A 65,437-nucleotide genomic window follows, 5' to 3' on the forward strand; every position below is an offset into this window, starting at 1 on the left:
CTAAACCTGTATGATGCATCAAAGACCCTCAGTAAATGTCACCTTTCTAATTTATATTAACTGTTTGTACCCTTTGAGAGCAGGGACACGCCTTTCTCATCTCCATACTCTGTTTAGCATGTACTGTGCTCCGTCGCTCAGTTGTATTCAACTCTTTGTGACCCCCATGGACTATAGCCCACCAGGCTCCTCGGTCCATGGGGATTCTCCAGGCAAGAACACTGGAGTGGGTTGCCATGCTCTCCTCCAGGGGATCTTCCCAACCCAGAGATCAAACCCAGGTCTCCCACACTGCAGGCAGATTCTTTACCATCTGAGCCACTAAAGTTATTTAATCCAGAACCTACAGACTAGGAATCCCTGGGGAAAAGAGAGGTATTCGATTCTATCCACATTACAATATCTGATCCTAGTAAGGTGCCATTGCTTGTTCTCCACAGATGTCGAGCGCCGACGCATTTATGATATCGTCAACGTCCTAGAAAGTCTACACATGGTGAGCCGGCTCGCCAAAAACAGGTACACTTGGCACGGGCGACACAACCTCAACCAGATCCTTGGGACTTTGAAAAGCGTCGGGGAGGAGAACAAGTACGCTGAGCAGATTATGATGATCAAAAAGAAAGAATATGAACAAGAGTTTGAAGTTAGTAAGAGTTACAATACAGAGGATCCCATCATCAAATCAAACACTGGCCAAAATGGACACCCAGACATGTGTTGTGCCGAACGCCCTGGAGTGGAATTGCGGGCAGGTGAGAGAGCTGGTGTTGAAAAGCTCAGGTGGCAGGGAACCTCTTGGAGGTCTAGAGACCAGGTTCCTTAGGGAACCCAGCTCAAAGCCACTGCCGCTTTTCATATGAAAATGCTGCATGTCAACCGTGGGATCAGGCTGTGGTATTTGTAGCTTTGTTACTTTTGAAAGCACTTGTCCCTTCATGAATTTTAATTCTCTAATCCTCTTCCTTCTCCAAAGCCTCTGTAAACAGCCGCAAAGACAAGTCTTTAAAAGTGATGAGCCAAAAATTTGTGACGCTGTTTTTGGTGTCAACGCCTCAGATAGTAAGCTTGGAAATTGCTGCCAAGATTTTAACTTGGGAGGACCATGTGGAAGATTTGGATAGAAGCAAGTTTAAAAGTAAGTGGCCCAACTGCCCTGGACTTTTGGACCTACTCTTAAATTACTTTCCAATACATTGGCTATATAAACAGATCATCTCTAGTTAGGCTTTTGTATCTTCACTTCTCCCCAGAATTCATGAAGATACTGCTTGAGCTAGCTTGTAGGATTCAAAGATACGTATATAGCTACTCTTACCTGACACTTTGATTTATCTACCTCACTTGCTACTGTAACACTGTCTCCATTTTACAGTGTCTGAAGGCTAAATAAGCAGTAAAGTGGGCCTGGGACCCAAGTGTCTGCTCTCTCCACTGGCTCTCGTATTTGAGGGTGTAAATAACTTCTAACACTCTCCAGAAGTGACCTGCAGCACAGTGGATTGGACATTTTGAAAGAGTGGTTTTACGGTGTCCCTTCTCTGCACTTACGGCCCTTAGACAGTTTGCCTCCACAGTGACTTGGCTGGGCCAGACAACCCAGCCTGTCTAGGTGGTAGGCAAGGCTTGCTCTCTCTTGCCCTGAAACCAAAGTCTGACACCCTGTCCTGTGTGCGGATGACCACCGTCAGGAGCGGTCCCAAGGGCTTGCTCCTGAGAGTCTGTCCCATAGCTAAGCGAGGAGAGTAACCTAAGAGAGTAATTGCTCTTCTTTTTACATGCAGAAATGTTTATTAAATATTGGATTTTCTCTCATGGCTACTGATTATTTCCAATTCTTGAATAAAACTATTTGATTTCACTATGGAAAAAAAAAAAGCATGATTTTAGCCAGAATATCTGCTCTCTGTTGGGAAGAAATCATAGATTGAAGTCTTAAAACAGCTCTGCCCTTGCCTCTAGAAAAGACTTTGCAGGAACTGCCCCATGCACACACACAGAGAAGCAGAGAGAAGGTGTAGAAGGCATTAGCTGACCTCCGAGCAGGGCTTAGGCTGGCCTAGACATGGATCACTCGGGAGACCGGCTGACTGGTGACCCTGAGGCATAGCAGGGGAATGCCTGGGAGGTGTCATGCAGACCCCTTCCCATCCTTGTGAAGCTGTACTGGTCCCATGAAAGTATTGAGACTCCTCCAGTTTGATGGTGTCTCCATAAAGACAAAATGAGTAGAGATTAAGGCAGTAAGCCTAGCATTTGGCTTAGGAGATTTGTCATTTCAGAAAACACATCCCAATCCTACCGATGGGCTACCTGCTTTCTCTGAGTCACCAGTTTTCAGCTCTCTATTTCACTGGTTAGTCACAGCCTTGGAAACTATTCCAGGAACTGCAGATGTGTAATTTGCTGAATCCCTAGGGAATTCAGAACCTTCCGGCGTGGCTGTGAAGGCAGGGCTCAATTTGCAGCTTTGTACTACAAGATGAAGTAAAGGCAGACTTCTGTAACAGAACTTTTCATGATATGTAAGACTTATAGAATTAGCAAATCTATGCTTTGCCTATACATACGGACAGTATAAATGTTTATAAATTTTGATAGGTATAAAATTTTCCATGCTTGTGAAATTAAATACATTTATTTTCATAAACTATCACAAGCAGGAAAATAGTACATTTATTATTGATTATTTCTATTTGTTCCAAAAATTCTGAATCCTCATTAGGAGATGCCCAGCAGTGGTAACTTTTTATTAGAAAATCTGTAACATGTTTCCCAATAGGGTGATCTCATTGAGTTATTTTCCCTTTTGTTTCAAAATCCAGTGCTTTTGTTTCAAAATCCAGTATCAGCAGTAATTGAGTCTCAATATTTAAAACTTTTTGTTTTCATTAAAGCAGTATTACTGCTGCTAAGTCGATTCAGTCGTGTCCGACTCTGTGTGACCCCATAGACGGCAGCCCACCAGGCTCCCCCGCCCCTGGGATTCCCCAGGCAAGAACACTGGAGTGGGTTGCCATTTCCTTCTCCAATGCATGAAAGTGAAAAGCGAAAGTGAAGTCACTCAGTCGTTTCCTATTCTTAGCGACCCCGTGGACTGCAGCCCACCAGGCTGCTCCATCCATGCAGTATCACTAGAATAACTCCAGAAAAGTCACTGATGGTTTTTCTCTGACACTGATGGTTAGGATAGCTCTTTGAGTGTACAGCTTACACATGAAGTCCTTGGGAAGCAAAGTCCTTTGATCTTTCATTATTCCATTAAGTGATATACATACTTTTTTCCCCCAGCAAAAATTAGGAGGTTGTATGATATAGCTAATGTTCTGAGCAGCCTGGATCTTATCAAGAAAGTTCATGTGACAGAGGAAAGAGGCCGAAAACCAGCTTTTAAATGGACAGGCCCAGAAATCAGTCCAAATCCCAGTGGTATGTATTTATTTCCTTGTATATTCATTGCTTCATTACTTTGAATTAATGCACATTTGGAAATATTCTTCCTTTCTCTTCCTACCCATACTCCCACATGGGAAGAGCATAATATATAAGTGATTGAAAAGACAAAGATGAGCACCAATATGGAAAGTTTGGCCCTTGGTTCCATCAGCAACTCAAGGTCCGTAACCATCACACCCGTGTAAGAGGTAGAATCTGTGTGTGAAAGAATTTGACAAAGTTGAGACAGAGCCCGTGCATGTGGAGAATATTATTAAATGGATTCATTCCAGAATGAATATTCTGTCTCCATCTTAACTCTGGGATTCTTACATTTTGTGTTCTACCAAGACCCCACACACAGAAGTTGTGGAAAGTGGCAGGAACACGGGCCACGGAAGCAGAGGGAAGCTTAGGTTCCAGTCCCAACTCTGCCACTTATTCCAGCTGTGTGGCCTTGGGCAGGTGACTTCTCTAAGACTGTTTCCTCACCCCTAGTAGGAAGAACGACAGCGCCTTTGCAAGGTTTTTCCAGTTTTGGAGATAACCTCAATGAGAGGTCCTTCAGTACAGGGATTTGGAGGACAGGCTCTGGGCTAGACTGATCAAGTTCATATCCCAGGCCCACGTTCTTCTGGCTGAGAGACCCTGAACCAGTTAGTTAATGTCTGAAATGTCTCTGAAATGGGAGTGCATTTCCTGAGAAGTACCTGCCTGAGTTGTGGAGAGTGTCTTAGTCTGTTCAGGCTGCCACAACAGAGTACCATCGGCTTGGTAGCTGATAAACAATATGTTTACTTCTCATAGTTCTGGAGGCTGGGAAGTCCAAGGCTGGCAGACTCGGTGTCTGGTGAGGACCTGCTTTCTAGACTTTTCTAGTCTTTTCATAGTAACCTTACATAGTGGAAGAAGACTAGAGAGCTCTGTGGAGTCCCTTTTATAAGAGCACTAATCCTATTCAAAAGGGTTCCACCCTCATGAACATCTCCCAAAAGCCCCACCTCTCAGTACCATCACATTGGACATCAGGTTTCAACATGTGAATTTGGGGAGAAGGAATGGGGCAGGGGATGCAAACATTCAGTCCATAGCAGGGACGGTCACCCTATTTCATCAGATGAAGTCTCCACTGATGCTGATATGCCCGATGTTTTATATTTCAGTAAGAAATAAAAACCACTGACAGTCACCCTGAGAGCACACCACTGGTTATAAGATGACAAAGTCTTTCAGAGATGTTAAAGTGAATTATCATCTCAGAATTCATTCAGAATAAGATGAACAGGGTTTTTTAGGTAAAGCCCTTGAAATGGTATCTGGCACATAGTAGGCACGTAACTGTTGCCACTTTAATCTGAAATCATTTTAGAACCGTTCCCAGGTGGCTCAGTGGTAAAGAAACCGTCTGCCAATGCAGGAGACACAGGAGATGCCAGTTCGATCCCCGAGTCAGGAAGATCCCCTGGAGGAGGAAATGGCAACCCACTCCAGTATTCTTGCCTGGAGAATCCCCATGAACAGAGGAACCTGGCGGGCTACAGTCCATAGGGTCGCACAGAGTTGGATATAACTGAGCGAGCGTGCACGCACTGACCTCATACCCCAGAAGGAGGCTGAACCACTCATGTCTTAACACACTGCCCTTTCCAGTTTCAGGTCTCAGCCCAGTCCTTCCTTGTGCTGCCTCTGATTTGGAAGCGAGGCAATCTTCAAAAGAGAACTGTGCCAAAAACCTCTTTTCCACACGTGGGAAACCAAACTTCACTCGACACCCATCTCTCATCAAACTGGTAAAGAGCATAGAGAGTGACCGGAGAAAGATAAATTCTGCTCCCAGTAGCCCTATCAAAACCCACAAAGGTATGTGTCCTATCATGTCAGGGCTCTGCTTCAAAGAATCCCTCCTCATTGACATTTAGCTTCCTTGATCCCTCGGGACTTGCTAGAGAATTGTTTGTTTCCATAGTCCCAAACATACTTGAAGCCCAACTTACATTTGAATTAAAGGATAAAATGTGAATCGTGGGGTTTATCATTTAATTGCTGTGTGATTTGGGGGAGGGAGCAGTGCATGTTTTCTGTTCCTTTGACCTCAGTGATGTTTCATCTCTGTGAAGATTCATTCTTTTGCTTTGACCAACTCCCTCCCCCACCCTCTTTTTCTTTTACCAGCTGAGAGCACTCAGAATTCTGTACCTTTCCGGAGCAAAATGGCTCAGCTCGCAGCTATCTGCAAAATGCAGTTAGAAGAGCAATCAAGGTAGGTGGGCAATGCTCTTCAGTAACAGGATGCGTTACTTTATGTTGCATCATTAGGATTACTTATTTCATGTAAGAATAGGCAATAACCTTGGAAACCGGTGAGAGAATCTTCTCCTTAACTCATAATATGGAATCATTACAGAAACTATCTGCTAGTTACATAAAAGCGTAGCTTCAATCTGGGGCAATCTAAAACAGTAGAACATTTTAGAGAACATGTGTTTCCATTGTCTCATGTTTTCAATCTTGTCTTTTAGTGAACCCAGAAAGAACGTGACAGTACAGCTGGCAGGATCTGGGCACTGCCAATCCGTGGCCCCTCTGGACACTCCAGCAAATGCCGAGCCAGAGATGATGGCACCATCCCTCATCCAGCCCCTGGGGGTGGTCCCCCTCCTCCCCAGCCCGTTGTCACCAGCAGTGCCGGTGATCCTACCTCAGACCCCTTCGGGGACATCGTATGCCATCTACTTGCAGCCTGCCCAGGCCCAAACTATAACGCCACCCCCAGGCCTGAGCCCCACGGTCTGCCCCACCACCTCTTCTAACGCTATGATATCAGAGGACTCCACTGATGCCACCGGCGAGAATGCAGACAGTGACGCCCCAAAGTCCAGTGTATCCACCAGGCCTGGAAGTTTGCTGCCAGGGCCGGAGAGACAAGGTGCAAAGAACCGAGAGAGGGAGCCAGCTAGAGAAAAAGGCTCCAAGAGGGCAAGCATGCTCGAGGACAGTGGTTCCAAAAAGAAATTTAAAGAAGACCAGAAAGCACCTGAAAATGTCTCCACAGTAAGTACAGCCTTGAACTGTGCAAAGCTTTAGGTACCCCCCAGTTAATTAGGAGGGACTCTGCTGGCTCGTGAAATTTACCAGAGCAAAGAGCAGTCTCCCAGAAAACAGGGAACTGTTCCTTAGCGTCCCATAATCCAAACAAGGCCTCAGGCAGCTAATCCCCTGACTGGGATGGCGGCAGAAGCATTTTTAACCTTTGGAGGAAGGGATTATCTGCTCTCTTTTTAAAGCACTGTGGGTGGTTGTCCTTAAGTCCATTTCTCTATCCCACACTGGAATGCAAACACCTGCCATGAAAGTCTTAAATAATTTACAAGCAGACGTGACCCCAAATGAATGGATGGACACATAGGGTTCCTCTAACTCCCGCTTTCTGAGTCATTACTTGATATTCGTTTGACATCACGTAACTGACATCTGTGGCCTAGCAGAGAAATGGATCCCCCTTGTTTTTACTTTCTACGTCAAATTTAAACTAAAATTTCCATGTTGTGCAAATAGAAAAATCAGACTTAGCTTGGCAAGGTTTAGGGTATCTGATGCATTGGTTTCTAGATGTTTTGATGTTCTAGACAGTTTTTTTCCTGGATGGAGTTTAATTTAGGAAGGAAAGAACATGTACTGGCTGCCTACCCACATACTAGATGGCAGAAGTGTTGGGCGCTTTTGCATACGTTATCTCGTTTTCCACTCTTGGGACAATTGTATGTGAAAGACAGCATCAGCAGATAAACAAACATCACTAAACATGGAAGCAGAAGTTAATCTCTCATTTTGTCCCTGCTGTTAACTCGGGTTATTTTACATCTCTACATCTTGTTTTCCCACATCTATAAAGAATTTGTTCTGCCAGTTTTTCCTGATTGTCTACTGGGTATAAAGCACTTGTGCTCTGGATCAAATCAGCACCTGCCTTTGCGGATGATTGCTTTTGAGCACTTGCCCCAGGGCCATCTTACAGTTTTTGTGAGGTTAAATGAATTTATTACATGATGGTATACATAAAGGGGTTTGTGATCCTTTCAAGGCACTGTAGAAGCTGACGGGTATTATCTGTAACTGTTGTTATTAAGGAGGCTTTAGAGTCTGTCAGATCTTCCCTGAGGATGGCCTCATGGTAACCATTCAAAACATCCATTATCTTAGCATAGTATCATTTTGCATTTAATACACATGCTAGGGGAAAATCACAAGGCTTCAGCTTGATTTGATTTTCTGGGAGGTCTGTAATCTCTTTGAGGCAATGAGTATGATTTAATAATGGTCTCCTGTTGCTCACTTAGTTATTCAGGATTAGGGTTTTCACTGGATAGATTGCTCACACCCCCTGCTCTTTTTTTCATCTCTGACTTCATTTTGACCAATTCTTTTTAGCATGGACTGAGCAGAACAAAGAAAGGGAGAGATTCACGTGTTAATTCATTCAACAAACATTTACTGAGAATCTACACTTCTGGGGGTGGAGAGAAGAGAGAATACAAACACACACAAGCATATCAGGTAGTGAATAGTAAGAAATATGGCGAAAGCAAAAGAGGATCATGTCGTAGGAAGAAGGGTAGGAGTGTTGATATATATAGTCTGGGTGAGAAGACTTACAAGTGACAATATGTCAAATTATTTTCATCCGGCTACTTGAATAGTTCTAATTTTAAAAAAGGGATTGGCATTAGAGATGAAACAATTTTGTGATGAATATCGTTTATAGGAAAAGGAAAAGTAATTATTAGAGTTTTGCTGGAGATTTTTTAAAGAGAGTTAAACCAGAAAACATTGTACTGTAAGATGCCAAAGAGCAGCCGATGGTAAAACACCTAAATCTGCCCCTTGAAAATTCTCTATTCCTGAAGCCTTCAAGGAACCTGCTAGTAAAGATATTGAACAGAACCAAGCATCTAAGAAATAAAATTGAAAGTTTGTGGTACCCCTTAGCACTGGGGATTCTGACTGGACCTATTAATAGCTAGATCAAAGCATAGGGCGTTGTTTTGACAGTGGTGAGAAGAAAGATCTGCAGGGAGATGAAAGATGGGCCTCTGGTTTACAAGAGCTGCTTTTCGCTTTTACCAATCCTGTTCCTGGTAAGACGGATCAGACTTTGCAGGTGGCTCAGCCACCCATGTAGGCTCTGTTGGAAAAGTACCGTGATGAGCAGGCGTGCTGCAGACACACACAGCCCAACACTCTGGCCATTTCCGTGTGGAATGTAACTTTATTCCCTAAAGCTTTTTCTGCATGACATTTGGACATCTAATATGAATTAATCAGTGCTCTTATCTGTCATTTTTGAAACCTGGTACCCTGCCCTTTCATTTGTATAAGAGTGTTTGCTTGGTATCACTGGAACCTAAAGTACTAGGGGGGAAAAAGATCTATAGTTCTATAATTCCTTTATTCCAAATCAGGAGTCAGCAAACTTTTCTGTACAGGTTGTGTGGTTTAGTCACTAAGTCGTGTCCGACTCTTTGCGACCCCATGGACTATAGCCTGCCAGGCTCCTCTGTCCATGGAATTCTCCAGACAAGAATACTATAGTAGGTTGCCATTTCTATCTCCAGGAGATCTTCCTGACCCAGGAATTGAACCTGCATCTCCTGCACTGCAGGCAGTCTCTTGTATTTCAGGCGGATCCTCTACCAACTGAGCCACAAGGGAAGCTTTCTGTAAAGGGCCAGAGAGTAAATGTTTTTGGCTCTGTGCGCCATATGGTTTCTGTTACACCGATTCAACTCTGCCATTGTAAAAAATTTTTTTAAAGTAGGAATGCATCTGCAGACAATATGTAAATGAATGAGCATGGCTATGTTCCAGTACAATTTTATTTGCAAAAACAGCCAAGAGGCTATATTTTAGTCCTGTGGTTTGACATTCCCTTTCTCTAAATCAACATTTCTTAACATGTTTTTTTTTTTTTTTTCCTTAAATACCAGTACTACCAAACATTTAGTTGCTGAATAGCCTGGGAAATGTTAAATGATGAACACTCTCTTGGAGATTCACACTGTGTGCCATCATGAAATTCCCTTAGAAATTCTGTCATAAAGATTCCATTTTCCTTTGTTGAATTCAGCATTTCCCCAAACATAATTTAATTATGATTCAAGTAGTACCTGCTTGCATCCCATAGAAAGAACTAGGGTCCCTCAGAATAGTCTCTGGGAAATACCATCCCACATAATTCAAGGACAATCAGATGATAACACAGCAGTGGCACTACGGTGGCCAGCTGCATTCAGCTTGTTCTGACAGCACCACATCATACCAAGAAGTCCGGAAGCAGACTTAGGACCCTGAGGGTGGTGGGGAGTGCTAGGTAAATCTTGCCCTTAAGCAGACTCAGTGCTGACTTTAGGACACTTCCTAAGACGCCAGCTGGCATTTAAGGAACATGTGGTTATTCAGGACAACTGTTGGGATGGGAAGGAGGGATAGTGTCTTCAAAGAGCCATAGAGCTGGCCTGCCCGTGGCCCATACCACTGGAGGCTTTGGTCTGATGAGACAAATAACCACCAATGGATATTAGTCCCAGAAGAGGCACGTGGTCATTTTTCTTGTTTTTGTTCAGTCGATCACTTGTGTCCAACTCTCTGCAACGCCGTGGACTGCAGCACGCCAGGATTCTCTGTCCTTCACCATCTCCCAGAGCTTGCTCAAACTCATGTCCATCGAGTTGGTGATTTCATCCAACCATCTCATCCTCTGTCATCCCCTTCTCCTCCTGCCTTCAACCTTTCCCAGCATCAGGGTCTTTTCTAATGAGTCAGCTCTTCACATCAGGTGGCCAAAGTATTGGAGCTTCACCTTCCGCATCAGTCCTTCTAATGAATATTCAGGATTGATTTCCTTTAATATTGACTTGTTTGTCTCACCATAAAGAAGGCTGAGCGCCTTCTTTGGGAGAAGGAAAGGATGGGAGAGTGAAGTGATTAAAGGCCTGCCTTCCTTGCAAACCCAGGAAGACTGCTCAAGGGACTCTCAAGAGTCTGCTCCAATACCAAAAGTTCAAAAGCATCAATTCTTTGGTGCTCAGCCTTCTTTATGGTTCAGCTCTCACATCCATACATGACTATTGGAAAAACCATAGCTTTGACTAGACAGACCTTTGTGGGCAAAGTGATGTCTCTGCTTTTTAATATGCTGTCTAGGTTTGTCATAGCTTTTCTTCCAAGGAGCAAGCATCTTTTAATTTCATGGCTACAGTCACCATCTACAGTGATTATGAAGTCCAAGAAAATAAAATCTGTCACTGTTTCCATCATTTCTTTCTGTATTCGTGTGTAAAATAAACCCTTCCTCTTTGTTTTCTAGACCTTGTTCCCATCAGGATACCTAATCCCTCTCACCCAGTGCTCAACCCTGGGGGCAGAGTCCATTCTGTCTAGTAATGAAAACTCAGGTACACTTTCCCCAAATCACAGTATCTACAGCTCCCCGATTGCAGGTGAGTGTACTTAAAAACATCTTTCAAACACAGTCATTCTCAAGCTCACTTGAGCCTTATATACTTCTTGGACAAATATGCTTTTAAGATATTGTGCTTTTAAGATATTGTCCTGCCTTTTCTTTCCAGGTGTTATTCCAGTGACATCATCTGAACTCACTGCTGTTAATTTTCCCTCTTTTCAAGTAACACCTTTGAAGCTAATGGTCTCACCAACTTCCATGGCAGCCGTCCCTGTTGGGAACAGCCCGGCTCTCTCTTCGAGCCACCCACTTCCCATCCAGAACCCGAGCTCAGCCATTGTAAACTTCACCCTGCAGCACTTGGGCCTCATCTCCCCCGGTGTGCAGGTGTCCACCAGCCCTGGACCCGGAACCATTGCCGTGTCGCCAAGAATAGAGGCTGTTAGTGTCACACCCGAAAATGCAGGCGCTGAGCAAGGAAGGGCCACCAAGTGTGACGCATCCATCCTGAGCCAGAACCAAACAAATGGACAATCATTTGCAGGGACAGGGGCACAACAGGTAAGAGCATGTCCATTCACTGATGTTTTTTCTCTTTTAGTTCTTAAATCCCAAATATCAGTATCATGGGAGACTCACTTTTGCTTTCGGACAAGGAAAGGATGGGAGAAGGAAATGCTTAAAGGCTTGCCTTCCTTGTAAATCCAGCAAGAGTGCTCAAGGAGTCCAGATTATGGGGTTATCATGAGCTTTTTGTTTCCCCTTAAGAAAAATAGTTGAGCATGTGAAACTCAGGCAGGCTCATTTAGCAGATTTCAGGGCATTCAAGGTTCCCATCATATGACACGTCCTTCCAGTTCACTCTGCTGAGTTTGCCAGGACATGGACCTGTCTGTGTGGGTCTGACTTTTCTCCATTCCTCTCTTTCCAATCAGCCTGTTCCTGTGACACCCAAAGGGTCCCAGCCAGTGGCCGAAAGCTTCTTCCGTACTCCAGGTGGGCCAACAAAGCCAACAGGCTCCCCCTGCATGGATTTTGATGGTGCTAATTACACCTCCGTGGGAACGCTCTTCGTCCCACAGCGAAAACTGGAAGTCTCAGCGGAGGATGTCCATTAATTGACATATTTGGCTTCGTTTAATCTTCTGAAGAGTTGTGTAACAGAGAAGATGGCCTCAGACTGATTTGGAGAACACATTCTCTGAAAATACTGTAAATACGTTGAGGGTTTACTTATTTGCAAAACAGACACTTATTTTCGTACTTAAATATATATATATCCACACAGACATATAAATATATATTTGTATTAAGCTAAGTTCAGCCATCAGTCCTACAAAATAAAATGTTGAACTAAGATATATTAACTTCTGGGGGCAGGGGTTGGTTTTTTCAGCTGTGCCTACCCTATTATGCCGAGTAACTGTGTTAAAGTTTACTTCCCTTCGGGTGAACCTGTGACAGGCCTAACACAGCGCTCTCTTTAACTTTGCACAAAGAAAACGCTGTGATGTATAATGTATTTTTAAATGGGAGGACTGTAGCTATATTTTTTTGTAATTTCTTTCCGCTGTTGTTGCAGTATGTCTTTTTGTAAAGTTTGCAACAATCCTTAATCAAGTCTATGGAAAAATTATTTATAAAATGTATTTTTAATCATAAGTTGTTCAAATTAAAACTTTTCTAAAATGTATTTAACATCTTCATTTGGCCTGTGGGAAGAAAGTCTTGGTGTGGAGCATGCATCCTGGTTCCCCTTAGATACGCCAAGCTTATCCCCTGTGTTCTTCCCCTCTTTTGATCCTGCATATGGCTCCACTTTTACAGAAAATGGCTTCAGAGAAGCCACTGCTTGCCAAGGACAACCAGCGTAGTCCTGTGTGCTTTCCACCACACCCTGGGAGGTTGGAAATGAGAGGTGGGAGCTGGGGTGCTCCCTGCCCTGCCCTGGCATGGCCAAGCATCCACCCCGGGCCTCCCACTGTCAACAGAAGAGGGGTTGCAGCTACAGTTGCTATGTTGCTATTGCTAAGTCGCTTCAGTTGTGTCCGACTCTGTGCGACCCCATAGACATCAGCCCACCAGGCTCCCCCACCCCTGGGATTCTCCAGGCAAGAACACTGGAGTGGGTTGTCATTTCCTTCTCCAATGCATGAAAGTGAAAAGTGAAAGTGAAGTCGCTCAGTGGTGTCCAACTCTTAGCTACAGTCCTCTTTCCAAATGGCCCAGCTCCAGGGATGGGCAAATTGGATTCTAATTTCGAATCCTATACACACAAGGAATTACCGCATCAAACCCTCCATGAGCTTCAAGAGAAGGAATGAGCTACAGTGTGTTCAGCATACATTTTCTTAATCCTCTGGTTATGTGACGAATTGCACCTTAAGAATTGACACGCGTCTTCTCTGGTTGGGGTTCTTAAAGGATCATTATAATATCTATTTCCTGCATGTTTACAATGTGCCAGGCATCACCCTACGTATTTTAAAGGCATTACCTCTACAAGCTAGTATGACAAGGTCACTGAGACTATCAGAGATTCAAGCAGCAAGTCCAGGGTCACACTGTAAGTTTATGCAAGGACTTAACCCATGTCTTTATCCATTTATTACCCATCTCCCTCCAGATGCATGCCCAGCAGCTCTAGGAGAACCAGGCACATCATTTCAGGGTAATCTGAATGTTTATAAACTCACCCCTTTCAAATACATTTTGTTTGAACAACCAAGTACAGCTAAGAAGGCAGATTTTCTTTCATTTTTTAAATTTTTATTGGAGTATAGTTGACCTCCAATGTTGCATTAGTTTCAGGTGTATAACAAAGTGTACCAGTTATACATACTCATTGTTCAGTTGCTAAGTCATGTCCGACTCTCATTCCTTCCAATGAATATTCAGCCATGACACCTTGACAGCCTTATAAGAAAACCCATCTAAGCCATTCCCAGACTCCTGACCCACAGAAGCTAAGAGATAATAAATTCACACTGTTTGAAGACACTAAGTTTGCAGTGATATTGTCATGCAGCAGTAGATAACCAACACAGCTACATAACCCACGGGTCTTCATAAATGTCTTCTTCCAGTTTATCTTATTATTGTTCACTGGTTTTATAGGCATTCATAGAAACAAACATCACTGGGACATGGAAATCCCAAGGGTTTCATGGGAGAATCACTCTCCATTTTTAAAGCTGGAAGCAACTTTAAAGATGCCAGAATTGAAAGAGACACGTGTACCCCAATGTTCATTGCAGCACTGTTTATAATAGCCAGGACATGGAAGCAACCTAGATGTCCATCAGCAGATGAATGGATAAGAAAGTTGTGGTACATATACACAATGGAATATTACTCAGCCATTAAAAAGAATGCATTTGAATCAGTTCTAATGAGGTGGATGAAACTGGAGCCTATTACACAGAGTGAAGTAAGCCAGAAAGAAAAACAACAATGCAGTATACTAACGCATATATATGGAATTTAGAAAGATGGTAACAATAACCCTGTATACGAGACAGCAAAAGAGACACTGATGTATAGAACAGTCTTCTGGACCCTCTGGGAGAGGGAGAGGGAGATTTGGGAGAATGGCATTAAAACATGTATAATATCATATATGAAATGAGTCGTCAGTCCAGGTTCGATGCACGATACTGGATGCTTGGGGCTGGTGCACTGGGACAACCCAGAGGGATGGTATGGGGAGGGAGGAGGGAGGAGGGTTCAGGATGGGGAACACATGTATACCTGTGGTGGATTCATTTTGATATATGGCAAAACCAATACAATATTGTAAAGTTAAAAAATAAAATAAAATTTTAAAAAAAGAAGAAAAAAAAAAGATGCCAGATAGTAGAGTGGACAAAGTTACCTGGCCAGCACGAAATTTCTTCCTCAAACTGCCTCCTGAATTTCCTCTTAAGGAATTACTGGGTGGAGCCCAGCACACTGTAACTGCGGTTCCCAACTCATATCGAATGAGAGCAGGCTTGTCATCCAGTCTAAACCAACCTCCCTGGAATTTGATATTCATTTCATCCTTGCAGCAGCATTCTTACTCCTCTGTCCCCACCACAAGACTGTTGCTCTGGAAAAGCCATGACACCTGCTGGAGTTCAAGCCTGATTTTCAGTCATCTGCTGATTCTGCACATCTTTGCTATCCTTCCAAGAAATTTCCTTTGCTGCATGTTGCTGATCACACCTGTGATGCAAACAAAGGACGCTTACCAAATCACAGAGTGAAACTCAGAGCCAAGGTTTCCCAGTTCCCAGACCAGTTAGTTCCCTGTTCCCTGGGCCTGGTGAAATCCAGCCAAGGGCTGAAGAGAAGAGACCTTAAGAAATGCTTGGGCTTCCCTGGTGGCTCAGACGGTAAAGAATCTGCCTGCAATGCGTGAAACCCAGGTTCAATCCCTGGGTTGGGAAGATCCCCTGGAGAAGGTAATGGCAACCCACTTAGGATTCTTGCCTGGAGAATTCCATGGACAGAGGAGCCTGGTGGGCAACAGTCCATAGGGGCACAAAGAGGTGGACCCAACTGAGCAACTACACTTTCACTTTAAGAAATCCCTGGTCCAGAAAGACCCCACATGTGCAGGATACTAAACCAATGCACAACTACTGAGCCCACACTCCCTAGAGTCCATGCTTCACAACAAGAGAAGCCATCACAATGGAAGCTCACGCACCGCAACAAGCGAGTTGGCCCAGCTTGCAGTGCAGCCAAAAATTAAAACAACAGAATTAAAGATCTATCGTGTTTTGCTGCTATTGGGAAACCGAATATGTTTCTTGGTATGTTCTCTGTGTGTAGGACTGTGCTATTACAATAATTTTGTACTGCAAAAAAAAAAAGAAAGAAAGAAATGCTTATCTTACCAGAAAACGTAGGCAACTCACATATGCTCAAATGAATGCAACATGATGTTCAAAATACCTAGAAGGGTAGTGATAGTATGAAGAAGAGATGCAAGTAACCCAGGGAATTAGGGCAACAGAATTTGCTGCAGAAAAAAAAAAAAATTGTTTAAACCCAGCTCTAATACAAGTTTTCCTCAGCCTTGTCCTTTTCAAGCGATTAGTGTTTCTGCAGATAAAGGATAAAGAGATTTTCAGAATTTAAGCAGATAAGCTGCCTGAGCAATTCTATTAATTATACAGAAGAGTATGGGTTGACTGTAGATTCTTTACTGTATTTACCATTGACTGGTAGTTTTTAAATCTTGAGAAGCTAAAATAAGAGATAAGCTGGAAAGAAAATTATCATTATTCTAGGTTGAAAAGAAGTATCAACCTTTTAATCAACTTACAGAGAGTGATTTTATATCTCAAAGTTCTGTTAAGGGCATTCAGGTCAATTACTTGCTCAGTTGGATCAGTAGCTATATTAGATTTATTGTGATTGTCAACAATTTGTAGAAAAGTAGGTAGGGAATATATTATCAGTGTCCTTCAACAGTCAGGTAATTAACTACATTTCTGAGAGATTTCAAGAGAATTTTCCATATTCCATGAGTTAAGTTCAGAGTCCAATCTGCCCTGCATAATCTGATTTCTTTTTTTTTTTTTTTTCTGATTTCTAATTTAAAAGCATTATTCTAGTTGAATCTCAGGTTTCATCCCTCCCCCCCAAAAAAAGCATTCATTCAATTTCTACCATATGCTCAGCATTGTTTTCAACATTATGGTAAAACAATGCCAATTATCCCACTTTTGATAATAAAATATCCTCTTTGACTCTTCTAAAAGTTTATCCTGCATAAATTTTTTATTTTAGTTACTACTAATTAAAGTCTTTCTAAAATGATAATATAGCTTTCCAGATTCCTAAACAGAGTACTTTGAATATAACTAAAATTTTTCTTCATGTTTCAGAAGTTCATGAGCATTATTTTATTAAATTCAAATTCAACAAACAATTTTGGGCATCTATAATACAGTAATGTCCCCAAGGGCTATCAAACATATAGGTCTCTATCCTCCTAAAATTAATGGCTACAGAATAATTATGCTTTTCAAGTTCTGTTTTTCTGATTCTCTTTCTCCAACTTTGATATCAGCTTCAACTTGCCTATTTCTTCTGACTTCATGATTAATGAATCTCTCTCCTAACCTAGGAAAATGGAAGGATTCCAGGGGTGCTGATGTCACCCACTCACTTTTATAAACCAAGTCAATACAGAGGGATGGATAAAGATGTGGCACATATATCAGAGCAGAGATCAGATCAGTCACTCAGTCGTGTCCGACTCTTTGTAACCCCATGAATCGCAGCACTCCAGGCCTCCCTGTCCATCACCAACTCCCGGAGTTCACTCAGACTCACGTCCATCGAGTCAGTGATGCCATCCAGCCATCTCATCCTCTGTCGTCCCCTCCTCCTCTTGCCCCCAATCCCTCCCAGCATCAGAGTCTTTTCCAATGAGTCAACAATGAAATATTACTCAGCTATCAAAAAGAATGAAATAATGCCATTTGCAGCAACACGGATGAACTCAGAGTGTCATATTGAGGGATGTAAGTCAGAGAAGGAGAAATATCACATGACATCCTTTATATGTAGAATCTAGAAAGAAATGATACAAATGAACTAATTTACAAAACAGAAAGAGATTCACAGACTTAGAAAATGAACTTATGGTTGCCAGGGGGAAGGGATAGTTAGGGAGTTTGGAATGGTCATGTACACACTGCTATATTTAAAACGGATAACCAACAAGCACCTATTACATAGCACATGGAACTCAGCTCAATGTTATGAGGCAGCCTGGATGGGAGGGGAGTTTGGGGCAGAATGAACACATCTGTATGTATGGCTGAGTCCCTTCATTGGTCATCTGAAACTATCACAACATTGTTAATTGGCCATGAAAGAAAGTGAAGTCGCCCAGTCGTGTCCGACTCTTAGTGATCCCATGGACTGCAGCCCACCAGGCTCCTCCGTCCATGGGATTCTCCAGGCAAGAGTACTGGAGTGGGGTGCCATTGCCTTCTCTGTAATTGGCCATAGCCCAATACAAAATTGGATAAGGCAATGGCACCCCACTCCAGTACTCTTGCCTGGAGAATCCCATGGACAGAGGAGCCTGGTGGGCTGCAGTCCACGGGGTCGCTAGGAGTCAAACACGACTGAGTGACTTCACTTTCACTTTTCACTTTCATGCATTGGAGAAGGAAATGACAACCCACTCTAGTGTTCTTTCCTGGAGAATCCCAGGGACAGGGGAGCCTGGGGTCGCACAGAGTTGGACACGACTGAAGTGACTTAGCAGCAGCAGCAGCAATACAAAATAAAAAGTTCAAAAATAATTAAGCCAAGTCAATAGATTCCTAACTAATTACAGAGTGCTCTATTTCTCTCCTGTGGGGGCAAGTCCATGAGCTTCGTCAGATGTTTTTCTTGCTAAATAGTCGTCCTTTCACTGTCGATACAAATACAAAATTGTTGATACTAGGAATCTGGGACATGATGGAGTGCCAGGAATGCTGAATATAAATTATATACCTAGATTCATTATCAAAATCCAATAGACAATAAGGGCATTCCTACACGGAGATATTCTGAGAAATAGTACATGTCTTAGATGTACTAGGCGAAAGGATGGAACTAGATAAATAAAAAGAATCATTTTTCTTAGAGCATCTACTAGTATACCTACTCCAAATCAGTATTATGGGGTGATTACTACTGGCCCCATTTACAAATGAGAAAGCAAATACGTAGCTTTTCAGAAAGTATAGCTCCAATCCCACAGTAAGTGCGCAAAGCCAGCATGCACATGCAGATCAGCCTGAGGACAAAGCTATTCTGATGCCAGGGCCCCACGTCCCAGCGCTCCGTCACACTAAAGCTGTCACACGTTTTCAGACTGTGGTGAAACAGGCTGATTCCAGATTGTTCATGACAAATGAGAACAGAGCCAGGAACATTACTCTCAAAGCATGACAGCTATTTCTATTTTAGGCTCCCTACCTATAGTGATTAATGCTGTATCAAGTTGCTTAAGCCAAAACACCATTTCACAAAAACCCCTTCGTGTAATGGCTACGCTTTTGAGTTCACCAAAAGAGGAGTGCTTGGCTCCTTGGACTGACTGGTTGATGCCAGCCCTGATTCTCCATTTCACCCTTTCAAACCGTTACTCTCCCAGCTCCTCCTACAATGGTGGTGCAAGGTCTAATTCCTGTAAAAAAAAAAAATATATATATATATATATGTATGTATGTATGTATATCCCTTATTGAGGTTCTGCTTCTCTGATTTAACCCTGACTATAAAACACTGTGCAGCACATTTAAAAGGAAATGGGACTGGGGGAGTTCAGAGGTGACCAAGGGCTGTCTAGTGCCCAGTGCGCAGAGAATAGGATGTGCCAGTCTGTTGGCACTTTATAAGCTGTGGGTCATTTTGGTTGCCAGGATTTTCGTAACTGCAAATCCAGGAGCTAAAGCATTTTTAGGTCAACGTGCCCTTTACAAACGCACTGCATGTAACTTAGTCACTGTGCACCCACTGCAGCATCTGACCCAGCTCAGTTACTATGCCAGGAGCCTTTGCATCCGAGACCTCACCTGCCTCAGCTCAGTCAGACAGAAAATATGTGGCTTGGGAGCCCACGGCTGGCTTCTGGCCCCAGCTCTGACCCCCTAATTAAGACACATAACTGTGCAGGCCTGGTTTCCTCTTGTATCATTAGAGGTGTAAGCCCAAGGAAATGATTTCTGAGGTCCCTTAGAAATAAATTTTGAAAGCATGTTATGAAAAGCAAATTGAAAGTCGATTCCTAGCACATAAGCAGAAACTGCACTCAACCAAAAGAAGTTTATCAAATATATGGGAAAGGGATGATCCTAGAGAGAAAAGGAGCCACTTAATGAAACCACTAATCCTCAGACCTGAAAATACATGGTCTCCCCTCCTGACTAACACCACATAAAGCAGATTGAGAATTTGTTGCTGCTGTTATTACAAGAAGCTCTCATTTCCAATGAAACTCATCTTACAGGTTGAAAGTCTGTTCATTTTCCTGTTGGTATTACTATTTGATTTTGCCTATCAGTTCTACGTATTTTTGGTCTGTTCTGTGGCATTATTTGAGACAACATATGTGATCCAGAGCAACAGTTACATATCTGAGGGAAATGGATAGACAGGCACCTCCCTTAAGCAGCTTTCTGAATGAAATATTCTCAACATAAAGCCTGAGGATCTCAGGGTTGAAAAGGACCTTAGAAATCATCTCATCCAGGGCTGCTCACACTTCAGCTCGGACCCTGAGTCTGAGCACCCCGCTCCCAAAACTGGTGCCGGGTTGGCTATATCAGAAACTCAGAAGCATCTTTTACAAATTCTTAGATTCCTATCTTCAAGAGATGAGTCTGGGATTTTTTTTTTTCATTTCTATTGGAGTTAGTTTCTACTATACAGCAAAGTGAGTCAGCTATATGTTTGCATATAGTCCCTCCTTCTTGGATTTCCTTCCCACTTAGGTCACCACAGAGCACAATAGAGTTCCCTGTGCTGTACAGTAGGTTCTCATAAGTTATCAATTTTATACATAGGAGCAATAGTAATCCCAATCTTCACTTCCGGCCCCCGCCACCGGGACCCATACATTTGTTCTCTATGTCTGTGTCTCTGGAATTTTTTTTTTCTTAAGCTTGCCAGCTAATTCAAATTTGTTGCTAGGTTTGAGAATAACTCTCTGGAAGGACCATCATTCAGCATTTAAATTGTCATTACAGAACTTCTGGTGCTGATCAAAACAGAGCGAGCCCATTATAGCCTCTCCCATTGATTATAACTAAAACCTCCAGAGAGAACACAATAGCAACTAGCTAAGAACTCTGAAAAATGAACAGAAGCAAGTAGATTGAGAAGGGAAGTCAAAATCTGAAGAGCAATTGGTATGGCAATGAGATTACTTGGTTTTTCTTTCCTGTATCTCTTGGCTTTGATCCAAGGATGGGCTAAGTCCTGCAACTGTCACCAGGTATAGACTGTAAAAAAAGTAAAAATAAAAAAGAAGCCCCCTTTTCTAACCGGAGGATCAGGAAAGGGTGCTTGTCAGGCAAAGGAGATGGGAGAGAATCCCTTTTTCTTTTTCTTTCCCTCCCAGACCTCAATGCTTCACTGTCATGATGGTGGCCACAGAGGTGTGGGCACCTAAAACTCAAACAACCATCTCTCAGTTTACACAAAATTGGGAAAGGAAAGCCCAATGGTCTGAAGAGTGTGGCAGGATTCCTGTTATTTTTCTGTCTTCTTTCTCTTCATGTTGCCTAGGAAGCACCACAGGTGCTCAGAAAGTGCATGGGCTAAAATTCTGGGAGAAACAGTGGGTTTCTAGCCAGAAGACTGCCAAAAAAAGGACCCTTGGGAGCCAGAGAGAGTCAGGGAAAGTCCGAGGATGAGAAAGCTGGAGAAGGAAACCCATTAGTTCTGAATATGAACTATTACCAGTCTCAGACTCACTCCTGAGTTACACATTGCACAAAACAGACCCAAAGAATAATGGGAAAGGTTTTGAAAACTAAATTATGATATAAATCACTGTCCAAGGAACAGATAAACACCTGAATGGTGTATGTGTTGGGCAGACACACAGAGCACAGCAAAAGCTTTGAAAACTGAACTGATATTGGAACCACTACTCAGAAGGCAAAACACAACTCGGGGTATGAGCCTAACCAGGTACACTGCCTACGAAAATAAACAAACAAAAATTACTGTCCTCCAGAGGATTTTAATACAACCCAGAGTCTCACAACATGATATTCAAAATTCCAGAATACAATTCAAAATTACTTGACTCACAGAAAAAGCAACAAAGAGAAAATCTGCTCAATTCTCAAAGGAAAAGAGCATCAACAGACACCAAACCCAAGACGATCCAGGTGTTGGAATTATAAAGATTTAAAGTGATGATTATAACCATGATCCATGAAGTTGGACACTCTTGAAATGAATGGAAATATAGATGTTTCACCAGAAAAAATAGAAATGCTAAAGAAGAACAAAGTGGAAATTTTAGACCCTTAAAATAGTTTCTGAAACAGAGAAAATTCACTGGATGGGCTCAATAACACAAACAAAAATTAACATTCTCCAGAGATTTTAGAGGTACCCAGAATCAATAGAGAGATCAGAAATAGACCCTTACAAATATGGTTAATTAACTCAATACAATTTTTTGATAAAAGTGCAAAAAATTTTTAATGGAGAAAGAACAGTCATTTCAGCAAATAGTGATGGAACAGTTAGACATCCATACCCACAAGAGTCAACCTCAGCATACACCCTATGCCATATACAAAAATAAACTCAATATGGATAATATGCCCAAATATAAAGTATAAACCTATCAAACACCTTAAAGGAACCATAGGAGAAAATCTTTGTTATTTTGAGTCAGGAAAAGTTCTTAAATACAACCCCCAAAACATCCATAAGTAACAAAAGACATTATTATTAACCTGGACTCCATCAAAATGAAAAATACGGAGTCATAAGAGGCTTTGGGGACAAAAAAAGTCTTTCCACCATGGCTCAGCAATACAGAATTCACCTGCAATGCAGGAGATGAGGGTTTGATCCAGGGGTTGGGAAGATCCCCTGGAGGAGGAAATGGCAACCCACTCTAGTATTCTTGCCTGGACAGTCCCATGGACAGAGGAGCTACAGTCTATGGCATCACAAAGAGCTGGACACAATTGAGCAACTGAGCACACGCACACACATTCATAAAAGGCTTTAAAAATGTTTTTAAAATGAAAAGAACATCACAGACTGGGCAAAAATATTTGAAAATCACATAACTGATAAAGAACTTGTATCCAGAATATATAAAGAACTCTCAAAACTCAACAATAAGAAAATAATCCAATTTTTCAAATAGGCAAAAGATTTGAACAGTTTACCAAAGAAAATATATGGATGGCACATAAAAAGATTTTCAACATCATTATTCACAGAGGAAATGCAAATTAAAACCACTGATTAGGATAACTGATTAAAATACCATTATTAGAACCACTAAAATTTTAAAATCAAGAAATTGATCATACCAAATGCTGGTAAGGATGTAGAATCTGGAGTTCTCACTTATTGCTGATGGGAATGCAAAATTGTACAGATACTTTGGGAAACAATTGGGCAGTTTCTTATAAAATTAAATATGGACTTACTTTATGACCAGAAATTCTCCTTGGTTTACTCCAAAAATGTGAAAAGTTCTATTCACACAAAAACCTATATGCTGCTAATGTTTGTAGTATTAGTAGTTTATTCCTTCTAAACTGGAAGCAACCCAAACATTCTTGAAATTTATCTTAATTGGTATTCTCTGAGATTCCTAGATCTGTGGTTTGGCGTCTGACATTAATTTTGGGAAATTCTCAGTTATTATTGCTTCAGATATATTTTTTCTGTTCCTTTCTCTCTTCTGGTACATTATACCTTTTGTAGTTAGCCCACAGTTCTTGGATATTCTGTTCCAGCTTTTTTCCATCTTTTTTCTCTTTGCTTTAGTTTTGGAAATTTCTGTTAGCATGGTCTCATGCTCACTGATTCTTTCCTCAGTTGTGTCCAGTCTACTAATGAGCCCATTAAAGACAGTCTTCATTTCTATTGGTAGTTTTGAATTCTAGCATTTCTTCTTGACTCTTTCTTGGGATTTCCATCTCTGGATTTCCACCTATCTGTTCTTGCATATTGTCTACTTTTATCATTAAAACTTTTAGCATATTAATCATGTGTGCTCAGTCACTTTAGTCACATCCTAAAGTTTGCAACCCTATGGACTGTAACCCCACCAGGCCTTTCTGTCCATGGAATTCTCCAGGTAGTAATACTGGAGTGGGTTATCATGCTCTCCTCCAGGGGGGATCTTCCCAACCCAGGGGTTGAACCTGCATCTCCTGTATTGCAGGCAGATTCTTTATCACTGAGCCACTGAGCCACAGTTGTTTTAAATTCCTGGACTGACAGTTCTAACATTCTTGCCATATCAAGTTTGGCTCTGTCTCCTCAAACTCTGTTTGTTGCCTATGATATACCTTGTAATTTTTGTTGAAAGCTGGATATGAGTACTGAGTAAAGGAAACAAAGTAATCATTCTCATGAAGGTCACTACTTGTATGTTTCTGTTCCAATAAATTGTGATTCTCTGTATCCACCTATCTCTCTCTTCAATTTCAGGGGCAGTAGTCTTTCCTGGGATCTCAATTCTCTGATGAATATAAGAAAAGTTGTTGATTTTCAGTTTGTTCAGCTTTTAAATTGTTGTTAGAATGGAGACATGACTTCCAAGCTCCTTACATGCCATACTGGAAACCAGAAGTCACTTAGATATTCTTCAACTGGTGAATGGAGGGACAATGTGGTAGATCTATACAATGGAGTACTACTCAGCAATAAAAAGGATCAAAACTTGGATGAGTCAACAATATGGATGAATCTCAAATATACTATGATGAGTGAAAGAAACATGTTCCAAAAGGCTGGATATTGTATGATTTCATTTACATGGCATTCTGGGAAAGTCCCAGGCTTCCCTGATAGCTCAGTTGATAAAGAATCCAACTGTAATACAGGAGACCCCAGTTCAATCCCTGGGTTGGGAAGATCCCTTAGAGAAGAGAAAGGCTACCCACTCCAGTATTGTGGCCTGGAGAATTCCATGGACTGTATCGTCCGTGGGGTCTCAAAGAGTTGGACACGACTGAGTGGCTTCCACTTTCACTTTCTTTTCACTTTCACTGGGAAAGTAAAAATTTCAGCATACAGAACAGATCGGTGGTTGCCAGTGCTAAGGGATGGGTGTTGATTTGACTACAATGGGGAAGTACAAAATAATTCTGGAGGATGGTAATGATTCTGTATCTTAATTGTTGTGGTAGTTGTAGGAGTCTATGCATTTGTCAGAATTCATGAAACAATACAATAAAAAGTTTATACATTTTAAAGGATTTTTAAAATTGCCATTACAGCATCCCATCTACATTGTTTCCAAACTCTGCCTGAAGGTTTACTATGATGAGGAATTTACTCTTTTCAGAGCCCACTGATCATATTATTAACAAATTTTCCCATAAATGTGCTGTGAATGGATTACAGGTTGTCAAGATATTAAACATCTCAGACCTCAGGCAGGCAGGATTCATTGAACCACTTTTTTCCACAATGAGCTGTAGAAATTCTTTCATTTTCTATAACTGCCATAAAGTTTAAAAGGATGCACTGTTATTAGATTTTTTATACATTGAAACAATATCAGCCTATCTATAATGTCTATTCTTATTGGTCCTAATTTTTTCTTGAAACAAATGTATTGTTTCCTTATATATATTGAAGCTCATCAGGTATTTGAAGATTTGCTATATGTTTTCCTGCTCCCACCATCACCAGTTCTTCTCTGGTTCCGTGGGCTGTTCTTCACATGGCACATTCTAAGATTCTTTATTACCTCCTGGAACATGATTTTTATTTTCAGTATTGCTTCCCAATCTCCAGAACATGGCATTCAATTTTCAGCTAGCGTAGGATCTACAAGGAAAACATTTTTTTACTGAAGTTGGTTCCCTGCTATCTATCTTCCCATATCCATCAGAAAACAAATACTGCAATCTTTCTTTGCAGACTGAAAATACTACAGTGTTTCACGATGTTTGAGTTTTGTGGTTTAACTGTACTGGCTCTATGGCCTCTACGAGTTCTTGGAGCGCTTTCAAATTCTAGCATTTGGAGACAGCTCACTAGAAGGAATTCATAGACTCAAAATATCATCACCAAGCAAGTCAACAATAACTACAACACAACCACCAGCACTATATCTCAGCATCTATTAAAGGATCCACATCTATAAAAAGATCTGCAGTTGTCACACCGTATACTTGGCCACCCCCCACCACCGCGTCATTCTGTAACTAGAGCTCCTTATTGCTCTGACCCCTTTCTTTCAAATACTCATGGGGCAAAGCTCTCCTCTCGTCCAGGAAACAGGACACCTTTCTTGGGTTCCAGCTAATCCTCTTAGGAAACTGTTCCTCACTCACATCAACTCACCATCTACTTAACTCACATTCCAGCTGACAGACATTGCCATAATATTATATATACTTAGTCAGAAATAAATTTTATCTACTGTGGGTTTTTTGGACTTTAGTTTAAATCTCTTGGTCTATGACCTCAGATATAGCAAAAATGGATTTAAGAAATTAACCCACACACTTATGGGTACCAGATTATTTTTGACAAAGGGGGCAAGAATATACAATGGGAAAAAGTCTCTTCAATAAGTGATGCTGGGAGAACTGGACAACCAAGCATAAAAGAGTAAAATTAGAACACTTCCTAACACCATACATAAAGATAAGCTCAAAATGGATTACAGACCTAAATATAAGACCAGAAACTATAAAATTCCCAGAAGAAAACATAGGCAGAACATTGTATGACATAAATCACAGCAAGATCCATTATGACCCACCTCCTAGAAAAATGGAAATAAAAACAAAAATAAACAGTTCAGTTCAGTTCAGTCACTCAGTCATGTCCGACTCTTTGCATCCCCCTGGACTGCAGCACACCCAGCTTCCCTGTCCATCACCAACTTCCGGAGTTGACTCAAACTCATGTCCATTGAGTCAGTGATGTCCCACCTCCTAGAATAATGGAAATAAAAACAAAAATAAGCAAGTGTAACCTAATTAAATGTAAAAGCTTTTGCACAGCAAAGGAAACTATAAACAAGGTGAAAAGACAAATCTCAGAATGGGAGAAAATAATAACAAAAAAAACAATTGACAAAGGATTAATTTCCAAAATACACAAGCAGCTCATACAACTCATTACCCGAAAAATAAACCCAATCAAAAAATTGGGCAAGAGACCTAAATAGACATTTCTCCAAAGAAGTCATACAGATGGCTAACAAATACATGAAAAGATGCTCAACATCACTCATTATTAGAGAAATGCAAATCAAAACTACAATGAGATATCACCTCACACTGGTCAGAATGGCCATCATCAAAAAATCCACAAACAAGTGCTGGAGAGGGTGTGGAGAAAAGGGAACCCTCTCGCACTACTGGTGAGAATGTAAATTGATACAGCCTCTATGGAAGACAGTATGGGCGTTCCTTAAAAAACTAGGAATAACACCACCATGCTGCTGCTGCTGCAGCTGCTAAGTCACTTCAGTCGTGTCCGACTCTGTGTGACCCCAGAGATGGCAGCCCACCAGGCTCCCCCGTCCCTGGGATTCTCCAGGCAAGAACACTGGAGTGGGTTGCCATTTCCTTCTCCAATGCATGAAAGTGAAAAGTGAAAGTGAAGTCACTCAGTCATGTCCGACTCTGTGCGACCCCATGGACTGCAACCTACCAGGCTCCTCCATCCATGAGATTCTCCAGGCAAGAGTACTGGAGTGGGGTGCCATTGCCTTCTCCGTAACACCACCATAAGACCCAGCAACACCACTTCTAGGCATATATTCCAAGGAAGCCAAAACTGAAAAAGATACATGTACTCCAATGTTCATTGCAGCATTATTTATAGTAGCTGGGACATGGAAGCAACCTAGATGTCCATCGACAGATGAATGGATAAAGAAGCTGTGGTACATATATATGATGGAATATTGCTCAGTTGAATCAGTTCTAATGAGGTGGATGAACCTAGAGCCTATTACACAGAGTGGAGGAAGTCAGAAAGAGAAAAACAAATATCTCACATTAACACACATATACGGAATCTAGAAAGAGGGTACTGATAAACCTATTCTCAGGGCAGCAATGGAGATGCAAATATAGAGGACAGAGTTATGGACAAGGGCGGGAGAGAGGGAGGAGAGGGTGAGATGAATGGAAAGAGTGGCATGGAAGCATACACACTAACATAAGCAAAATAGATAGCCAATGGAAATTTGCTATATGATTCGGGGAACTCAAACCAGGGCTCTGATGTTGAAGCTGAAACTCCAATACTTTGGCCACTTGATGTGAAGAACTGACTCATTTGAAAAAACCATGATGCTGGGAAAGATTGAGGGCAGGCGGAGAAGGGGATGACAGAGGATGAGAGGTTGGATGGCATCACTGACTCAATGGACATGAGTTTGGGTGGACTCTGGGAGTTGGTGATGGACACGGAGGCCTGGTGTGCTGCAGTCCATGGAGTCACAAAGAGTCAGACACAACTGAGTGACTAAACTGAACTGAACTGAAACCAGGGCTCTGTAATAACCTAGAGATGAGAGAAAGTGTAGAAAGTGGGAGGGAAGGGACGTATGTACACTTATTGCTAATTCATGTTAATGTATGATAGAAATCAAACCAATATTACAAGGCAATCATCCATCAATCAATTAAAAATAAATAAATATAATCTTCTAGAAAAAGAAATTGGGTTGAAGTCTCCCAACCCCAAGTCATCCCCTCAGTGGATCTTTGAAACACACCCTGCAAGTTATAACTCAAATCTGATGACAGATAATTTTTGCAACTCCTATTTATAACTCCTAAATCAAGAAAATACAAATAAAAATAGTCTATTTCTATAGGTTAGAAAGAAATTTCTGGATAAACAGGATTTCTGCTAACCAATTTAAAAGTAGAATTTTGCTTGAATGGATCTATTAAAAATGAGACTGGATCCACAGAAGACACCGAAAACAGAATAAGGATACAAGTCACAGATGGAAGAAAACATTTGCAAAAGACATATCTGATAAAGGACTGTTACCCAAAATATACAAAGAACTCTTAAAACTTAACCGTAAGAAAATGAACAACCCAAATAAAAGATGGGCAAAAGCCCTGAACAGACACCTCACCATAAAGACATGCAGATGGCAAATAAATATACGAAAAGATGCTCAATGTCATATGTCATAGGGAACTGAAAATCAATACAATACACCTTTTAGAACGGCCAAAATCCAGAGAACTGACAACACCAAATGCTGACAAGGACATAGAGCAACAAGAACTCTCATTAATTGCTGGTGGGAATGCAAAATAATACAGCCATTTTCGAAGATGGTTTGGCAGTTTCTTATAAAATTAAATGCATCTTTACCATATGCTTCAGCAATTGCACTCCTTAGTATGTACCCAAAAGAACTGAAGACTTTAAAAACCTGCACATAGATGTTTATAGCGGTTTTACTCATAACTGCCGAAACTTAGAAGCACCCAAGGTGTCCTTCAGTGGAAGAATAGCTAATAAACCGTGGTACATCCAGACAATGGAATAATACTCAACGCTACAAAAAAAAAAAAAGAGCTATCAAGCCATGAAAAGACATGAAGGAAGCTTAAATGCATATTATGAAGTAACAGAATCCAATCAGAAAAGGCTACACACTATGTGACTCCAACCACATGACATTCCAGAAAAGGCAAAACTATGGAGGCAATAAAAAGTTCCAGAGGTTAGTGGGTGAAAGAGGTTGAACAGACATAGCAGACAGAATTTATAGGACATTGAAACTATTCGGTATGAAAATATGACTGTGGGATGTCCTTACACATTTGTCAAAACTCATAGATTATAAAACACCAAGAGTGAACCCTAATGTAAAACTATGGAATTAGGATGATAATAATGTGTAGTGCAGGTCCACTGATTCAGTCAACTGCACCACTCTGTGCAGGACACATATTGGAAGAGGCTGCGCATGTGTATGAAGTTCTCTGTACATTTCACACAACATTACGGTGAAGCTAAAATTCCTCTAGGAAATAAAGCCCAGTTTAAAAAAAAAAGAAAATAGCATTTCAGAATACTAGAGGACTTTCAAGTTTCCTGTACATAAAAGGAAATTGTCACAGTGCCTAACAGGTTCCAGTGACATCACTCCACTCACCACCTTGAGGATTTCCAATTCTCTTTGCCCCTGTGACATACTGTAGACTGCCTTCCCCAAAGACTTGAGTTTAAAACCCCACCTCCAAGCCTCTTCTCCTTCTCCTCCAAACCATCTTCATGTATGACCCGACTACTTTATTCTCTCCTCCATCTTTTTGAACCCATCAGATCAACTAATCTTTCTGAGGTCTTTCTCTTGGCCTTATGCATGGCCTTTCAACTTTAAAGGACCAAAGCCCTAACATTTTGTCAGTAAGGAGTTTTTTTGTTAGTTAATTCTGCTTTTTTTTTTTTTTTTTTTTACCCTATATCAAGAACTCTTGCTTCATAAAATATTTGGTACTATCTCTGCTGCTGCTGCTGCTAAGTTGCTTCAGCCATGTCCGGCTCTGTGCGACCCCATAGACAGCAGCCCACCAGGCTCCCCCGTCCCTGGGATTCTCCAGGCAAGAACACTGGAGTGGGTTTCCATTTCCTTCTCCAATGCATGAAAGTGAAAAGTGAAAGTGAAGTTGCTCAGTCATGTCCGACTCTTCGGGACCCCATGGACTGCAGCCTACCAGGCTCCTCCGTCCATGGGATTTTCCAGGCAAGAGTACTGGAGTGGGGTTCCATTGCCTTCTCTGGGTACTATCCCTAATACATGCATTTTATGTAATAGGGCCACAGTAGGAGAAAGGTGTTTCTATGACAATATAGAATGCCTGCTCTTGTTGCTAAGGGTCCATCACACACAAAAGGAAATAGAGACTTACTTTCCCTAACTAGAAAATAAGAATGTTCAAATTTTAGAATTAGAAGACACCTTAAAAGTCATTTTGTCCAGCATGAACTGTTGGCTGTGCTGTGCAACTTTCAGAATCCTAGCGCCCCGACCAGGGACTGAACACCTGCCCTCCATAGTGAAAGCACAGAGACTCAACCACTGAATTGCCAGGGAATTCCCAGCATGAACATTTTATAAATAAAGAAAACTGAAAGGGGGACTGACTTGCCAAAGGGCACACAGCTCAGTTCATGGCAGAGGTAAGACTAGAAACCCATTTCTGTCCATTCCAACCTGGTGCTATTTCCACTTCAGGCTGTATGCAGTGGCTACATGCCTAAATAAGGCATTTCTTCTTGCTGATTTTGTGCTGTCTCCTTTGCTGTTTAAGATCTGGAAGGAATTTAGCCCTTTTAAGACTTCTCAAAACCACTCAGTTAGATGAATAAATTCAACCAAAAATTTTCTAATGCCTGCAGGTGCCAACAGAGAGGACACGAAGATAAATATGATTCTCTCTGTTCCCCTAAGGAGTTCACCATCTCATGAGCCAAAATGATATATGACAAACCAGCCAACATTCCCTGAAGGAGGCATGTGAAAGGAGTGTTTGGGGGCCAGCACAGAGAGTGGCATATCCCCGCTGGAAAGGGGCAGGGAGGAGGCCTGCACTGAAGAGGTGGCATCTGAGCTGCTCTTGGAAGGCCAAGGAAGATTCCACCCGAGGGGGTAGGTAAGGAGGGAGGACATTCCAGGCAGAGGATGGAGAGTGAGCAAAGCAGAGAGGCACGATAGAGGGCTGGCTATTTTTGGAGAAGAGTGATTAGCCTGGAGAGGCTGGAAGATAGGATAAAGGAAAGTAGGGTGGTGGGAGAAAAGGTTGGAATGTTAATCTGCGGCTAGAAGAAGAAACTGAAATGCTATGTCAACGTTTTTAATATGATTGCATACTAATGGGGTGTTAATGGGGGCGGGGGTCTCTAAGTTGGAAGCTGCCATCCTCAGATCTGTGTTTCCAAAGACAGACATTCTTGTAGCAGCGTGAGAGATGGAAGAGAGGTGGGGAAAACTGAGCAGGAAGCTTCCAAAAAAAAAAAAAAAAAAGCTAGGCAAGACATCTGAGCTAAGGCAGTAAGAGAAGCAGGGATAAAAAGAAAGACTGGATTGAAAAGCATTTCTATAGTTGATACAAGGGCTTCGCTGCTGGCTCAGTGGTAAAGAATCTGCCTACAGTGCTAGAGATGCAGGTTTGATCCCTGGGTCGGGAAGATCCCCTGGAGAAGAAAATGGTAATCCACTCCAGTATTCTTGCCTGGAGAATTCCATGGACAGAGGAGCCTGGGTGGGCTACAGTCCATAGGGTCACAAAAGTGTCAGACACAACTTAGCGACACAACAGCAACAACAGATTGTTGATACATGTGAGCAGTGATAGATGCCACTCAAGCCGTAGCAATCACTCCTAAAATGATCCCACTGATCCTCTTCTGAACCTCCATGTGTTAATCTGCATTTGTCAATTTGCTGGCCCTGTGAGACCCACCTAAGGGTTTACACTGCTTTGGGTTCCTCCCAGAGGCTTTGTCCTGGCTGAACAGTGAATACAAAAATAGCCTCTACTGAACCCCGGGGACCACTGATGCAAATTCAGTTCAGTTCAGTCGCTCAGTCGTGTCCGACTCTTTGTGACCCCATGAATCGCAGCACGCCAGGCCTCCCTGTCCATCACCAACTCCCGGAGTTCACTCAGACTCACGTCCATCGAGTCGGTGATGCCATCCAGCCATCTCATCCTCTGTCGTCCCCTTCTCCTCCTGCCCCCAATCCCTCCCAGCATCAGAGTCTTTTCCAATGAGTCAAATTAAGCCCTGCTAATCTCTCAGGGCAAGATGAAGCTGAGTTGGTGCTTTGACAGCAGGGTTCCTCTGACCTGCAGGGTCTTGCCCCTGCGCTGTCCTCTCTCCCAACCACAAAGCGCGATCAGATCAGCTGAAACTTCCCTCAGGGCATTGGCTCTGAAGCAGACAACCTGGAGCAGGTTCTCACTTTACCATTTACTGGCTTTACCTCACCTCTCAAACCAGGTTATTCATCTGTTAAAAAAAAAAGGGGGGGAATAATAAACACTTCCCTGGTGATGCAGTGGTTAAGACTCCTCACTCCCAATGCAGGGGCCCAGGTTCAATCCCCGGTCATGGAACTAGATTCCACATGATGCAACTAAGACTTCACATGCCACCACAAAGATCAAAAAGCCTGCATGCCCCAACTGAAACACAGCACAGATAAATGATAAAATTAAAATAAATATTAAAAAAAAGAGGAAAGGGAATAATAACACCTATCTATACCCTCCCATTGCTTGAGAAACAGAGAAAGGGACAGAGAGAGGAGAACCACATCTGAGAGAGAATCAAACACTCGGGAATGCCTTTAAGCTAAAAGCGTTATGTAAGGAACCCTGTCATCACTACAATCAGCAGTGATGTATGGTCATAAGAACAAAGAGGCCAATAAAAAAAAAAAAAAAATCTGAATGATGCAAGTACATCAATTATTTGTTTCTCCAAGTTTCACTTCATTGCAGTGAGGATGACTATATATATATATATATCTTGGAAAAGAGGAACCATCTTGGTGCCCTTAAGTGTTGCTTTGCCCATTTCTCTGCCTTTCATGAAAGAACCACATGGCCAGGGGCAACTTTTGAATGGCAGTTTTAAATTAACTCTCTCTTGGAAATAACAGCCAATGACAAATGTCAGACCACTGGTGCAGAGAAATACTGAAAGCCCTATTTACTCTAAGAATGTGGCTGACGTTGAATACATTATAGTCCAATTATGTTTCTTTTCAGAGTGCTTTGGAGGAGTGGATGGAAACTAAGATTCCCAGGCCTGTAAGTTCTCCTGCATATTTTCTCTGTGTCTGACATGGTTTAGAACAGTGGTTTCCAAAGCGGAAGGGAGGCCAGCATCCTAGACAGCATGTGAAATACTAGAGCATGAGAAAAAGAATTAGAACATTTATTTTTATGTTTTTTAGTGCACGGTATGGAGTGTGTTTTATAGTATATATGACAGTAATATGTTGGGACTTCCCCAGTGGCTCAGAAGGTAAAGAATCCGCCTGCAATGTAAGAGACTTGGGTTTGATCCCTGGATCGGGAAGACCAGGAATGGCCACCCACTCCAGCATTCTTGCCTGGTGAATTCCATGAACAGAGGAGCCTGGTGGGCTACAGTCCATGGGGTCTCAAAGAGTAGGACATTACTGATTGATTAACACTTTTTCATGGAGTGTGTTTTATATTATACATTACAGTAATACATCTATAATTTACATATATATGCACATATATACGTGTGTGTGAGCCTATAAACAAAAATGTTTAGTGAGGGGGCAATGATTCGATGAATCTGGGAACCAACATTGTAGAAGGGATTTGAAATTCAATCTGGGTTTGAATTTCCGGTCTCCTTAGAGATCTGTGTTTCCCAGTGGCTTCTCAGTTTTTGGTTATCCTAGGTGAAGGGAAGAGAGGAAAGAGTGATTCTAGTCCTGATATTGCTACTGACTCACTGTTGACTCTGCTGTGTGGCCTCGAGGGAGTTACTTAGCAGCTTTCAAGAGCTGTGTTTACTTCATTCCTCACTCATGGGTATAGTAATGGGTATAGAAATATCTTCTTTACAAAGTCATTGAGAGAATTAAATAAAATACAGCTTATTCTGATTTAGGTATAAAGACAGTGTTTTCAGGCGTGTATTTAAAATCATCGTCCCATCTCACTCTCTTGCCTGATGTTCTTTGTGTTGTATGTTTCACAGGTGAGTCATTTATGGCTATTCTGGGGGAACAATGGGGCGGGAACAGTGGGTTCTGATCCTTATATTACTATTTACTCACTGTTGAGTCAACACTCAGCTAGCATTGATTGGACATCCTGTGTGCAACTCATGCTTAATATTATCTAGTCCTTGTAGAATCCAAAAGGCATTTGCTTCATTCTTCAGACGAAGAAACTCTAGAGCAGGGCTAGTTACAGAACTTCTGCACAGATGGAAACACGCTATAGCTACACTGTCCAAGGTGTAGGCAGGAGCCACACGTGGGCAGTAAGTGCTTAGACTATGGCTACTGTGACTTAGGAACTGAATTTTTCATTTTGTTTAATTTTAAATAATTTCCACTCAGCTGTAGGTGACTGTTGGCTATTGTATTGGACAGTACAACTCTGGAGACTGCTGAGCTAACATTCAGGTACAGGCAAAATTGAGACCGTTATGGGCTGAATTGTTCCTCCCAAATTCCTGTCGAAGACCTAACCCCTGGAACCTCAGAATGAGACTATATTTGAAGATAAGGCCTTTAAAAGTAAAATGAGGTCCTATGATTGGGCCCTAAGTCCAACATGACTGGTATCCTTTTAAAAAGAGAAGATCAGAACACAGACACACAAGGGGGAAGACCATCTGCAAACATGTGAGAAAGATGGCCATCAACAAGCCAGGCAGAAAGGCCTCAGAAGAAACCAGCCCTACTGACACCTTGATCTTGGATTTCTAGCTCCAGAATTGTGAGAAAATTAATTTCTGTTGTTTAAGCTACTCGGTGTATGTTTATTACAGCAGTTCTAGCAAACTAATACAGAGATTTTTTTCAATTATGTGTAAAACCCAAAATATTGTCATTGGTTAACTCTGGGAAAGAGAGTAGGATTGTGGGAGGGCACATTCTTGGCCTTTGTCCTACAAATACAGCTTGTGGGATCTTAGTTCCTGGACCAGAGAGAGAACCTGTGCCCCCTGCAGTGGAAGCACAGGGTCTTAATCACTGGACCACGAGGGAAGTCCTGGGAGGGCGCTTTTACTATTTACCCCAAGTACATCTTTATCATTTAGTCTTTCACAATAAATATACATTCTTGTGTTCCTTGTGTCATTAGAAGACTTTTTTTTTTTTAAGATCAGAAACATCAGAGTCAAAGCTAGATTTTCTGGCTCCAGAAATTACTCTACTATACACATTGCATTTCCCCTTCAGCAAATTAAATCTCTTCTTTAGGCCTTAATATTTGGACTGATAAAATGAAAGTTGTGAGCTACATTTGTGACTTTCAAATTCTGTCTCAAAGAAATATTTTAGAAGCTACTGTGAAGGTTCAGAGAAAGGCTATGTAAGTAGATCACCTATGTTTGTCAAGCAGTGAAGTTCCTATTTGATTTGATTTATATATTTATGTCCCACTGGGGCTTCCCTGATAGCTCAGTTGGTAAAAAATCTGTCTGCAGTGCAGGACTCCCTGGTTCAATCCCTGGGTCAGGAAGATCCCCTGGACAAGGGATAGGCTACCCACTCCAGTATTATTGGGCTTCCCTTGTGGCTCAGCTGCTAAAGAATCTGCCTGCAATGTGGGAGACTGGGTTTGATCCCTGGGTTGGGAAGATCCCCTGGAGAAGGGAAAGGCTACTCACTCCAGTATTCTGGCCTAGAGAATTCCATGATCTATACAGTCCATGGGGTCACAAAGAGTTGGACACGACTGAGTGACTTTCACTCACTCACTCACTGTATTTGTGTCCCATTTAACACTATTTATAGAAAATAGTATTATAATTCTAAAAAAGACACAGCAAAGTCTGGAAGCTGCTTTCCCTAGATGACTTCTAAGTTCCTTCTAACTTGAACACCCTAGAGTACTTACCATTTCGATAACAAATACATTTTTGTATGAAAACACAGACTAGGGAAATCTCATATAGGGTTTTGCTGTATTCATATTTGTGAAATTATTGCAAGCTTCTTTACAGTGAAGTATTCCATCAATTAACCAACAGGTTTGGGTCCTGTAATTAACAGGCTAATACAACTGATTTGGAGGGCTGGATTTCATACAACTCTTGGTTGGGTATTACCCACACCTGAGCTCAACATCCAGATCAACACTAGTGGAAAGTACCTTTCCCTAGAAACAGATACTTGAATTTTGATCTAGGACCTGCCAAGTCCTAGATACACAGAAGAACTGTACAAAAAAGATCTTCATGACCCAGATAATCACAATGGTGTGATCACTCACCTAGAGCCAGACATCCTGGAATGTTAAGTCAAGTGGGCCTTACAAAGCATCACTATGATCAAAGCTAGTGGAGGTGATGGAATTCAAGTTGAGCTATTTCAAATCCTAAAAGATAATGCTGTGAAAGTGCTGCACTCAATATGCCAGCAAATTTGGAAAACTCAGCAGTGGCCACAGGACTGGAAAAGGTCAGTTTTCATTCCAATTCCAAAGAATGCTAAAACTACCGCACAATTGTACTCATCTCACATGCTAATAAAGTAATGCTCAAAATTCTGCAAGCCAGGCTTCAACAACAATACGTGAATCGTGAACTTCCAGGTGTTCAAGTTGGTTTTAGAAAAGGCAGAGGAGCCAGAGATCAAATTGCCAACATCTGCTGCATCATAGAAAAAGCAAGAGAGTTCCAGAAAAACATCTATTTCTGCTTTATTGACCATGCCAAAGCCTTTGACTGTGTGGATCACAATAAACTGTGGAAAATTCTGAAAGAGATGGGAATATCAGACCACCTGACCTGCCTCTTGAGAAATCTGTATGCAGGTCAGGAAGCAACAGTTAGAACTGGACATGGAACAACAGACTGGTTCCAAATAGGAAAAGGAGTATGTCAAGGCTGTATATTGTCACCCTGCTTATTTAACTTATGTGCAGAGTACATCATGAGAAACGCTGGACTGGAAGAAACACAAGCTGGAATCAAGATTGCTGGGAGAAATATCAATAACCTCAGATATGCAGATGACACTACCCTTATGGCAGAAAGTGAAGAGGAACTAAAAAGCCTCTTGATGAAAGTGAAAGTGGAGAGTGAAAAAGTTGGCTTAAAGCTCAACATTCAGAAAACTAAGATCATGGCATCTGGTCCCATCACTTCATGGGAAATAGATGGGGAAACAGTGGTAACAGCGTCAGACTTTATTTTTTGGGCTCCAAGATCACTGCAGATGGTGACTGCAGCCATGAAATTAAAAGACGCTTACTCCTTGGAAGGAAAGTTATGACCAGCCTAGACAGCATATTAAAAAGCAGAGACATTACTTTGCCAACAAAGGTCCGTCTAGTAAAGGCTATGGTTTTTCCAGTAGTCATGTATGGATGTCAGAGTTGGACTATAAAGAAAGCTGAGCCCCGAAGAATTGATGCTTTTGAACTGTGGTGTTGGAGAAGACTCTTGAGAGTCCCTTGGACTGCAAGGAGATCCAACCAGTCCATCCTAAAGGAAATCAGTCCTGAATATTCATTGGAAGGACTGATGCTGAAGCTGAGACTCCAATACTTTGGCCACCTGATGCAAAGAACTGACTCATTTGAAAAGACCCTGATGCTGGGAAAGATTGAAGGCAGGAGGAGAAGGGGCGGCAGAGGATGAGATGGTTGGATGGCATCACCAACTCAATGGACGTGAGTTTGAGTGAACTCCGGGAGTTGGTGATGCACCGGGAAGCCTGGCGTGCTGCAGTCCATGGGGTCGTAGAGTTGGACACGATTGAGTGACTGAACCGAACTCAGGTCCTAGATCTGGCCTTGACCTCATGGCCAGACCTCATGGTCTGGCCTTGAACAAGATAGGTGTCTGTTTCTTTAGCCATAGTATAAAGACTTGGTCTACTGGGACTTCCCTGGTGGTCAAACTGGCTAAGACTTTGTGCTCCCAATGCAGGATGCCCAGGTTCAATTCCTGGACAAGGAACTAGATCCCATATGCTGCAACTAAGACCTGGTGCAGCCAAATAAATACATGTATATATAATATATATGTATAATATATATATATATATATTAAGTCCTTGATGCTTGATCAAAACATATGTGCACTTCATGCAGCGAGAAATTAGACCTCCAAAAACAATGTGGGTTTATAGAGACTTGTCAAGAATTCCCTTAAATAGGATGCACAGCCATGTTAAATTCTTAAATTGAAAAAGATAACAAAGTAACTAAAAACTTTGGAGAGAAAACTTTTCCTCATAGGATAGCAGGCCATGAAGTAACAGGACTTTAATGATTAAGCTGGCCTTATTTTCCCAAGCTGCTTTGAAGAGATTATCTAAGTATCATTCCAGACACCCATCACTCTTATTTTTAGCTCTGAGTTTCCTTCACGAGAACAGTGGCCTGTGTCTTCGAGTTCCAGAGGGCGCCCAGATATGGTTCATGATTCATATGCAGGTACTCTGCATTGATTTCCAGGAAGGTCAGGGGACTGAGAGCCGGGAAAAATGATTTTAGGTGTAAAATCCTTCCTTGCTTTTGTTCCTGTTCCCACCACTTGATCAGAAATGCACAATCCACAAATTGATCCCTGTGTGCCAAAGGCGATTGGCAAATACAAAACCCAGGCGATATGGTTCTCCAAGGGCCTTGCAGCTGGTGTGGGGGGAACGACACTCAGGGCTTTGGTCACAAGCTATTTTCAGCCTCTGATAGCAGTTGTGTTACTCATGTCTCATTCACCCCCTCCCCTCAGCCTCCCTCCCCTTCCCTGAACCGCAGGCCAAGGCTGGTGACGGCCCCCATGTATTTAAAGCAGACGTGAGCCCCTTTATGCAGCTGAGCCGACAGAGATCACACAGACAGGTGAGTGGAGCGAAGGGCATCAGGCCTGGGGGTGGGCTGGCCTGGGGGCGCGTTGGGACTAGGAAGGGTCCATAGAGTAAGGGTGTGTTTCATAGAGTAAGTGTGTATTTCTTTCAAGCGCCACCAGCCACTCTGGTTCTGTGTAAGGAGGCTCAAGTTATGCTCGATTCTGGGGTAAACCCAGTTGTCTAGAACACTCCTCAAAGGGTGATTAGCATTTGAGGGTGCAAGGAAAGCTCACAGAGAATGAGTAAGGGATCATTTTTGGTCTAAAACGACTTTGATGGAATAATGTTTCTTATTGTCTTAGTCAAAAGGCATTCATTCTAGTCCTAGGATCACATAATGAATGACGTGTGACTTTGAGAAAGTTCCTGCCCTTAGGGTCTTGGTCTCCTCTGCCAGGATCAATATGGATGTGGTGACATTTTCCTAAACTGTAAAGCCCTGCACAAAGTGGTTAAATAGACACGATACAGCAGAAGCCACCTTTCCAATGCTTAGAATACAAGGATCTGTTCTTTTTCAAAAGGTGTGAGTGAGGGACTCAGACTTCTACAGTTCACCTTATCCTCTCTTGCACTTTGGTAAAACTCAAAAGAGTCATTGATTTAAAACTGATTTTATATCCCAAGGATGTTCAGCAACAGACTTGCTCTTAATCATTTGAAACTACTCAAAACAAGCCCCTCCAAAAGACACGTCTGTGTTGAAAATCCATTAAAAGTTCTGTTTACTGGAAGATCATTCCCAGCTGGGGCTTGAGGGGTGATTCCCAATGTTTCCTCTAGATTTCAGTACAGGATTCTGTTGTTACTGTTGTTGTTACATCCCAGTGAATGACAGGCATGAGTGTGACTGAGAATGAGAAACGAGTGAAAACGCTGCTCAAGGATCAGAGCCACCGCCTCTAAATCCTGTTCCCTTCACTGAGCCAAGGTGGTGACTCCTCAAGAAGGAAGGGTTGGCGAACAAGTCTGAGGACCCCTGTCTCCGCAGTACAATTTACAATTCATTGCCATTGATGAGCTTGTACTGGCCGTCTCCTGAATGCAAGGAAAGGTGGGCATCAATACAAAAAGGGCAGGAAAATGGGGAAAACCTATGTCCTCAGTTTATAATATTTTGGGGATTGAACTGCAACACTGGGTATATTCAGTTCATCGCAATGCATATAAAACTTCTTTACGACCCAGAAAATGTCAGAGACTCTTCTGGCTTGACTTCGGTTCCATTCTAAACAACTCAGTCCTTAAAACAAGCCCTGCCTGTTGGTAGGGGTACAGGTGACCCCCAGGCTCAGAATCCTCTCAAACGGGCAGACAGGTGCCCTGCAGCCCCTCACACAAGTCATCCACTGGAGATGGAGGAGGAAGGGGACTGGGGGGCAGAGAAGGAGAAGGAAAGAGTGAGCAGGATCTTTCAACAGGCAAATTGCTACAGTCCTCCTGGAAGACGAGGAGACAGACTCGGGAGAATACAAATTCAGAAATCCTGGGGGGCTTCCTTGGTGGTCCAGCGGTTAAGAATTTGCTTTCCAGTGCAGGGAGTGTGGGTTTGATCCATGACTGGGGATCTAAGATTCCACATGCCACTGGGCAACTAAAACGGTGCCAGCCTGCATGCTGCAAAGAGCCAGTGTGGCCAAAAAAAAAAAAAAAGTTTATGTTTAAAAAAAAAAAGAAAGAAATTCTTCGAACTTGAAAAAGGAAATAGAAACAAATGAAGAGCCTCAGCCATAGAGGCAGTTCAAATTCTAGCTTTGAATATCACTTCTCTGAGTTTCCATTTCTGAACAGTAAAAATTAAAGTTAGGCCACCTATCCCAAGGGCATTTGTTAGAAGCAAATGGAATAAAGTATGAGAAAGTAGTCTGTAAGCTTAGTAAAACTGTACAAATAATCAAGGCCTTGGAGAAAAGGCACAGGGCCAAACCCCATGGGCTGCAAGAGGATTTCCTGCTAAGTACAAGTGTGTTAGTTGCTCAGTTGTGTCCGACTCTTTGTGACCCCCATGGACTGTAGTCTGCCAGGCTCCTCTGTCCATGGAATTCTCCAAGAAAGAATACTGGAGTGGGTTGCCGTTCCCTTCTACAGGGGATCTTCCCATCCCAGGAATTGAACCCGGGTCTCCTGCATGTGCAGGCAGATTCTTTACCATCTGAGCCACTACAAGTGTGATGATAGAGGTCGGAGCAAATAACAAGCTGACCAAGAGTTAGATGATTAACGTGTTTTACAAGAGGAAGGATGCAGACAAGGAATATAATACACAGGAAATAGAACTCCTGAGGCAGGCAGACTTCCAATTATAAGTGTGCCACTCAGATTTTCAGGAGTACTATATCCAAGAGCTGGACTTCACAGCCAAAGAGAAATGGGATGCCTTCAACTGTGAAGAATCGAAGTTATTCACTACAATGAAGGGAAGCGGGAGAAGAGACAATCATTGTCTTATTTTGGGGGCCAAAGAAGACAGAAGCTTCTCTGAGCCTGACCAGCGACCTTATCATGGGCAAGGGGAAGGATCATGATTTGTCGGTTGTTTACTGCCCTGCGCAGGTGTGGAACACAGGTAGCCAAAAGTCACCAAAAGTCCTGCAAGACATCATTCTTCAGAGCAAGTAATGAAACTTCAAAGAAGCAAAGTAATCACTCAGGGTCACATGGCTAGGAAGTGGCTGAACAGGCTGCAAACTAAGGTGCAACGTGGTCTTTAAAAACAAATTATAAAGGTCAAGAGAGAACCAAGCGAGTTTCTGAGAGTAACAGTCGGCCACATCTCAGAGACGATTCCAGAATAGATAGAATATGACCCGTGCGCTACAGCCTTAGTTTGAGGGACAGGTGTGTCTACTCTGTCTGAATTTTAAAAGAGCTGTGTGTATTTTTGTACTGGGATTAAGTGACCTATGCTCTCCAGACTTTGAGAAAGGGCCTCTGGAAGGGGGACTTCATGTATCTCCTCAGAAGCTTAGCAGGAAGCTGCCGACCTTGCGTGTCCTACCCAGGGGGAGCCACGGTCTCCCTGGGCCACGGGCACTCTGTTTGGGTTCACTGCTTCCCTTCCAAGTCCAGAGCACCAGCAAGGTCAGCGGGTATTAGGCACCAGAACTGCCCAAGTGAGGAAGTGGCTGCCCCAGGGCACAGGCTCAGGACCCTGCCAACGTGCTGTCCCTGCTGCCAGGCTTCATCTGTTCTTGGGTACAGCACACTCTGAAGGCTGAGAAACAGAGTGGGTTCACAGTCTGAACAGAAGAGCCATGGAGAAGGAGTGGGAAAGATTTATTTAAGAAAACGTATTTTAGGGTCTTTCCTGGTAGCCCAGTGGCTAAGGCTCTGGTGCTCCCAGTGCCGGGGGCCCAGGTTCAACCCCTGACTGGGGAACTAGATCCCACATGCCGTAACTAAAGATCTCGCATGCTGCAACAAAGATCGAAGACCTGGCTCAGCCTAATAAATACATTTTTAAAAAAGAAAAGAAAATGGATTTTAAAACTGGAGACTAAAAACACTAACAGTAATAATGAAAGCAACTAAAATTATTAAACACCCGCTATGTGTAAGCATTTATATATAGTATCTTTGCTATTACTGCTGTCTTATTTAACCAAAAACAACCTTCTAAGAAAAGCCTTCTCATCCTCTCTTTATGTACATGATGACATTGAGCTCAAAGATTTTGAGTACTTTGCCCACAGTTGAATAGATAGTGCTTCTTGAACCCTGGTTTGGTTCTTTCCAAAGCCCTTGTTTTCCCACATTATCTGTTTTACCTGGATGAAAAAACTAAAGAGGCAGTGTTTAAGAGGAAATACCTCTGGGCAGCTTCTCTGCCAGGTGAGGTTCCAGTCACCAATTAGATTCCTAAATCTGTCTCAGGAAGTACCCTTGAAAGGGCTTCACCACATTGCAGCCACTTGGCCATCCAGCCCAAGCTAAGTCAAGAGGAAGAAAGAACTCTCTAGTCCCAAGGGAGCCCTTTCCATGTGTGAGGAGCACTGACTCTAGGAAAGTCCTTTATTTTACTAAATTGAATTCCATCGCCCCGTTACTCCCACCCATGAGTACTCTCTCTGCCCCACAGAGAGATGACAGGTCGGTAAGACCCCAGTTCCCATCACCTGTGAAGTTTGGTTAATGGAGTTGCTGACTCTGGACCCCTCTCCAGTGTGTTGTAAGCAGGGACATGGGGCACAGAACCAGCTTCCACGGGGTTTGACTTGTGGTTCTGCTGCTTACTAGCTATGGGACTTCAGCCAAGTCACTTTAGCTTTCTGTGCCTCGGTTTTCTCATCTACAAAATGGGAATCACAACATTTGCTCTACAGGGCTGTTGTATTAAAAGTAGTAATATATAAAGTAACTGACACTCAGTAAACAATAAGTAGTAGCTAAGGTTAACAGAAGAACACAGCTTCGGAGTTAGAGCCGCCTAAGTTCCAACCTAGCCATGTGACACAAACTAGCCAAGTACGGCCAGAACCACTAGCCACTGAGCAATGTAATTTCCCCAAGATTCCTTGTCTCTGTCTCTAAAGTGAATGTTGTAAGCACCTATCTTGAAGAGTGGCTGTAAAGATTAAATGAGATTTGCCACAGGGCCTGGTCCAAGGGCCAGGCTCCAGATAATTTGACTCAACAACACGATTATATTAGTACTGATTATCACTTAGATTCCAGATATGTGTTTCTAGGATCCAAATCTTTGCTTCAGTCAGTGCAGACAATTTAACTCACTATGTGGAATCAGGCCTCTAACAGAACAACCAACACTGAGATGAAAAGAGCATTGTCACTGGCGGTGTCTGCTCAAAGCCCGTGGCCTGGTTCTTTAATGGACCCCTAATAAAGAAAAAACAGAATCACTGAGCACCTATTTTATCTACCCCACCCACTTTTGCCCTAAGGTATCACCTTTCAGCTCTATAAGAAAGAAGAAAGTGAAGTCGCTCAGTCGTGTCCAACTCTTTGCGACCCCATAGACTGTAGCCTACCAGGCTCCTCCGTCCATGGGATTTTCCAGGCAAGAGTACTGGAGTGGGTTGCCATCTCCTTCTCCATTCAGCTCTATAGTTGGTAGTTTAAAAAAAGAAAAAGCAAGTATTGAATTAGGAAGAATGTGCCCAAAATACACAGTACAGCAATATTTTAAAAAATTAAGATAGATATGTGAACAACTTAGAGTTATTGCAGGACTCATCAGCTTTCACATTTTATAATACTCTGCAATTTCACTCACTCAAACAACTACCATCCTCCCCAAAATAGTGAAATAGATGAGATTATCATGCCTGTTTTAGAGAGAGACATTAACGTTCAGAGAGCCTGCATGGCTTTCCCAGATCACACAGCTTCGAAAAGGCCAGGCAGAACTAGAACTCTGGCCTCCTGCATCTGGCTTACTCTCTTCTCCAGTCCCCACAATAGTGCATTCCAGTATAATCTCTTCCACAGCATTATTCATTAAGAAATCCATACAGGTAGCTCTCACTGGGAACTGGGTATTCAGCAGTCTGGAGTCCACCCTCTCCCTAGTTGACATGGCAGGGTCTGGCATTCTCTTTCATCCTCCTAAATCCCGGACTGTCTCCCATTTTAATCCTGACTCACAGACAAGACCATCTCTGGGACTGGCCCAGGGAGTAGCGCCAGGTGATGTGATGGAGACTCTGATCCAGGTGACAAATGGGGCTGAGTGACGGGCAAGCCTATATTTGGTATCCCACCTTCAGTGACCCTTGCCTGTGCCAGGCAATGCTGATAAACAAGTGGCCCATCCCTTGGACCTTGCCAGAGTAAACTTGCACTCCAGGCCTGGCTCAGGGAATGTTGAGACACAGGAATTCCAAAGCCATGCGAGAGGCTGAGGTTAGGTATGTAACCCAAGACCTAAAGGTTCTTTCAAATCATAGTGACTTAATTAGCAGATGGTTATTCAGGTTGAATAACCTGAAATAAAGTGAGTAACAATGACTTGCCATTGAACAGCTTCTCAATGCTGCTTTAAATTCCATCATCTTTCCATGACCTTCACAAGGATCCTGTGAGGAAAGTGCAGGATATAACATTGTCATTTTTCACCCACTTTCAAGGCCGCAAGGTCAAGATTAAAGCCCGTGTCTTCCCATTCAGGCTGCTTCACAACGCACACTGCCATTTGGCCTTGAGCATCCAAAGAAGAAATCAGAGATGTCTCTTGCATTAAGCCCCCATAGCTACACTTCCATCTTTAGAAGTGGACCTGAGCACCTGTTTAATTGAATGCTTATGGATTTCTATTTTGTGTCCTGACATCTTGATAAATGTATGTCAGATATTTATGATCACTTAAAAACAACCTCTGCAGGCTCCATTACCTTGTGAATAGCTATTATCTGTAATCTTATACTTACTTTGAAAAGTACCATGTGTAGACAACTGCTGAACACACACACACACACACACACAATCCCCCTAAGAGGCATCTCTGTCTCCCATTAAATTGCAAGACATGCCAATGAAATCTCCATTGAAGATGTGAAATGAGAAATTTGACCTGGGGTTGTTTTCATTGAAATTTTTCATGTCATTAATTTCACAAGTCACATTTCTAGATATGTATTACATTTCTTCTCTATTTTATATTATATTGAAACTCAGGATCAAAATGAACATGAGCAAAATTACATGATTCTACCCTTTTCCAAAAATGTATCATCTTTAGTCAGAGAAGGATGGATCTTGGAAAAAGAAGTTGGCTAAAATATTACCCCCAAATGTCTACTTTTTATGCCTCATCTTGTGTATACATGAGGTTGCAATATTAAAAGTCTATTCTGTCCCTGAAAGTAAAGTATAAACAATTTGAGCTCTTTCAGGGTGTTTTAAGATCACAAAGCCTTTCTGTGTGCTCTTTTCTCTGCCTGAAATGTCCTTTTTCCTTTTCTCTGTCTGGTAAACTCTTTGTGATGTTTTCTGTGATCCTCTAACAACTCACTGCTTTCTTCCCCAATCTAAATGTAGGTAAGTGGCTAAGTCATTTCCTCCTTTAAATTTGCATGCTGCTGCTGCTGCTGCTAAGTCACTTCAGTCGTGTCCGACTCATCCCAAAAGACTCTTTTCTGGTACAGAGTATGCTGGTTCTTGCCTATCTTCCTAGATATTTTCCTAGAATGTAGGCTTCTCAAGGCTAGGGAATGGGACACAAAGTACCCATCTTTATAAGCTTTCTCCTCCTTGATTCCCTCACCAAGAAATTAGTGCAGTGTCTGACACATGACAGAAAGTGAAAGGTGAAAGTGAATTCGCTCAGTCATGTCCGACTCTTTGCAACCTCATGGACTATACAGCCCATGGAATTCTCCAGGCCAGAATACTGGAGTGGGTAGCCTTTCCCTTCTCCAGGGGATCATCCTAACCCAGGGATCGAACCCAGGTCTCCTGCATTGTGGGAGAATTCTTTAGCAGCTGAGCCACAAGGGAAGCCCAAGAATACTGAAGAGGGTAGCTTATCCCTTTCTCCAGAGGATCTTCCCAACCTAGGAATTGAACTGGGTCTCCTGCATTGCAGGCGGATTCGTTACCAACTGAGTTATTAGGGAAGCCCAATACATGACACATGATACATTGACACATGATAGGTGGTAGTAAACGCATGGTAATTAAATGAATGAATGAATGAATGCAGATTTGACCCCAAGGCTTTCAACTAAAAATCCATTATTCTTGCCACTATATTGAACAACCTGAACTATAGAAATAGCACTAAAGGTTTCCTTTTTAAAAAACATTTTGGGGAATTTCCTGGAGGAGTGGTTAGGGGAATTCCCAGGTGGCTCAGTGGGTAAAGAATCCACCTGCAATGCAGGAGACGTGGGTTCAGTCCCCAGGTTAGGAAGATCCCTTGGAGGAGGGCAAGGCAACCCACTCCAGTATTCTTGCCTGGAGGATCCCACGGAGAGAGGAGCCTGGCACGGCTACCAGTCTATGGGTCACAAAGAGTCAGGCATGACTGAAGCAACCGAGCATGCATGCCAGTGGTTAGGACTTGGCGCTTTCACTGCTAAGGGCTCAGGGTTCAATCCTTGGTTGGGGAATTCAGAGCCCACAAGCCTCATGGTGTGGCTATATTTTCTAAGATTTTATTGGATAAAAAGAAGAGCTTGTTTCTCTGAGAGGAAGGGTAGGTTTCTGGCTAACCTAACTCGTTGTTGGAAGAAAGGAAAGCTCCTTGTAAAGCATTTAGATGGAGAGTTTCCCTTTTGTCCTAGTATTGGGTTCCATGATCTGTTTGCTATTTGCCTTCTGTTTCTTAGCAAAACCTGTCTCTGTTATGAGGCTGGAAGACACAATCCATACCAGGTGACTCAGGAGCTTTAGTGTTAATCGCCAACTATTATAAGAAGGTGACTGGCTTCCTGGAAGGGAAGCAGAAAGTCGAAGCAGCCACTTGGAATGGTCTGATAGTGCTTGGTGCCAATGACAAGATGACACACCAGAATTCTTACAAACCAAAGGATCCCAGAGAAAATTCAGGCCCCAGGACTGACAGGATTTCAGAGATCTCACTGAGCATGGACAGCTTAGTTTAGTTCTGCTCTGGGGAAACTGAAAACTGGATTCATTCTTATACACTGTATACATTCTTATACATTCTGTGTCTACAGAAGGAAAGAGGAAAAAAAATTCTTGATGTCTCTCCTAGCCTGGTATCTCTGAAACATAGTTCTCTAGTGAGGGGACAAGGGTGGCCTGGGGCTGGCTGTCAGCAGCTCCTGGCAACAGAAGGTGCTTAAAGGATGTGGGCAGACTCACAGGAACATCACCTGGCTCCTGGAATCACACCTGTCCCTGAGAGCAGTGATAAGTACCTTCTTGCACATCCTCTAAACAACACTGTGAAGCAGCAAAGAAAAGAAGGACTCTCTTCATAGCACAGGTGGGAAAACAGATATAAAGAGACCCTATGAAGTTCATTTCCATGCACACGGCAAGTTGCTGGTAGCCCTAATGGCAGGAGGTAGGTTTCCAAACCACTGATCTAGTGTGGTGCCAACATAGCTCATTACCTGGGCAATGATATTTCTTAAAAAGGAATTAATGGGTAGATGAAATGAATCTGAAGAGAGTTTTAAAATATTACATATGTATTTGTATTTTTATCAGGGCTTCCCAGGTGGCACCAGTGGTAAAGAACCTGCCTACCAATTCAGGAGACCTAAGAGATGTGGGTTCGATCCCTGGGTGGGGAAGATTCCCTGGAGGAGGGCACGGCAACCCACTCCAGTATTCTTGCCTGGAGAATCTCGTGGACAGAGAAGCCTAGTGGAATACAGTCCATGGGATCGCACAGAGTCAGACATGACTGAAGTGACTCAGCACACACGCATGACTGGCGAAGGCTTTGCTAACCAAAGGGTGGTTCACTCCTAGCAGCATCAGCTCATCCTGGAGTCTGAGACACGCAGAACTTCCTCCCCTCCTCAGATCAACCAAAGCAGAATCTGCATCTTAGCAAGACCCAAGGTGACTCAAAAAACACTTAGCTAGATAAGATATGGTTTTCATAGGTTGTTCCCACTTCTGATGGAACAGTTTTAAAAACATCTAGATGGAAGAAAATAACAATACTGAATATTTGCATACAATTTCAGATACACAAAACCAGTTTATCCATTCTGAGAACCCTGTGAGGTACACAGGAAGAGGGACTATTAATTTTTAACAAAAGAGGAAACTGACACCCACAGTAGCAAAGTGACTGGCTCAGAGCTTGCTCTAAGTGTCTGAGCTTATCCGCTGACTTACACACAGTAACCATTTGCTGAATGAATGAATGAACCACCAACAAACTGGGGCTTGATCCTGGTCTGCAGGCCACAGGACTACTAAGGATTGGTTCTTTTTTTTTTGAAGTATAGTTGATTTACAATGTGTTACTTTCTGCTGCACAGCAAAATGAATCCATTATAAATATATCCACTCTTTTTAAGATTCTTTTCCCATACAGGTCATTACAGAGTATCGAGTGGTGTTCCCTGTGTTATACAGTAGGTCCTTATCAGTTATCTATTTTATATACAGTAGTGTGTATATGCGGAGAAGGCAGTGGCACCCCACTCCAGTACTTTGCCTGGAAAATCCCATGGACGGAGGAGCGTGGTAGGCTGCAGTCCACGGGGTCGCTAAGAGTTGGACATGACTGAGAGACTTCACTTTCACTTTTCACTTTCATGCCTTGGAGAAGGAAATGGCAACCCACTCCAGTGTTCTTGCCTGGAGAATCCCAGGGATGGGGGAGCCTGGTGGCTGCCGTCTGTGGGGTCACACAGAGTCGGACACGACTGAAGTGACTTAGCAGCAGCAGCAGCAATGTGTATATGTCAACCATGATTGGTTCACTCTGGAGGCCACCTAAACTGAGGGTATTTGCTTTATATCCTGCTAGATTTGACCTTGATCAGAGAGTCTTCAAGATGCCAAACTGGGGTGGAGGAGCGAAATGCGGAGCCTGCGAAAAGACCGTCTACCACGCAGAAGAAATCCAGTGCAATGGGAGGAGTTTCCACAAGACCTGTTTCCACTGCAGTGAGTTGGATGTGAACACCATGACAGTCCCTCAGCATACCAAGGGCACACCAGAGCTCACCCTTAGCCACAGATACTGTGTATCAGCCGTTCTCAGCGGATGGCCCCAGGACCCAACGCATTAGCATCCCCGGGACCTTGTTAGGACTACCACGCTGGGGAATGGCCTAAAGAAGGGACGGTGCTCTCCTAAGCACCCCTTCTCCAACCACGTGCCCGGCTCAGAGGCAGTTTCCCTGCAGCTCAGAATCAGAACAAGCTCCCAGTGGTGAAAACCCTGACCCCGTGGCGATATTTACAAAGTGTGACTTGGCAGAGAAAGGAAGTCATCACTTATCTGCAGCCAGGCTGGACTTGGCTCAATGGGTTGTTCCCACAGGCCAGCAGTCGCTGAAGCCAGCTGCGATGGGCCTTTCCTAAGAAAAAACCAGTGTCAGGCGAGGGGACAGCAGGGGCTGATTCTGGAAGGGTCAGAAAGGGAAGAATTTGGGACACCATCAACTTGACAAGGGGAATCTTTACCGTCCCCTGTTGGACACAGTTTCACAAATGTCAAAACTAGGGGGACATTTAAGACTCTGCGGTCCACCCAGGAGTCAGGCTCTGCCCAACTCATGTGACTCTGGACAAGTGATTTCTCATGTCTAAGCCCGGGTCACAGGCACCTGCCAACAGAGCCAGGAGCAGAGTCTGTACCTTCAAATCCCAGTCTAGTCTCCTCAACCCGACTGCCTTCTAGTAGGAGAGCAGTTCTGTTTTGGGCACTTACCTTCTTTGCTTCCCTCCAGTAGGTCTGGCTTAAGGGTTAGTCTTACTTGACATTTGGCAGACGCTCTCCCCGCCTAGTGCTCCATCCATCCCCATGTCTTACCCAGCAGCCACAAGGCATCACGCTGCCTCAAACTGTTTCAAACAGAACTTCAAAGGTAGTGCTCCATCTGTTAGGGCATAGAGACCCTTCATCCTCCAGTAACAGTAATGTTTTATCTGCTCCAGAAGTTTTCATTATCCTGTACCTCTTACAACATACATAATTCTCACTGAGGAACAGGGGAAAATGCTGCTGTGAGTGATTGGATTGGAAATCTACCAATGTTTTAGGTTTTAATGATGGGTAGTTAATTTTAAGTCATCATACACATCCAGCAGATTCACCATTATCATCACAATTATCCAGAAGTCATTGCTCAAGAGGATTTATTCCATAACCCTCTGACTTCTGTCCAAAATAGCTAATGTTCTTTTAAAAGAGTAGGGATAAGAAATATTGGAAAGAACATTGGAATTGGAGTAAAAATGACTAGGGTTTGAGTCTGAACCCTGCCATGCACTGTAACTGTGACCACGTAAGTCATTTCACCATGGTGAGCCTCAATTTCCCCATTTACAAAACAGACATGGTTATACCAGCCACACAAGTTATAAGAAGAAAGCTGGGGTTCTTCACCTGAAGTCCAGTTCTCTAGGCCTTTATTCTCCTTCCATCAACTTGGATATCTGAGTGGGAGCAGGCAATGATAGCGATGCTTTCCATGGTGAGGGGTGTCTTGTCCTTCCCAGGAAGCAGGAAGATGCCCTCTTTAATGGACCGTGTAGAAAGGATGCAAGCATTTACATCCCTTTCAACCCTTGAATATTCTCCTTAGAACTCGCGGGTGGGATGGGGATCTGAGCAGGTTTCAGCAGTGGTGGACAGAAGATTCTGGAGCATGTTTTTCTATAGTTTCATCACAGGACTGATCTGTCCATAGGTCACTCTGTAATTGCTGGAAATAGAGGCAAAGTCTACCTTAGTCTGTCCCTTGGCCAGTGTTCTCCAAACTTCTAGACAAATCTTAATCCTCCCTACCAGCGCTATCCAAAAAAACTATAATGCAAGCCACATATAGAACATTTTTCTAGTAACTCTATTTTTAAAAACATAAAAAGAAACAGGTGAAAATTTTAAACATTCAACCCAACATATAAAAAATAATAATTTCAACATGTCATCAATACACACATTATTACTTCATGTGGTGGGCAGGTGGCTATGGTATTGCACAGCACAACTCTGCTGCGCCTGGGGGTGAAGGTTGGTCAGAAGCTAGGGAGTGGCTACAGAATTGTTTAGGACAAGACAGGGGCCAGGAAGTCCTGGAGTGATGGAAATGAGCACTGGAGTAGGGTCAAAGGGATCCGAGGCTGGCTCTGAAATTTACTGCTGTGTAATACTTCACTTTCACTTTTCACTTTCATGTATTGGAGAAGGAAATGGCAACCCACTACAGTGTTCTTGCCTGGAGAATCCCAGGGACGGGGGAGCCTGGTAGGCTGCCGTCTATGGGGTCACACAGAGTCGGACACGACTGAAGCGACTTAGTAGTAGTAGTAGTAGTAATCACGGACAAGTCACTGATATTCATGCATGCATGCATACATCAATTCACTCACTCATTCACTCAACAAATGTTTACAGAGGACTAACTTTGGACTAGGCTCTGTGCTGTGTTCTGGGGATATTAAAATAGTTTTTACCTCAAAGAACTCAGTCTCTAACATTATAAATATTCAACAAGTTGTTCTGGAGATTAGGAATGACAGCGATAAGAAGGGCAAAGATAGATATATACTTAATATGCTGAAATATAAGGCATTTCCCCCCAAAATTATTCCTCACAAAAAGGGTTCACCTTGGCTTCAAAGCCTTATAAAGTCTCTCATGCTACAGGACAGACTCTCAGTTTATTTAAAATTTTTTAATTAGAAAATTTAACACACATAATATTGACATAATTGTTTACTGAACTCCCGTATGCCTGTTTCTCCAGCCACATAAGCACCGACCTCTGGCCAACCCCACCTCTTCTACCACCGTATCTTCTCTCTCTCTCGTATTCAATTACTTACTTAAAAAAAAAAAAAAAATTACCATTTGAGAAAGGCATATTAGCTTGAAACAATCTCATTAAATGTTGGATTGCTTATAGAGGTCACTTAATGGAACTGGTTTTCTAAAAAGGAGGCAAACAAATTGAATGCACATGTATTATTATTCCTGGGGATATGACCTCACTCTTATAAGCACTGCATATCACCGTAAACAGTCTTTAAGGCTCATCATTACAATGCGATACAGCAAGGTATTAAGCTGTGGAAATCCTATATGCTTTTAAAGCCGCCCTAATTTTATTGTTATTAGGTACTTCTTGTTGAGACACACAAGGTGACAGCCTCCTGCTCGAGGAGACAGGGTTGCCTCTCAGATACAGACAGACGTGGGGATGAGCTGCTCTGGGGAGCTGGGTCAGCTGCCTCAGGAAGACACTGTTGAGAAGGGAGATGTTGAAGGTGAAGATGCAGAGAAATAATTTGGATGCAATTTGTTTCCTGAATTTGTGTAAGATTAGAAAAAAGCTAATGTCTCCAAAGCAATGTATTTTATATTTTCTATTTATATTATTAAATATTATAAGTGGGTATTTGACATTTTCATTTACATCCTTAAACATTTATTTATTCAAGTTGACAAAAACTTTTCTATTAATTGAAAATGTTAATTAATAGAAGATTTTCTATGAATCTTCTTTTTGGAAAAATAGTCTTACGTACTATGTATAATATATGTAATAACTATACTAATGTAAAGTATCGCCCATAGTTTATATTAGGTGATATACAGTGACTTGAGTCAATGGAAGCCTAAGAGCAGGTCTACCCTTTCATTACATCCCCTCCTTCCAGCACTGGATCAAAAGTAGTCTCAGCAAGAATTATCTCCCTGAATATCACAGTGCCCTTCAGAGTCCATTTTAAATAGAGAAACTGCTCAGTGCTGATTCTGATGTGATTAAGAAAAAAATAAGTTCCCCCCCTGCCTCACTCCCTGCTTACCCCCACACATAAACACTCACACTTCCCGATGTCATTTGGGGTGAGACGCTCAAGGACAACTACTCTTAGTTGGTCTGAGACCACACACTGGGTTCCAGTCCTGCTTGCCACCTCTTGCTAGCTGGGCACTGGTGAAAACAGGACTTCCCTTCTCTGTGCTCCCATTTCCTCATCTGTGAAACAGGACTGTCTTGGAAACCTATGTCTCAGGGCAGATGCACAGGTCAGGAATCAAAGTCATGTACTTGGCTTGGGGGGCCCCTCGTGCTCGGCTCCTTGGTCCTTGGCAAGGGGGCCCCTTGCACTAGAGGCGCAGGGAAGGAGGGAAGAATCGAGGCCCTAACTCCCAGACCCTCCTTTCCCTGGCAGTGGCCTGCAGGAAGGCGCTGGACAGCACCACGGTGGCAGCTCACGAGTCAGAGATCTACTGTAAGGTCTGCTACGGGCGCCGGTATGGCCCCAAAGGGATCGGGTATGGACAAGGCGCTGGCTGCCTCAGCACGGACACAGGCGAACACCTGGGACTCCAGTTCCAACAGTGAGTTACTGCCCCGCTTCTCCCTGCCAGTAAAAGCCCCAGCTCTCAGGGTAGGTGATTCTGTTCCCATGGCAACGTTTTCTGGAGATGGGAGAATGAACCCCATTGTTGACTTGCCAACAACAGAATACTCAGTCTGACCAAGTTCTAACAATGTGTCATCTCTCTGAAGACACTCTTTAAATTATCTGTCTTTCTAAAGGGCAATTACTTTTACACCATAGCTCTTGGTTTGCATGTCAAGAGAAAACCCAGAATGTACAGATGTCCTATTGTTTGACCTTTGCAAAACCGCATGGAGTCTCTTTCCTTCCCCTTTGAGTATTTCTGTGTAAATTACATATAGACGGCAGGGACGCAATGGCCCTTCTCTGTGTGTTTGTCGCTGAAAGATCTCTCCCCTTGGGATGTAAGATTACTAATGTCTGCATTGTAGGGGGGAGTGGGTCTGTGGGGATGGACTGTGCTGAGTAAACAATCAATTATGACTGTTCTGTGGGTCTCCTAGCTGCCCTGTCTGTTACCAGCACAGTGCTGAGGTTTCCCTAGCATTATCCTAGGGAAGCAGGGATTTCACACTGTGCCACCTCCATCTACCAGTCTGTTCTACTTGATGATCGTGCTGACCTCCAGCCTAAAACTGAGTATACAGACTGACAGTCACCGGCCTGCAGCTGCTATCTGGCCAGCTGGTACCCGGGCTCAGCTCTGCAGTGGGACTGGCAGAAAGACCCAGCCCAATGGAGGCAGTGTCCCCCAGAGATCAGTGATAGCATCTGAAGAGTCATCTGGTCCCTTTCAAAGAGCGCAGCCCATGGTAGAGCCTGTAAAAGTACAGGGATGTGTGATTTGTCATTTAAATTTTTCTCATCACTCAACTCCAACTGGAGATGCTATTTAAAAAAGAAAGATGCTACCAGCTGCAATGTCAGCTTCACATTACCCAAAGCTCACTTTTCTATGCTAGGGCTTTTTCTGGGGTGCTGCACAGACAGAAAGAGAGTCTGGAGACCTGGCTTTAATCCCAGCTTCACCAGTTATGAGCTGCTGACCTTGGGCAGTTACTCCTCTGGCCCTTACTCTCCAGCTTCTCCTACCTACTTTAGAGGGTTATGATGAGACTCAAATGATAAATGTGCAAGGAAACACCAAAAGATAAGGAAACGCAGGGTTATTATTGTGCCTCTATCTGAGACATGGCTCTCAAGAGGGCAGGTGACCTTTGGATGCAGGGTGACAATCTGAATTGTGACAAGGAATGCATCAGCTCATTGGACTATGGTTTGTTTAGTATCAACTGTCAAGATGCTATCTTGCCTTGTAATATTTTTACTCATTTTGGAAAGTAGACCTGTGGGTTTCCAGATGGTACAGATAACCCTAAATATGCAATCAGGATAATAACACAACAATAGCAATAATACAAGCTACATACATGGAACATTTGCTAAGTGCTTTACAACAGAAAGGAAAGATGTAAATGAATTCTGGCTCACATTCATTAGTCCTTACAGCATGCCAGGCAGGTGCTGCTCTAAGTGCTTTAGTTATCTGGCCTCATTAAACCTTCTCAACAGTGAGCCAGGCACTGTAACTATTCCCACTCTCAGATGAGGAGTCTAAGGCACAGAGAAGTTTAGTAACTTGCTCAAGGTCACACAGCTCATACTATTTGCCAAGGGAAGTCTATAGGTTTCATTCGTTTGTCTATTTCCACCAGGTCCCCAAAGCAGGCACGTTCAGCCACCACCAGCAGCAACCCTTCCAAGTTTGCGAAGTTTGGAGAATCGGAGAAGTGCCCTCGATGCGGAAAGTCGGTCTATGCTGCTGAGAAGGTGATGGGAGGTGGTAAGGTAAGGACTTCCACAGGAGCCAGATGGGGATGTGCCCGCCTCCACCCCGTGAGCTGAGAGGAATGAGAGGGGGAGGCAGACCCTCCTTAGCTCCCAGGAGCCACTTAGGAGCCACTCATCCTCACCTGCCTTCCTGGACTGTGACGGTCACCCTGCAGTGCCCTAGGAAACCGGAACTAGTAGAATTTGATGCAATATACATTAACTCACTGGAGGGAAGGCACCTAGCTAGGAGCTCTGGAGATACAAAGATACACAAGCTCCCTTGTCTTCAGTGTCCACAATCCTTCCAGAAAAGTGTCAGTTCCGGAAGCTGAGGCCACTGCATAACTCAGCCTGCTATTGGCGCCACACTGATGCACACAGCAAACACCCCACAGCAGCTAGAAGTATCCTCATTCAGAAACGTTGTGGCAACAGGGAGAGTCCTCAACATCTGAGACAGTAACCCACACTTGTCCACAAGCTCCAGTTTCAGGCCTGAAGCCAGGGTGTTCACCCAACGATTTGAGCCTGAAGACAGACAAAGATCCTGTTTATACTAACCAGGGGGAGGAAAGCCACAGAGAGTGTCTGACTCCAAATATAGGGACTGTCTCCACCCCAGGACTGGCCACTTAAATACAGGTGAGGACCCTGGGCTGTGCATGGGAGACATGCAGATACCCAGAAGGCAGGCAATCTTCTGGGTCATCTAAGCCACACAACTTTCTTCCATCAGAAATACAAGGAGAGTACCAAAAAGACTACAAATAACAAATGCTGGAGGGGGTGTGGAGAGAAGGGAACTCTCCTGCACTGTTGGTGGGAATGTAAATTGGTACAGCCACTATGAGAAACAGTAGGGAAGTTCCTTAAAAAACTAAAAATAGAGTTATCATATGACCCCACAATCCCACTCCTGGGCATATGTCAGAAAAGATGAAAACTCTTCATTCAAAAAGATACATCTGCCCCAAAGTTTATTGCAGCACTATTTATAATAGCTAAGACACAGAAGCGACATAAATGTCTACCAACACAGGAATGGATAACAAATGTACACACACACAATGGAATACTACTCAGACATCTAGTGAAACGATGCCATTTGCAGCACCATGGATAGACCTAGAGATTATCACACTAAGTCAGAAAGAGAAGGGCAAGGATCAGAGGATATCACTTACGTGCGGAATCTAAAAAAATGTTATAGACGAACTCACTTACAAAACAGAAATAGACTCACAGACACAGAAAACAAACCTCTGGTTACCAAAGGGGAAGGGTGGGGAGGGATAAATTAGGAGTTTGTGGTTAACAGACAGGCACTACTATATATAAAATAGTTAAATAACAAGGACCTACCTGTATAAACAACAAGGGAACTATATTCTGTATCTCATAACTTATAATGGAAAATAATCTGAAAAAGAACACACACACACACACACGTGTATCACTTTGCTGCATACCTGAAACCAACACTGGAAATCAACTTGCTCCAATAAAAAAAGAGGAGGTACAGAGAGTTAAAAATGAGGCTGAATTCCCTAGATGATGGCCCATTTCTTCGCCTTTCTTTTTTCATTTTATATTCAGTATGTTACCCACTGCCTCAAGTCCAAGTTCCCCTCTCTCCAGTTTATTTTTTGATCTTCTAGAAAGAGGAATCCCTCTTCTATTTAGTCTGTTCTGAAGGGATATATATGAAAATCACTTTGATAAATCCAGCTTTAGGGGTCCTAAGAATCACAGGCCAATTTTCTGTATCTCATTTTCCTCAAATCCCTGGAAAAATGATTCTGGGAGCCAAATAGTTGGGTCAATGATTAAGACAAGGGCACTCCTTTGTATGCTACTGGTCAGGGGACTTAACAAGGAAGCAAATGCTCTGCCTGCCCTATTAAATATCCAACTGTCCTGCTCTCCTGTGCCCCACAGCCTTGGCACAAGACCTGTTTTCGCTGCGCCATCTGTGGGAAGAGTCTAGAGTCCACAAACGTCACTGACAAAGATGGGGAACTTTACTGCAAAGGTGAGTGGTTCCAGAGACTCTCCTGAGATGTTTTCTCAGGGAGGGTCCTTGGGAGGGAAACCTGTGTCCCTGCTGAGAGGCCTGTGCCTGCCTAGAGGCGTAGCTTCTCATCCTGATCCAGGTTTGGGCTCCCAGGATGCAGGGCAAAGCCAGCCACTGAATGGAAAGTAACCTTCCGCTTGACCCACCTCTGGCCCCCCTCCACAGCAGCATGTGGGGGGACCTGATACTTTACAGATGCTCAGGGAAGTTGAGGGCAGCTGGGCACCTGGCAGGAGGGAGGCCAAGGAGGCAGCAGTGTCCTGACTGGCCTTGGAAGGGGCCTCAGGTCTGGACTTATCACATTCCCTTCCCAAAACCTGAATGCTCTGTCCACATGACTGGCAGATAGGGGTGATGGGAGGTTGGGGAGGATGAACTCTGTTTGGCCTCTGCTGAATTCATCAAGACACACCTGTCTCCTCCCTCCCCCCTTCCTTCCTGACATGTCTGGTTCTGAAGTTGCACGTCACTTAGTGATCACACAGAACTGACAAGCTGGTTTGCCTTCTGGTCCTCACAGGTCTGCCCCAAACTGCCTCCACCATCCCTCTGTCTTGCAGAGAGGAAGAGAGGCTTAGCTCCTTCCTGACGCCGAGAAGAAGGGGGATGCTTTAGGGCCGTGGCACTGTCCTCAGAGCCTCTCCTAGCCCTATTCTGCTTCTCCGGAGGCAGGGTCCCCTCACCCTTTTCACCCAATGATGGGTTCTCAGGATCTCTGAATGTGTGTGTTAGAGTTGGGGAGGGGGGAGAGGGTGGACATTGCTAACCAAGACTGCAGGTGGCCCGGCTTCTCCCAGCATGAGACCGGGTGGAAGCTGATGCAGCAACTGACAGGGACAGCCTGCTCCCGGTAGTAGAGCATACAGAGGGTCCTCAGCATTCACGGGCCAGAAACCTCTAACATGCTGCGGCAGCTGGTAGGGAGATCAACCTGCAGAGAAGTATGAATAACTGCATTCCCAAGTGCTGCGCCACACAGTGCAGGGCACCAGGGGAGACAGTGGTCCAGGAAAGCGTTCTTAGAAGAGAGAAGCTTCCTCTGGCTTTGGGAAGGGGTGTCCCAGAACAGGAACAGTGAGTGCAGAGGCACCGAGGCTGGGACATTGTGGCTCATTCTAGGCAGTGTGTACCTGGAGTGCAGGGAGGGAGGCAGGAGGCGGGGGGTGCTGGGCAAGCAACTGGCAGCCAGATTATGGGGACTCAAGAGAAAATGTCTCTGAACACACTTAGGAGAGTGCAAAGGCGCATAAACAGTTTTATAAGCAGATATAAAATACAATTCAATTTGTTTAAAAGGTAACTTATAAACACATTTATCAAAAGGATGCCTGGGAGAAAAAAAAAAAAAAAAAAAGGACGCTTGACCCAGGTAAAATAACTGTGCTCAGATACAGGGAACTGAAATAATGGTGCTGACCGGCCCATCCTCCCCTGTCCCCTTCTTTCTCTCGTCCGCAGTGTGCTATGCCAAAAACTTCGGCCCTACAGGTATTGGGTTTGGGGGCCTTACACACCAAGTGGAAAAGAAAGATTGAAGCGTGCACCGTGTCTCAGGTCTCTCACCAGCCTAAAGCATTTCCCAAGTAATCCTGCCCAGATGGAAACCCCTTCCCAACCTCCTCTCATCGCTGGCTGAACGGTATCTCTCCTCAGAAGCGATCACAGTCTTCACCCGAAGTTAGAAGAGCTCTTCGGAAGAAAATTATTAACAGTCAAGTCCAAAACAAAATGCTTTATTATTTATGATACCTGGGGGTGGGAGAGACCAGAAATAAAAATTAAGTGACACCTTGTATGTCTCTGGATCTTTTCTTTCAAATAAGGGGACATTTTCAAAAAAAAAAAAAAAAGTTTTTTAACAAGTTGTGCAGAGGATGTTGGTGTCAGCTGAGGAGTGAGGAGGAGGAGGAGGAGGCAACAGGCAGAGGGAAGCAGTCTTCTAGAATCTGTCAGCTAAGCTTCTTTCTAGTTAGCACGAATGGAGAAGAAAGTAGGGGGTCCCCGAGGAAACAGACAACGTGGCAGTGAATTCTAAAAGGAATATCAAACTAATCAAGACCTCATCCTTTTCTCCTTACCACGGGCTTTGCAATATTACACATTCGTGAAGACTCAGACATGGCAACAAAATGTGGAGTCTGCTTCTGTGGTAAACACAACATGAGCATGATTTTCTTTCATTCCAGAGCAATTCCCTAATGTTTAGCAACTTTCTTAAAACTTCTCCTGTCGAACTGCCAGCCTCACAAATGAAATGCAGCCATTTAAAAATGTCTGCCTCTGCCTCCTCAGCAAGACCTTGGCGGCTCAAGCGGGTGTATTTTCTCACCTCCTCTTTTAACAATCACAGCATTTCTACCACTACCATGAAATTCTCAATTCTTTGCAGCAAATGAAAATCTATTGACAAAAATTATGGAACATGAGACTAAACTGTAGGGCTTTCTGTGCTCCAAGACCCAAGGAGATGTTTTTAAAATGAGCATTTGTTCAGGGCTGCATACTTGCTGTCATGGACAAAGCCCTGCACTGACTTCATTCAGTTCAGTTCAGTCGCTCAGTCATGTCCGACTCTTTGCAACCCCATGGACTGCAGCACGCCAGGCTTCCCTGTCCATCACCAACTCCCAGAGCTTGCTCAAAGTCATGTCCATCGAGTCGGTGATGCCATCCAGCCATCTCATCCTCTGTCATCCCCTTCTTCTCGTGCCTTCAATCTTTCCCAGCATCAGGGTCTTTTCCAATAAGTCAGTTCTTCACATCAGGTGGTCAAAGTATTGGAGCTTCAGCTTCAGCATCAGTCCTTCCAATAAATATTCAGGACTGATTTCCTTTAGGATGGACTGGTTGGATCTCCTTGCAGTCCAAGGGATTCTCAAGAGTCTTCTCCAACACCATGGTTCAAAAGCATCAGTTCTTCAGTGCTCAGCTCTCACATCCATACATGACTACTGGGAAAACCATAGCTTTGACTAGATGGACCTTTGTTGGCAAAGTAATGTCTCTGCTTTTTTATTATGCTGTCTAGGCTGGTCATAACTTTTCCTCCAAGGAGTAAGCATCTTTTAATTTCATGGCTGAAGTCACCATCTGCAGTGATTTTGGAGTCCAAAAAAATAAAGTCTCTCACTATTTTCATTGTTTCCCCATCTATCAAGTGATGGGATCGGGTGCCATGATCTTAGTTTTTTGAATGTTGAGTTTTAAGCCAGCTTTTCATAATACTGACTTCATTATTTACCTATTTATCTATTTTCTGACATTCAAAATGCAAATACATTTAACCACTTTGTTTGATTGGCATAAATAGAATGGTTCAGGAAGAAGAAAGAAAAACAGCCGGCAGGGGTTGCATCCCATTACACTTTCAAACAAGTGATACACAAGTATGCTTCACTCACCCAGAGATTCTTGCTGGGGTGATTCAGCCACTGAGTTCCGTTCAAATAGCCTGAGGATAGATATATTATACATTCCAAATTCTCTGGGAAGGACGCCCAGGACAGTGTATTTTTGATTTGGAAACTTTTTTCCAGAGTTCCCATCATTGTCAATCAAACAATAATGCCAGTGATGAACTGAATTAATTAAACCAAATTCTCTTTAATCGGAAGTGACGTTAAAAGCCATACACTACCTTGGCCCTTCACTAGGAGGTCCCCCATACCAGGGACTTCCAGGTTTGCTGAGGGGTGACACACACATGAATGTTTACCAGACAATGCAACCTTCTCCTCCACTGCAGTGCAGTTACCAGCATCTCCATCCATCCACCTGGGAGACTGAAAGCTAAATGTAAAGTAATTAGCCTCCAATTAAAATTTTAGAAAAAATTTAAAAAAAAAAAAAAAAAGCAAAAACTTCAGTCATCCTTAGCTCTGCCCTGACATCCTTCCTTGCCTCATTCCCCAAGCCTCATCCTTCCTTGCCTCATTCCCCAAGCCTCCCTGATTCTACTTCAAAATGTCCCTAGAATACACCTCCTCTATCCCCATTCTTTGATATGTTTGATATGATATCCCCACTCTTTGATATACAGCTGGGGCTACAGTAGCAAAGTACCATGGAATAGATGGCTTAAACCACAGATATTGCTTTTCGCAGTTCCAGAGCCTAGAAGTCTAAGATTAAGGTGTCGGCAGAGTTGCTGTCTTCTGAAGTCTCTCTCCCTGGCTTGTAGATGGCTGTCTTCTCCCTGTGTCTTCACATGGCCTTCGCTTTATGAGTGTCTGTTTCGTAATTATCATAACTACCTCTTCTTATAAGGACACAAGTCATTTCGAATTAGGGACCACCTGAATGATCTCATTTAAACTTATTTCTGTAAAGATCCCACCTGCAAATACATCGCATTCTGAGATACTGGGGGTTAGGACCTGAACACAGAATTTGGGGGGCAGGGTGGGCAGCACAGTTCTGTTTGTAACAGTGTGTCATATAAAGGACACAAACTGCCTCGGACTTAACTCATTCAACTTAGCTTCAGACCATCTCCTCCATGTGAGCCCAGCTACACTCAAAGATGCAAAGCTTTCCGAATACACGAATTCCCCCATCCCATCATGCTTCTGCAAATGTTATTCTTCCTGCCTGGAATGCCAAGAACATGGAACCCACTCCCAACTCCTTAGCCTGGTGAACTCCTAGAAATCAAGTCACAGATCAAACGCCAATTAATCCACCTCTGTGTTCCCACAGCTGGTATGTAATGAACATAGCACTTGTCTCACTGCATTGAATTTTTAAACTTCGATCTGCCTCCTTGTTAGAATGTGACACATTTGCATTCACTGTGCTTAAAAAATAGCAGGCATTTAATAAACGTGTGGAGTGAGTGATGTGTGAGAGATTGTAGGCTGAACTAAAAGCAAATTCTGCTAAAATTTAGAAGATACTATACATGGGAGCAAAGGAGCTTGGAAATGGAAAAAAAAAAAAAAGGCAAGAACTTTATTGTGGTTTGGCAGGGTTTGTGTTTCTCCTCTGCTTCCTGGGCACATGGTTCTACTGAATTACCCAGGCTCCCAGTCAGCGACTAGGCCACATGACGGAGTTGGCCAATGGAGGCCCAGCCCCCAAGACCCCCAGGAAAGTCTCCGCTCTCTCTTGGCACATCTGTGGATACAGAAAGTCTGGTGGACACTGAAGCCCTAGGAAATGGTGGAGCCATTAGCTGGGAAGCAGCTTGGGTCCCAGCATAGAACACCTGCTAATTCTAAATGGACTGTGACAAGAGGGAGACATAAACCTCATGTTGTATTAGGCCGCTGAGATTTGGGGGACGTTTATTACTTTGTTAACCCCCTTGACTAAAACGCACCTGAAATACTGGGTGTGCTGCATCCAAGACATTCACTGTCAGTGTCCATCTCGTCCATTCAAGTCACAGGGAGCATCACCAGGATTTTGCCTAATATTTGTGAAAATGATTCAGATGTGTCATCTCCAATGTGACTATACAGGCATTTGGGAAAAGAAATGAAGCTATGGGAAGATAGAATAAGAGTCACATGATTGGGCTTGCGTTGGTGTTAAAACCAAACAAAAACAAAACCTTGCTATTCACCTACAGCCTTCTCCTCTCGTTCAGAGCCAAACTGTTAAGCCTAAGACTCATTTATTCCTTAGCATCTTGGTATTTGGTTTCCAATACCCCCTCAGCACTGATCACAAACTCTCTGGTCTTGCCTCAGTGGTTCTTCTCAGCTTCGCCTTAGCTCCTGACCACTGCTCTCTCTTTGAAGGTTCCCCTCCTTGAATGCTATGACTGCCTCCTGATTACCCTCCTACCCAACCTCCTCTCAGCCCATCCCCTTCTTCTCCAGCTCCCTAGATCCATATTCCCTAAGGTCATGTTCCTGTCCTTCTCCTCTCTCTTTTCGTTTTCATTGGTTTTCATCTTTGGTCCATTTTTAGAACTGACCTTCCCATTTTGGGAGGGCAACTCCCTTTTTATTTTCATCTCATTTCTCCGCCTCTCTCCTGTGACTAGCTCACCATCTGTGCAGGTGACTCACAGGCATGCCCTGGCCTCTTTCCAGCCGTCTTAACTTCTTCCAGTGGACAGTCTGCAAGTACCTCAAGCAGACCCAACTACCAAACTCACCCCCCAGTCTTTCCACTGTTTTCCTTACTTCTCAAAATTGCACCCCACCCTCCTCATTCACTGGATTCAACACTGCAAAGCCATCTTTGGCTCCCTCTCTTCTGCCCACATTTAATCAGTAATGGAGCTGGCTGGATCTCTCCTGCTCCTTCATTATTTGTTACCTAGACCACAATTAAAAGTTTATCTCTAACAATTTTTATCCTCCAGGGTCCAGTCAGAAAAACAAATCACACTATTTTTTTCAAAAAGAGAGAAAATAATAGCAGAAATTGGCTAAACGAGTGCTTAAACTTTTGAAAAATTAACAAGGCACACACTGACTTAACACAGAGATACAGGACACAGCTCCACTATCCCTGGGGCTCGGAAACAAAGAGAAGAGATGGTGGTACCCTCATCTACATGCCTCAAGGACAGCTCTCCCAGGGGCATGGAGTCAGATCTCTGAGGAGAGTGCTCGGTCTGCAGACGGTTGTCGCTTCCAAGGGGCACCATGGAGCTAAAGTTAGACACCGACTCCAGCTGTCATCCTGGGGGTGAAAGGCCATTGTTTAACAACACTGAGGGGAACAGCTGGTGAGCAGGATGGAGTCAGTCCCTTCTCCCCTCCTCTTTCCAGCCTACTGGCAGAACTTAACACAAAGTCGGCTGGCAAAGAGATTATCATTTTCAGAGTCCTAACGTGGACACACAATGTAGAGGAGAGAGGTAGACTGGGCACATTTCCCTACCAATAGCTTCTCTCCTTACAAGGATTTCTGAATAGCTAGCATTGATTGAGCCCTTACTATGTGTCAATTACAATTCTAAGCACTTTATATGGTTAACTCCGCTAATCCTCATCATAACACTTGGAGGTGTTCATAATAACACTTGGAGGTATGCACTGTACTATAACTAATCAGAATACAAATAAGGAAACTGAGGCACTAGGAACACATGTGCCCAAAGAGGCGAAAGTAACTTACAACCGACATACTCAGGATGCAAACCCAGGGTGCCCAGTATGAAACAGATGCCCAGGCTTTTTGTAACTTTCACACCCACATATACCTGAGGGAGATGCCAAAATAGAATAATGGGGTAAGATTCCTTAAGCAAATGATTCTCAAACTGTAGCAGGTCTATGTGAGAATCGCCGGGGGAACCTGACAAAAATTCAGATTCCAGGACTCTCTTAGATCTCAGAGACTGACTTAAAAGGTCTGAGATGAGAAATCGGAATTTTGAACACGC

At 43.2% G+C, this 65,437-nt stretch overlaps 2 protein-coding genes across 7 annotated transcripts in view; both read left to right on the forward strand.

Annotated features, from left to right (window-relative positions):
• The window catches only part of E2F8 (E2F transcription factor 8), an 18,526-nt gene extending 5,955 nt beyond the window's left edge, over nt 1–12,571 (forward strand). For 4 of the 5 annotated variants that reach the window (XM_070365295.1, XM_070365298.1, XM_070365297.1 and 1 more), the window contains exons 5-13: nt 441–755; nt 977–1,138; nt 3,292–3,429; nt 5,086–5,295; nt 5,608–5,695; nt 5,955–6,486; nt 10,799–10,931; nt 11,061–11,455; nt 11,830–12,571. In XM_070365295.1, coding sequence (XP_070221396.1) covers nt 441–755; nt 977–1,138; nt 3,292–3,429; nt 5,086–5,295; nt 5,608–5,695; nt 5,955–6,486; nt 10,799–10,931; nt 11,061–11,455; nt 11,830–12,012 — 2,156 coding nt within the window. In that variant the 3' untranslated portion in view covers nt 12,013–12,571. The remainder of the gene's footprint in view (nt 1–440; nt 756–976; nt 1,139–3,291; nt 3,430–5,085; nt 5,296–5,607; nt 5,696–5,954; nt 6,487–10,798; nt 10,932–11,060; nt 11,456–11,829) is intronic. The other variant, XM_070365299.1, reaches the window with a different exon arrangement.
• Nucleotides 12,572–39,085: 26,514 nt separating this feature from the next.
• On the forward strand, nt 39,086–59,885 carry CSRP3 (cysteine and glycine rich protein 3). 2 transcript variants are annotated; one of them, XM_005900673.3, is made up of 6 exons: nt 39,086–39,201; nt 49,630–49,769; nt 54,012–54,180; nt 55,901–56,033; nt 57,957–58,050; nt 59,551–59,885. In XM_005900673.3, the coding sequence occupies exons 2-6, from the start codon at nt 49,658–49,660 to the stop codon at nt 59,625–59,627; spliced, it is 585 nt and encodes a 194-aa protein (XP_005900735.1). In that variant the 5' UTR covers nt 39,086–39,201; nt 49,630–49,657; the 3' UTR covers nt 59,628–59,885. The 2 variants fall into 2 exon arrangements, with proteins under 2 accessions (XP_005900735.1, XP_014335233.1); XM_014479747.2 differs by lacking the exon at nt 39,086–39,201 and adding an exon at nt 40,123–40,263.
• Nucleotides 59,886–65,437: the final 5,552 nt, after the last annotated feature.

Source organism: Bos mutus, chromosome 29 (assembly GCF_027580195.1).
Source record: "Bos mutus isolate GX-2022 chromosome 29, NWIPB_WYAK_1.1, whole genome shotgun sequence".
In the NCBI taxonomy this organism is placed as follows: domain Eukaryota; kingdom Metazoa; phylum Chordata; class Mammalia; order Artiodactyla; family Bovidae; genus Bos; species Bos mutus.

Excerpts from the sequence above, each read along its gene's own strand:
- CSRP3 (XM_014479747.2), top strand. The coding sequence starts at position 40,226 with ATGAGCTTGTACTGGCCGTCTCCTGAATGCAAGGAAAG. Across the intron at positions 56,034-57,956 it reads AGGTGATGGGAGGTGGTAAG|CCTTGGCACAAGACCTGTTT; the intron begins GTAAGGACTTCC and ends TGTGCCCCACAG. Across the intron at positions 58,051-59,550 it reads TGGGGAACTTTACTGCAAAG|TGTGCTATGCCAAAAACTTC; the intron begins GTGAGTGGTTCC and ends TCTCGTCCGCAG.